Source organism: Pinus tabuliformis, chromosome 1_2, assembly GCF_031772625.1.
Source record: "Pinus tabuliformis cultivar Carrire ecotype Pingquan chromosome 1_2, CPIR1, whole genome shotgun sequence".
Taxonomy (NCBI): Eukaryota; Viridiplantae; Streptophyta; class Pinopsida; order Pinales; family Pinaceae; genus Pinus; species Pinus tabuliformis.
The window spans coordinates 772,887,849-772,959,937 of record NC_142298.1 but is presented as its reverse complement, the minus strand read 5'-3'; the positions used below and the strand labels follow the sequence as shown (position 1 = coordinate 772,959,937).

Sequence of the window (72,089 nt, the reverse complement as noted above, 5' to 3'; positions counted from 1 at the left end):
ATTTTGAGTAGGATCACTCTTTGGATGCATAATTTAATTCATCAGCCAAGTAGCACCCATGTTGCATTTTCAATGGACCTTGCTAAATGAAAAATGAGAAATACGTGAAAAACATGATTTCTTTTATGTATTTCTCATTGTTCATGTAGTATGGTCCATCAAAAGTATGCAAAATGGATCCTCCTTAGCTAAGGAGTTATATTTTCCATCCAACAAGTGCTTTCACTCGAAATTTGAGTAAAACCATAGGGTGATAAGTTGAAAAAGTAGTTTTTTTTTCTCTTTTCCTTCTAAACATGATATTTCTAGTCTTATTTTATTATTTCCACTATTATTTTATAATATTCTTTAGGAGGCCCATTTTAGACCTCAAAATTTCTCTAATGCTCCATCAAATGAGTTGTCCAAATTTTAACAGCAATAGAGAGAATTTCTGAGAAATTCTCAAGGGGTTTTCCAGTTTCCAGATCCAGGAAAGGAAGGCCAAATTATCCAGCAGGAAGGCCAAAAAACTGAAGTGTGAGTTTCTGAGAAATTCTCAAGGGGTTTTCCAGTTTCCAGATCCAGGAAAGAAAGGCCAAATTATCCATCAGGAAGGCCAAAAAAATGAAGTGCGAGTTTCCCAGTGGCCCAAAAAGTGTGAGTGCGGGATCTCTAGAGAGAGTGCAAGAATCCAGATCTAGATTTTTGAAACCGAGTGAATTAGATCCAAAAGGCAGAATAGAGCAGGACGACTTATCTGGCAGTGATTCAAAGGTAGATCAATTTCTCTGTTGCAGATAGTGCGCATTTCCAGTCCAACAGAGCAAATTTGTTGGGAAGTGTGAATTCGCTCGAGGGGCCAGATCCAGTTGTTGCGAGGGAAAAAAGTAATTTTCCTAATTGAGATAAATTTTCAGAGTGAGGACAAGAAGGCTTACAGTTGTAATTATCCATTTGCTGCTAATTAACAAAATAAACCCAAATCTCTGCACTGATTTTCCCTTAGAGGTTTTCTCGAGGACTATTGTCAAAAAATAATTGTCATTTTTTATTGTGGTTGTGTGCATCTATTTTTCAGTTCTTGATTTATTTTTTCAATAATTATTTTATTGTGAAGAGTGCTTGAGTGATTTAATCCATATTTGTTGTAAACAAAAAAATTGCTAACAGTTAGAAGATTAAACTCCAGTAGTTGCATTTAAGGAATTTCACATGGTATCCGAGGGATTTGATCAAATATAAGGCTCAAAAGTGAAAGGAAGTAGATTGTGCAGTTTGGGAGATTTGAAGCACTAACTTCTAGATCTGCGCAGGCTAGCCTAGGGTGCGAATAGCAAGGGAGAAAAGATTGATTTCCAGATTGAGGATGAGGAAAATCTCGATTTTTCTCCAAATCTATGACAGCAAGCAGTGGTATTGCCAGGAATTCATTTCAGTGAGTTGATAATTTAGTTCACAAAATAGATCTAGCAGCAGAATATTTGTAACAAGGGTTGTAGTTGTAGATATGCGTGAGGAAGGAAGAGAAAAGCATCGATAGCAAACAATGTGAGCTCCGAGAAGGACACCATAGGCAAGTGTAGGATCAAATCAACCAGTGTAGGAATAGATCTGTGCATTCCAAGAGGAGTGCGAGTAACAAAAGAAGGTCGAGTTAAATTACTAGAAAGGGAAGGAGATTTCCAGTTCAGTTCTCTAGTATTCTCAGAATCAGAGAAAGGTTGATTTATACGCAGAAAGAAGACCGAAGCAAGAAGATCAAATAGACAGATTACCCAGTTCACAGATCTAAAGCAGTAATTTCATTTCCAGTTGGCAGATCTATTTGATAGAGGAAATGTGAATAAACTCAAAGACATAGGGAAGCAACATATTCACCCAATCTAATTTTTGGGAGCATTTCTCAATGACTAGTGCGAATTGTAGGATTTAGTGTAGGGTGCAAGATCTAGAGCGCGTTGCAGAGGAGTGTGAGTTTGCAAGGAATCCAAGCCAATTTTGTAGATGGATTTTCCAATAGCAGTGAGGTAGATTCTCCAAGTTTTGAGTTTTGTAGTTTTTTGCAACTTTCTAGAGATGGTCATATGAGATTTCCAGAAAAGGTCATGCAGGTTAGCCAAAATGTATATCTAGACAACAATTCAACTTCTACTTGTCAGAGACAAGTGCAAAGGAAGTGCGAGTTGCAAAGAAAAGAAGAGTCCCAGTGAGGGACTAGACTTTAAAGGAGATAGTGGGGCCCCAAATCCAGGAGTATGAGACTCCAGTGAGTCATATGGGCAAACTCTAGTGCAGCAACAGCAAGGAGATCAATTCTAGTTGTTGTTGTAGGACCATCACCTTTGCTACTGGAGCCCATAGTTTTAAGTAGCAGGAGATCAATGTCTACTAGTGGCAGTCAATGACTTGGACGTCAATTGCAAAACTTGGAGCATTCAGATGCATGAGAGAAAATTGCAAAGGTAGTTGAGCATAGTCAGTTACTAAAGAGGCAGTTGTAGATCAAAGCGCAGTCAAATTTCCAAGAGACAGTTGTAGTGACACAGTAGATCAAGGAGATCGAGTTTCTAGATGGAGTTGTAGGAAATTCATGTGTATTGGTGGCGATGTGAATTGTCCAATCGCAGGTAGCAGGTGTAGTTCCAGCCAATAGATTCCAAGTGCATAACTATGCAATCCAGTTTCCAATGGAAGAGGACAATGTGGGTTACTAGACGGGACCATAGAGATTTCCCAGTGGGACATCGATACTTAGAGGGATTCTAACTTCAGAGGGAGAAACCCTATGGAAGCTTAATACTTCAATATATGAGGAAATCAGTTTACATTTGTAGTGATAGCAGCAGCAGAGATGGAGTATAGTGTAGTGGTAGCCCAACAGCAAAAGTGCAAGGGCTTCAGCAGTGTGAGATCAGAGATAGGTTCAACTACAATTCAGTGGCAGATGAATCAGAGTATGCGCAATTTCATGGTGGACAGTGAGATCTAGTTGTATCACATATTTCAGGGACCAAAAATGTGGTTATCCTAGCTACAAGATATTCTTCTGCTCAATATAGAGTAGAGGAATATGTTGGGGAGAGAACACATTCCTCACTAAAAGGGAGTTTTAGTTTTTGATAAATTTGGTAGCATCGGACAAGTGTTCTAGTCTCTAATGATGCTAAGAGGTTAAGGAACACAATATCTCCAAAACCTAGAAAAGGTTTCATGAGATAAGATTGCAAAACACCTTAGTTAAATTAATTTTCCATATTTTAAATATTTCCTAAGTCTAACTTAAGAAAAGTGGTAAATTAAAGGGAATAATTAAGGATGTTTGAGATTGTTCTGGAGACTTCTATTGATGTAATATAATTGATCTTAATCAAAAATAGAGATTAAACCATGGTCGTTGAACACTTGACAAGAGATTATAAGATCAATTCGAAGGGCTTGGAGAGGGAATCCGTTGCATCTAAGTGATCAGCATGATTAAGGAATATTAAGCTACCTAGTTCATAGATTTAGTGAGGGCACAATTTGAGCTAGAAAAAGTGAGTAGCAAGGGTTTGCAGTAGGGAAAACTTTGAGAAAGTATCTCAAGGGGTTTTCCAATTTCCACATTCAAGAAAGGAAGGCCATATTATCTAGTAGGAAGGGAAAAAATTTGAACTGCAAGTTGCCTAGAAAGTGCAAGTCGTTATTCGCTCCTTCCATTAATTCTACTCAGATTGCTTCTCATACTAGTCACAGCCTAACCTCGCTAACTGTAGAGCTATATCTCTCTCTATCAATGTATCAATAAATCTCCCAAACCACTCTAAAGGCCAAAGGAAAAGTGACGGTGATGGAATCGAATTAAACCGCTCATCAGACCACAAGGAGGGCGAGTAATAGTATCAACTCCCAAACAAACCTAAAGTTTGTTGATAAATCTAGGGCATTAGCATTAGGTGATTTCTCTTATATTAGTATCTACTTGTGAATGATTTTTACTTCATTAGGTTAGAATATTCTTCTTCTTGGATTATTAGTGTTCTTCTTCATCAAATAGTAACCAATGCATGAACTGTTGGCATTATGACACAGGTGTTGTCCTTGATGGCAACTCTCTCAGATGAAAGATCACAGTATAGCAAATAATCAGCAAAGAATGAAGAAAGAAAGGTATACGTAGGTTCACCATTGACCAAGTCGTGTATACACGTAGGTTCACTATATACGAAGTCACGTATACGTACACACGCACTTTCACAAGAGGAAAAGCGCGTATACCTTGGAAAACTAAGTTTTTGGTCCAAAGTATTTGATCCATGGTATTTTGATCCATGGTATTGGTCCAAGGTATCGAGTCCGAGGTATTGACCCCAGGTATTGGATCCAAGGTATTGATCCTAAGTGGTTTTGGTCCATGTTATTGAGCAAGGCTTAAGACTATAAAAGGAGGAGAAGATCATTAGGCCAAGGCAATCAAGTATTGAATATTTGATGAAGGATAAGATCTAGTAAACAGGTTATTGGGTTATGGTGCATAGCTAGATCGAGGATGAACCTTAGAGCTTGATGAAGGATAAAATCTAATGATGGGTCAAGATCTTAAGGCTTGAAGTGAATTATCTTTATGTGGTTTGATCATTTATCTGAATAATTGGCGCATGTTGTAGTATGTAAATATGATGATCTGGGTATAACTAAAGTCTGAAATTGTTGTAGTATTTAAATCATCATTTACAGATCTGTATGCAGTTTCACTTTACAAAAGGCACATATACACGTTGGTTCTGCATATCAAAATGTATACATCATAAATTTGATTTGCATATCTGTACACGGGTTCACCTTGAGGAGAGCGTGTATGCACGTAGGTTCGACACATGGAAGTAGTGTATACCTTATAAAATATGTTTTAGCCGCTTTTGTTTGTTGTTGCAGTGTTTTGGGTTCTGGCATGGGTTTTGGTTATTGTATTCTGGCTACAACATTCTGAAAGTTCAGATTGAAGGGTTGTTAAAGTAATTGATTGATTCATTTGTGGTTGGTTCAAAAGGCGATTGGTTAATGCACATATATTTGATGATTGAATGATGTTGTTGATGGATCCAATCTGAAAATTTATGAAACGTGGTCCCTGGGAGAAAAAGAGAATGTTTCTGTAGGCCAGCACCTACGTACTAGTAAACATATCAGCTAGTACAAGAGCTAGGGGGTTGTATCTCCCTTCTAGGAGAAGCTGGAGAACGAGAGAAGGTTGTAGCCTTCTGTAGGTAGAAGCCTGCATACTAGTATAAGACCGCACCAGTACAAAAATTGTAAAAAGAAGTTTCTTATTATTAAAAAGAAGATAGAGACGATTGCAGCAGGTGGTTTTCACCCACATTGGGTTTCCACCTTATATCTTGTGTTCATGTGTGTGATTGTCTGTTCTGTTTTTACTGCACTTGGTTACTGTTTATATGGTTCTGATGCACTGATTAAAGATCAACATATGATGAATTAATTGAATCATAAGTTTTCTAGATATACGCTAGTTGCCTCAAACACAGTTGCGTATACACACGAGTTTCATTAACTGAAGTAGCGTATAGGAATCTGATTATGGAAATGAAAAATTATTGACTTGCTAATACTGATTCACCCCCCCTCTCAGTATTATTTCCAAATGAACATAAATAGATAAGAGACATGGAATGTAGGCTATCAGCCAAGGCCAAAACCTCTCACTCTTTGAGAGGAAAACCCGCACAAATTCTTTTTATAGAGATTCCACTTGAAGACTACCAAGACCAAGATCCTTTACCTATTAACCACTCCAAGACTAAGACATGAGACCTCTTTTTCTTATGTATTCTAGATTCTTCTTCCACTGCTGAGGCTACATCACTAGAGATCTTCACCGAGATAGCAATCTGAAATTCATCACTGTAATATCATTGTACTGTAAGCATGTCTGAATTGCAGCATCATTGAGACTGTGACTTGAGCGAGGTTAGCACTGGATCCTTGATTCAAAACACAGTTTTCTTATCTTCTTGACAGTGGCCTCTCCTCAACACCGAGACAGTGTTACTGCACTAGGCTACCCATCCAAAATCCTCAGAGAGAGAGACATCCGAGCTCCATTATGTTCCTATCCATCCGATATCACAGGGAGATCTGTGAATGTATCAATGTTGTTTGTCATAGAAACTTCAAACAATTTGAACTCCTGTATTTTGTTACCCATCTGAAATCATCGAACTTTTCACTGTAATTATTATGCAAAAAACTCATAGACAAATTCGAATTTTTGTGTCCTAATGCGAAGTCTACTCACTATGATTACCCACTGAAATTGCAGAGGTATCCGAGTTTCTGAACTGAACTTATGCGAAGATCCTAGTTGGGTATATATAGTAGTTTGTCTCCATAATAAGCCAACATGATCTATTGAAGAGATGTGTCCCTTTAACTGTGAGCTGACATGAGTTCTTATTCTTACTTGAAGCCGACATGAAGAGGAGGATTGTGCTTGTCATTGGAGGGCTATTAGACATAGACATAGACTCATATACTTTTTACATATGCTCAAGAAGATCCCTTCATACATGACATTAATTCTTAATGACAAATCCTAAGGCTCTCAATGGGAGCCATCTAAAATAAAATCACTTGCTCATGAAACCCATGAAGCAAGGTTTACAAAAATAATTTTATTTCCTTTTATTACATCATCACAATTACATGTCATTATGAAGACCAAACCTAGTTACACTTTTCAATGCTCCCTCTTAACTAGGGAGGTATTCATAATGGTACTTGGTCATTCTCAATCTAAATAATTTCTCATAAGAAGAATTTGGATTTGTAACTCATTTTTATAGCATCATATCAACCATCATTATCATATAGCAAGGCCTTGACTGACGGCTCTATCTCTCTGCAAGATCAGAGCACAACACGGGTGAGACCAATGATTTATAGACATACTCATCATTGTCTCTCTCAGAACATACCCCACCTAAGTTCTCTCAGGATATGCTCCATAAGGACTATTCTTTTCTTAGACTCCCCATTCCCAAAAGAATATCGGTCATCCACAACTACTCTTTCATGGGATGCCTTATCTCATCCCACAAGAGCATCGGATGCCAAATGATTACACAATCCTCCATTCTGTCTTCCTAGGTAAATAACAGAACAACGTGTCTATCGCTCCTTTTTATACCATGAGATTTTATTCCATTAAAGGAATGTACCTAAGCTTCTGGCTTAGGAATTTCTAAGTTTCTTCCAAGTAAGAAAATTCTTCTCAAGCTCCCTCCTAACTAAGGACCTATAGCAGTTCTTCATGTGGAGATCCTAAAACAATCTGTTGCATGAAGAGCCCCTTTCTTCAATGTCATGAATTTCTTTAAGGAGTCTTCAACTTTTGGGAACTTTTATATATAGGGCACAAATCATCCATCACTTGTATCCATGAGTTAGTCATGTCCTTAACTCATCAGAAAGTGATCTATCAGATTTTCCATCTGGCTTTGCTTCGTGTCATTCTGCTTTCATGCCATATTTCTTAGTAGGACATTACATCCTTCTATATGGTTTTCTTGGAAGTCATTCGTAGATCTTCCCTTTGACAGTTCTACATAAGCCCAACCAAATGTTAGTTAAAAAATAATCATTGAACACTTCAAATCAGATTTACCTTTGTGATTATCTTTCACCATGACATATTCCTGTAAGTATCAGCATCCTACATACAGATTAACACATCTCCCATAGATGTTCAGTGTCAAGGGTCTCTATCTTTTTCTGACTTCCATCAGAGTCTTCACATCCTTACAGGAGATCTTCTAGGCAAATGTTCTTGGACTTCGGATGTTGAATGCCTTATACTTTCATTGCATATTATCACCATCTCTTCCTACCTTTTCACACACTTCATTCCCAAGGGCTTCCAATCACAATTCCTCAAGCAACCACCTCATACTTCATATGAGGACATATTATGTTTATTTCATCTATGTGACTCATGCCTTGCGACATTATTTCATAGGAGGAGACTCCTTTCCTTTCATGCTTCTCAAAATAGAAGTAGTGATCCTTGTTACCTGCAACCATACGACATGACTTTATAATATTAAATACAAGCATCCATACCTCATTTTACCTTTAGGTCATCTAGGCTTCTTTCAGCAGCTTCCTTGATTGAAAAGATCTTCAACCCCTTAATCTGCTTCATCTCTCATGTCATCATACCATCATCCCATTAACTCCACAAGTTGGAGTTCCGAATGAAAGCCTTGCTTCCTTCCTAGATCGATGAATCCTTCAATGAAGATTCCATCTCGCATATCCTTACTCGGCAAATGTTTCCCTTTTAAACTTATGTATGATGAGACTTACCCTGGATGACTTCTTCCTTTGATCTTCCAATGAGGTTACCAAGAGCTATATCCTTCAAAGTTGACTACCATAGATTTTGGTTTCCCTATGGTGATGTCACGAGCTCTTACTTCTAATGCTTCTCTTCTTTGGACTTTCTTCTTTCAGCGTCCTCCACTTTGGTGAAATGGACTTCTTCTCTATCCTTCTTGTAATTTTCCTTCTTAAGCTAAGGACAATATTTCTTGTAATGTTCATAGTCTTTGCATACATAGCATTGAATCTCAGCTATGCTCATCTTTTCTTTCTGAGAACCAAAATCTTCCAAACTTCCTTTCCTTCCATTGAATGTTTGAGTCCTTATCCTTCAACACTTTTACCCTCAACTTGCCTTCTTCTATCTTGCATAGAAATCACGAGTTGTTGAATGGGGTAACTTTCTTATCCCATGGATATTTGTTACCTTGATTATCAGTTAGTGCATTATAGATCAATGATGATTATCTTCTTTCCTATCTTGCAGATGAGATCTTATGAAGATATCCTTCATCCTTTGATACCTTTACTTTTATGTAGATCATATCTAAGTCATGTGACCTTCTTTTCAGCATCTTCATAGAGTATACTTACGAGTTTATCATGTCTCCAATATTGCTATATGAGGGGATCTTTCATAAGAATCCCTTTCTATGAATTCAGAGGATACCTTTTAATATGCTCAATGACTTCACCTTCTTAGAGGACTATGTCTATCCTCTTTTTCATGCAAGGAATTTCGATGACCCATCCAGCTTATAGATCTCCTTGCAAACACGAAGTCATTTTACCAAATTAATTAAAGAATGAAAGATACTTACTTGAAAAGTGAAGATGAAATCTTCACCTTGATCACTTTGATGATGGTTGAAGATGTATTAGAGCTCCTCCTTGGATGATCTTCTTCCAAATGAAAAAACCCTTCTTCAATAGAAAAGGTTGCTCCTCTTGATGAGGATGATGTTAGGATATTCCGACAAATAGGAAATAGGTAAGTATAACTTGGTCTAGTGTAGAGTTAGATAAAGTGTGTTTCTTTACTATGTACTTTTGTAACTTACAATTCGACGGTCACAATATCTTCTAGACATGAAGTGATCCGACAGTTCATTCTCTCCTCGGTATTACCAACACTTGATCCATGGCTTAACACCCGATTGGTACATGATCTCTATTTAAAGAGCATAGAGGGTCATTTGTAGGTTAACCGTTCATGAGAGAAGCTTATGTAAATTTTCATTATTTTATTAATAAAATTCCCTGAAGTGGTCGCGTTGGCTCAGGCCGTGGACTATTTCCCTCTATGAAGGTTTTAACCACATCAAGAATATTGGTGTATTGATCTATGATCTTATTGTAAGTTATTTCCTTTGTTGTTCTGTCTAAGGAACTTACCCTGTAAATTCCTAAATGGTATCAAAGCTATTTGAGGGTCGTATCCGTTGGTGATCCAAATCTAAAGCCGGTAGAACTACATTCGACTGTCGTCTCCTAGATCTATTCTTTCTGACTGCTTTCGAGCCGAGGGGACTGCTCTATTGTGTTAGGAGCATCTATTCCAGTGAGGAACCCCTTTCGTTTGACACGAAAAGGTTTCTGGTAGCCCTAGCTATGTCATTTTTAAGATCTGGAGGTACACAGTATTTATTTGCAGTTTTTAGTTATTTTCTCTCTATTTATTTCAGTGTATTTAGCTCTTTGTTTTTTATTACTAGAACTATACCTTTCATTTTTGTGTATGCTCTTTGCGCCACGACTCTGTGCGATCTGGGCAAATCAGAAACAGAAAGAAAGGATTTTTCTCATGCGTATGCTCTTTTCCGCCGTGCCTTAGTGTGATCTCGGAAAATCAAAAACATTGAGGAAAATATTTAGTTTCCGGCTAAAGCTAACTTCAAACCATAAGGTTTGTTTTTTTTTGCATGTCCGTGTTGGGTTTTGTGTTTTTTGTTTTGTGGGAAAAAAAGAGCTTTCTCAAGTAAGCACGCACCCAACTACCAAAAAAAAACAAACAAACAAATACTTCCTCTTTTCCAAAAATTACAAACCTTTTAAACTAGTTCACTTGGTCCAAAGTTACCTTATGAGAATAGAGGTCTTGGGTTCAAGTCTTTCTTTTTGTTGAGTTACTTTTTCAAAAAGCACATGTAACTTATGTTTTAAAGTTACTTTATGTAAAAGTGTTCTCACCCATTATAAAAAGTGAGTCACTTATAATTATAAAGTCTCTTTATCTTTTATTTAAGTTACAATTTAGTGGGTAGCTCATAAAGTACCATTGTAAAAGTGACTTTCACTTCTTTATAAAAGTGGGTCGCATATATTTCTTTTAAAAGTGAGCTAATTAGATTTATGTTTGGAAAAGGGAGATATTTTTTTTTAATATAACATTATCACCACACATTCACACACTTCGTCGGCATCTTCAACAACTTTTATTCAAAAAGCCATAACTTTTTCATCCGGAAGCCGTTTTCGGAACCCTTTTTTTTAATCAGCTTATTTTTTTGAGATCTTTCCATTGGAACACTTATTTTCAGCATCTACAACTTCAATTTCTGTTAAAATGGAAATTCCATGCCAAGTTATTCTTGACAGCACCAACTACTTCCAATGGTGGTCCTACATTGTGGATTTACTTAGAAGTAAAGGTCTTTACAGAATAGTCTCAAGCCAAGAAACCAAACTTAAAGATGAAGATAAGACAGCCAAATGGGAAAATAGGCGAGATCAAGCACGTGGATTGATAGAGATGTCTATTTCTCCAGACTTTAGATTCCATATCGCAGAACTTGATACCCCCAATGAAGCAATGAAACAATTCACTAAAGTTTTTGGAATTAAAAATGAAATTAGAGCCCATCAACTTGAAAATGAGTTGCTTACGTTGGACCCCAATAATTTTTCTTCCATCAAAAATTTTTTGTCCAAGTTCAAGACTCTATAGACTTATCTTGGAAAGTGTTAAGGTTAAGAAAGAAGATGGTAGCCTTATCTATTCCATTCTTACTAAGTTGGGACCAGCCTACTTTGTGTTTGTTTCCACCTTCCATTCTATAAGAGAAGCCTTCATTTCTCAAGGACAAGACTACAAGTCCCCTTCCTTTGATGCCTTTTGTCATTTTTTAATAAGAGAACAAGAAAAACTCTTACATCTTGGTCTTCTTAATCTTGGAAACTCTTCTAAGAAATCCTTAGCCGCTCAGCGGCAACAAAATTCAAACAATCCTAAGAAGTCGTATCCTAAAAAGAATGGTCCTAAACCAAACAAGGGTCCTAAGCAATTTCAGTTTCAAAATGAAAAATCATTTCAACAAAATGATAAGGCAAATAAAAACAAAGTGAAGAAGACTGATAGACATTTCCACTTTTGTAATCGAGATGGCCACTTAGAATCCAAATGCTTTAAGAAGATGGAAGCCTTGGAAGCAGCGATGAAGAAACATAACATCCATTTGGAGCACTCTTCAACTTCAACTTCATCTTCAAGAATAGCACTTTCTGCATGTGGTTGTCAAGCATCTCGGTTTAGATATGCACTAAATGTATCTTCTTTTTCTCATTCTCATGAGTGGCTCATTGATTTTGGAGCTTCTTATCACATGGCCAAAAACAAAGTCATGTTTTCTTCTTTAAATGATTGTAACACCAAAAATATATATGTTGGTGATGATAGATCTCTTAGTGTTTTAGGGACTGGAATTGTTCATCTAGACAATGGTCAATTTAATGATGTATTATGTGTTCCAACCTTTTCCTGCAACCTTCTATCTGTATATCAGAGAACTCATCAGGGGAAGGTAAAATCATTGAATTTTCACCTCGATGTTGTTATTAAGGACCTAAGAGATCCTAGACAGATTTTAGCTACTGGCATTGCTGATGATTCTACAAGGTTGTATAAGTTTAACAACTTTGGGCATCAAATCTTCCCTCGGTATTTGTTGCTCATAACGATGAAGTGAGCAAACTTTGGCATGAGAAATTTGGTCACTTAAACTATCGCTCCCTTCAGAATTTATGTAAAGAAAATATGGTGACAGGTCTTCCAATGGTATCTTGCAGAGATGGTGTTTGTTTCGGATGTGTACTCGAAAAACATCATTGGGATAGTTTTGAGAAACGTGCCTCTTGGCACGCCTCAGCCCCTTTACAGCGTGTGCATAGTGATTTATGTGGTCCACTTCCAATTGTTTCATTCTCTGGCAACAAGTATTTCTTAACTTTCATTGATGATTTCTAATGCACTTGGGTATACTTCTTAAAACTCAAGAGTGAAGTATTTAACATGTTCTTGGCCTTTAAGGCCTTTGTCGAAAAACAATCTGGACATCAAATTCTTAAGCTAAGATCTGATAATGGCGGAGAATATGTTAACAACAAATTTATCAACTTTTGCACTGATATGGAATTCAAATGCAACATATTGTTCCATATACTCCACAACAAAATGGTGTAACCGAAAGGAATAATCGCACCTTAAAAGAAATGGCTAATTGTCTGCTTCAATCTAAAATACTTAGTCTTAATTTTTGGGCAGAAGCAATTAACTGTGCAAATTACATAGTAAATCGCACTCCTACTAAGGTTTTAAAGAATATCACTCCAGAAGAAGCATGGAGCTCAATTAAACTAGATGTAAGTCACTTTCGTGTTTTTTGAAGTGAAGCATGGGCCCATATTCCAAATGAGAAACATAAAGCTTTAGAACCTAAGAGTGAAAAATGTATTTTTGTCGGATATTCTGAATATGTCAAAGGATATAGACTTATTCCACTTAAGTCCAAAAATGTTATCATTAGAAGAGATGTAAAGTTTGCTGAAAATATATCGGCCTACGAACCTAGTTCGACGGATGTGCCACCTCTCTCTATCCCTTCTACTTCTGAAAATATTTCTTCTTCAGATGATGACAGCGAGGATGAAAATCCTCCCCCACCTTCTCAAGATCCTCCTCCTTCTCCTCAACTTCCCAAATTAGTATGTGCTAGTCGGGATGCAGCAAGTGCTCTTGTCGGTGATCCTACAAATCAACGATGTACACGTTCTCAGTTCGATAGAGCCTCTTCTTTACTGGCTCAAGCTTCAGCGAATTATGATCCTGACACCTTTGTAGAAGCTTCAGGCCATTCAAATTGGGACATAGCTATGAATGAAGAATATCGTTCATTATTGGCAAATGACACATGGTATCTTGTTCCTCTTCCGAAGGGACGAAAACTTGTTAGATGCAAATGGGTTTACAAAACAAAGTATGGACCAGATGGAAAAGTTGATAAACATAAAACTCGTCTTGTTGCTAAGGGTTTTTCACAAGGACGATACTGAAACCTTCTCCCTTGTTGCCAAAATGAACTCCATCCGCCTTGTTCTTTCCCTTGCTGCCTCTTTCAAATGGGAAGTTCATCAGATGGACGTTAAATATGCCTTCTTGCATGGGTACTTGCATGAAGAAATCTATATGGAACAACCTACTGGCTTTATACAAACAGACTCCAACCTTGTATGTCGGCTTAAAAAATCCCTTTATGGTCTCAAGCAAGCCCCTCAAGCTTGGTATGCCAAAATGGATAGCTTTCTTTTAGAAACTGGTTTTTTTAGGTGTCATTCTGACAATACTGTCTACACCTAGAAAGTGGGCAAGTCTCTTATCATTCTTGTTCTTTATGATGATGATCTTATCTTTACTGGTAATGATCCCAACCTTACAAACCATGTGAAGTCCAGTCTTAAAAAGAAGTTTGAAATGACAAACTTAGGACACTAGCATTATTTTCTTGGTCTTCAAGTCTTACAATCCAAGGAAGGTATTTCCCTTTCCCAGTCCAAGTATGCCAGTGATCTTCTACGCCATTTTCACATGGAAGATTGTAAGCCAGCCCCTTCTCCCTTTCAATCTGGAGCCAAACTTTCACTTGTACTTCACCTAAATTTGATGCTACCTTATACCGTCAACCTGTAGGAAAACTTTTGTATCTGACCCATACTCATCCTAACCTTTCCTTTGTTGTTGGCCTTATTGCTCGATTTATGCAAAACCCACATGAAAGTCATTGGAAAGAAGCTAAAAGAATACTTCGTTATGTTCGAGGTATAGTTCAATTTGGGATTCATACAGTGCCAAAGCATCTCCTCTATTGGTTGGTTTCACTGATTCTGATTGGGCTGGTGACCCTGATGATCAAAAGTCTATTGCAAGTTATGTGTTCACTCTTGGTTCAAGACCTATTACATGGTCTTGCAAGAAACAAAGTTCCATTTCTCTTTCTTCAACAGACGCAGAGTATCGTGGTGCCATAGAAACTAGTAAGGAAGTCCTGTGGCTTCATCAAATCCTGTCAGAGTTTGGCTTTCAGCGGCAGCATCCAACTACACTTTGGTGTGATAATCAAAATGTCATTCAACTATGCAAAGATCCAGTCCAACATCAGCGCAGAAAACACATTGAACTACACATGCACTTCATCAGAAAGCTCATTCATGACCATGTCCTTGAAGTGCAATATTGTTCAACAAATGATCAAGTTGCAGACATCTTTACAAAGGCTCTCATAGAAGCGAAGTTTACTAAACTTCGATTTATGGTTGGAGTTCAAGAAGTTGTCACTAAGGGGGGATAGGCTCTAATGCCTACTTCCTTCTCCTATTGTGTCATATTTGTACATCCTTCAATCCTATCCCAAGTTGTTCTTAAGGGGGGATGTTAGGATATTCCGACACACAGAAAATAGTTAAGTATAACTTGGTCAAGTGTAGAGTTAGGTAAAGTGTGTTTCTTTACTATGTACTTTTGTAACTTACAATCCGACGGTCACGATATGTTCTAGACATGAAGTGATCTGAAGGTTCATTCTCTCTTCAATATTACCGACACTTGATCTGTGCCTTAACACCTGATTGGTCCATGATCTCTATTTAAAGAGCATGGAGGGTCATTTGTAGGGTAACCGTTCATGAGAGAAGCTTATGTAAATTTTCATTCTTTTATTAATAAATTGTCTGAAGTGGTCGCGTTGGCTCAGGCCGTGGACTGTTTCCCTCTTTGAAGGTTTTAACCACATCAAGAATACTAGTGTATTGATCTATGATCTATTTGTGAGTGGTTTCCTTTGGTGTTCTGTCTGAGGAACTTACCCTGTAAATTCCTACAGATGATTTGTTGTTTTCTCGGATGATCTTCTTCTAGGGCAAGGAGATAATCCTTTGAAAATGATGGCAATGTCTTCTCGCCTTCAATATCCTTTGACTTCTCTTATAGTGTAGATCATAAATGCTTCTAGGATTTCGACTTTCTCCAAGATGATGTGATCTTCATCTTTAAATTCCTTCGAGCTATCTTGCCTTGTAGACAACTTGATGAGGGTTTTTGTAGCCTTTTGATGATAACTATAGAAACAAAAGCTCTTGTTGTTGCAGACTACTTCTTCAATCTAGGGTTTGATTTTTCAATGTAGATCTTGATCTTTTGCTTTGATAACCTTCCCCTTGCTTTGATGCCTTCCTTGAAACTTGATCCTTGAATGTCTCTTTGATTAGATGCCCTTCCTTTGACTTCAGCGCCTTAACTCTAATACCATGTTGAGAAATCTAGGGCATTAGCATTAGGTGATTTCTCTTAGATTAGTAACTGCTTGTGAATGTTTTTTACTTCATTAGATTAAAATATTCTTCTTCTTGGATTATTAGTGTTCTTCATCAAACAATAACCAATGCATGAACATAAATAGACAAGAGACACAGAATGTAGGTTGTCATCCAGGGCCAAAACCTCTCACTCTTTGAGAGAAAAACCCGCCCAAATTATTCTTATATAGATTCCAATTGAAGAATACCAAGACCAAGATCCTTGACCTATTAGCCACTCTAAGACCAAGACATGAGTCCTCTTTTGCTTGTCTTCTAGATTCTTCTTCCACTATTGAGGCTACATCACTAGAGATCTTCACCGAGATAGGAATCTAAAATTCCTCACTGTAATATCATTGTATTGTAACCATGTCTGAATTGTAACACCATTGAGACTGTGACTTGAGCGAGGTTATCATTGGATCCTTGATTCAAAATAGAACTTGATTCAAAACACAGTTTTCTTATCTTCTTGACATTGGCCTCTCCTCAACACCGAGATAGTGTTACTGCACTAGGCCACCCATTTAAAATCCTCAAAAACAGAGATATTTGAGCTCCATTTTACTGCTATCCATCTGAGATCACAGGGAGATCTGCAAAGGTCTCATTGTTGTTTGTCATAGAAACTTCAGACAATCCGAACTCCTGTGTTTTGTTACCCATCCGAAATCATCGAACTTTTCACTGTAATTATTATGTGAAAAACTCAAAGACAGATCCGAATTTCTGTGTCCTAATGCGAAGTCTGTTCATTGTGATTACCCACCGAAATTGCAAAGGTATCCGAGTTTCTGAACTAAACTTATGTGAAGATCCTAGCTGAGTATATATAGTAGTTTGCCTCCATAATAAGCCGACATGATCTATTGAAGATATGTGTCCCCTTTAACTGTGAGCCGACATGAATTCTTAATCTTACTTTAAGTCGACATGAAAAGGAGGATTGTGCTTGTTATTAGAGGACTATTAGACATAGACATAGACTCATATACTTTTTACATATGCTCAAGAAGAGCCCTTCATGCATGACATTAATTCTTAATGACAAATCCTAAAGCTCTCAATGGGAGCCATCTAAAAGAAAATCACTTGCTCATGAAACCAATGAAGCAAGGTTTACAGAATAATGGTATTTCCTTTTATCACGTCATCACAATTACATGTCATTATGAAGGCCAAACCTAGTTACACTTTTCAACAAAGGGCACTACCTACCCCTTCTTCGCAAGTGGGTTTCCAATAATAATGAAGGCTAAAACCAAAATTATCCATTAATTAGAGACATTCTTAAGTTTCTTGCAAGGGCATCTTATCAAATACAGATGTAAAGAGGGTGCAATATCCTTTCATATAATAATAATTGTCTATACTCCAATAATCAAATTCTAGATATTTTTGGTAGCTTGGATTTGCTAGATTTATGAATATGCTTAAGGCACCACCCCCTTCACTCTTGAATTTGGGTAATAATCACTAATTTACCAAATGAACACCAATTTGATAACTCTTACCTTTCAATAGAAAACCATAACAAAGCCTTCTAATCTTTTCCAAAATCCCTTTTGTGTGTGGGCTAGGGATACTCGTACACATATATGGCATTCAAAACATACTTAGGTAGACATCCCACCTCCAAAAAGTCACCTATTGCACAATAAGTGGATTCTCTTTTCTACCTTACTAATCAACCAACCCCAATCTCTCTTTCCATGTCCATTGGGCTTTAAGATAAAACCAAAATGGTCTAGTCATTCCTTCAACTTCCTACTCAACACTAAAAATCCATTAAAATAAATTAAGACTTCATATAATTAACCTTCATTCTCGTGGCTTTGTGATACAATTGAAATATATCCTAAAATTTCCTACCCTCACCCATTCTTCCATTTGAATATTAAAGTACATCATCAACAAAGAGCAAGAGTGTCATTTCATTCCCTCCTACCTTTATCCCCTATATGCATTTCAATCTTCTAGCTTCAAGTATTGGCATGCCTAAATCTTCCACAACCATAACAAATAAATAAGGAAATGGTGGACAACACTACAACCAGCATGTCTTAGTCAAATGCTTTAGACAAGTCTAATTTTAATCACCATCACTAGTAGCTTTGTAGTTCTAAAAATATGTAACCCTCAGCAAAACCAATAGCTTCGTGAATTTGTTTGCCTTAATGAAAGCCAAATTGTTCTTGCGAGCTCACATCTAGGTTGCACATTATTTTATTATATTATGTATACATCTATGCTTGGAGGGAAAATTTTATATAGACTTACATATTTGTAGGAATTTACAGGTAAGTTCCTCAGACAGAACACCAAAGGACACCGCTCACAAACAGATCACAGATCAATACACCAGTATTTTTGACGTGGTTAAAACCCTCAAAGAGGGAAACAGTCCACGGCCTAAGCCAACGCGGCCACTTCAGGCAATTTATTAATAAAAGAATGAAAATTTACATAAGCTTCTCTCATGGACGGTTACCCTACAAATGACCCTCCATGCTCTTTAAATAGAGATCATGGACCAATCGGGTGTTAAACCACGGATCAAGTGTCGGTAATACCGAGGAGAGAATGAACCGTCGGATCACTACATATCGTGACCGTCGAATTGTAAGTTACAAAATGTACATAGTAAAGAAACACACTTTACCTAACTCTACACTAGACCAAGTTATACTTAACTATTTCCTATGTGTCAGAATATCCTAACATCCCCCCTTAAGAACAACTTGGGATAGGATTGAAGGATTTACAAATATGACACAATAGGAGAAGGAAGGAGGCACTAGAGCCTATCCCCCCTTAGTGACAACTTCCTAAACTATAGCCATAAATCGAAGTTTAGTAAACTTCGCCTCTGTGAGAGCCTTTGTAAAGATGTTTGCAACTTGATCATCTGTTGAACAATATTGCACTTCAAGAACATGGTCGTGAATGAGCTTTCTGATGAAGTGCATGTGCAGTTCAATGTGTTTGTTGCGCTGATGTTGGACTAGATCTTTGCATAGTTGAATGGCACTTTGATTATCACACCAAAGTGTAGTCGGATGTCTGCTGCTGAAAGCCAAACTCTGACAGGATCTGACGAAGCCACAAGGCTTCCTTACTAGCTTCTACGGCACCACGATACTCTGCTTCTGCTGAAGAAAGAGAAATGGCACCTTGTTTCTTGCAAGCCCATGTAATAGGTCCTGAACCAAGAGTAAACACATAACCTGCAGTAGACTTCCGATCATCAGGGTCACCAGCCCAATCGGAATCAGTGAAACCAACCAATAGAGCAGATGCTTCGGCACTGTAATGAATCCCAAACTGAACTGTACCTCGAACATAACGAAGTATTCTTTTAGCTGCTTTCCAATAACTTTCATGTGGGTTTTGCATAAACTGAGCAACAAGGCCAACAACAAAGGAAAGGTCAGGACGAGTATGGGTTAGATACAAAAGTTTTCCTACAAGTTGACGGTATAAGGTAGCATCAACTTCAGGAGAAGTACAAGTGACTGAAAGTTTGACCCCAGACTGAAAGGGAGAAGGGGCTGGCTTACAGTCTTCCATGTGAAAATGGCGTAGTATATCACAGGCATACTTGGACTGGGAAAGGGAAATACCTTCCTTGGATTGCAAGACTTGAAGACCAAGAAAATAATGTAAGTGTCCTAAGTCTGTCATTTCAAACTTCCTTTTAAGGCTAGACTTCACATGGTTTATAAGGTTGGGATCACTACCAGTCAGGATAAGATCATCAACATAAAGAACAAGAATGATAAGAGACTTGCCCACTTTCTTAGTGTAGACAGTATTGTCAGAATGACACCTAGAAAAGCCAGTTTCTAAAAGAAAGTTATCCATTTTGGCATACCAAGCTCGAGGAGCTTGCTTGAGACCATAAAGGGATTTCTTAAGCCGACATACAACGCTGGAGTCTGTTTGTATAAAGCCAATAGGTTGTTCCATATAGATTTCTTCATGCAAGTCCCCATGCAAGAAGGCAGATTTAACATCCATCTGATGGACTTCCCATTTGAAAGAAGCAGCAAGGGAAAGAACAAGGCGGATAGAGTTCATTTTGGCAACAGGGGAGAAGGTTTCAGTGTAGTCAATGCCTTCAACTTGTGAAAAACCCTTGATTATGTAAACCCATTTGCATGTAACAAGTTTTTGTCCCTTTGGTAGAGGAACAAGATCCCATGTATCATTTGCCAATAATGAATGATATTCTTCATTCATCGCTGCTTCCCAATCTGGATGGCCTGAAGCTTCTGCAAAGGTGTCAGGATCATAATTCACTGAAGCTTGAGCCAGTAAAGAAGAGGCTCTATCAAACTGAGAACGTGTACGTCGCTGATCTGTAGGATCACCGGCAAGATCACCTGCTGCATCCCGAGTAGCACGGACCCATTTTGGAAGCTGAGGAGCTGAAGGAGGATCCTGAGAAGGTGGGGAGGATTGTCATCCTCGCTTTCATCATCTGAAGAAGAAATATTTTCAAAAGTAGAAGAGATAGGAGAGGTGGCACATCCGCCGAACTAGGCTCGTAGGGCGATATATTTTCAGCAAATTTTACATCTCTTCTAATGATAACATTTTTGGACTTAAGTGGAATAAGTCTATATCCTTTGACATCTTCAAAATATCCAACAAAAATACATTTTTCACTCTTAGGTTCTAAAGCTTTATGCTTCTCATCTGGAATATGGGCCCATGCTTCACTTCCAAAAACACGAAAGTGACTTACATCTGGTTTAATTGAGCTCCATGCTTCTTCTGGAGTGATATTCTTTAAAACCTTAGTAGGAATGCGATTTATTATGTAATTTGCACAGTTAATTGCTTCTGCCCAAAAATTAAGACCAAGTCCTTTAGATTGAAGCATACAATTAGCCATTTCCTTTAAGGTGCAATTCTTCCTTTCAGCTACACCATTTTGTTGTGGAGTATATGGAACAGTATGTTGCATTTGAATTCCATTCTCAGTGCAAAAGTTGATGAATTTGTTGTTAACATATTCTCCGCCATTATCAGATCTTAGCTTAAGAATTTGATGTCCAGATTGTTTTTCAACAAAGGCCTTAAAGGCCAAGAACATGTTAAATACTTCACTCTTGAGTTTTAAGAAGTATACCCAAGTGTCTGGAGAAATCATCAATGAAAGTTAAGAAATACTTGTAGCCAGAGAATGAAACAACTGGAAGTGGACCACATAAATCACTATGCACAAGCTGTAAAGGGGTTGAGGCGTGCCAAGAGGCACGTTTTTCAAAACTATCCCGATGATGTTTTCCGAGTACACATCCGGAACAGACACCATCTCTGCAAGATACCATTGGAAGACCTGTCACCATATTTTCTTTACATAGATTCTGAAGGGAGCGATACTTTAAGTGACCAAATCGCTCATGCCAAAGTTTGCTCACTTCATCGTTATGAGCAACAAATACCGAGGGAAGATTTGATGACCCAAAGTTGTGAAACTTATACAACCTTGTAGAATCATCAACAATGCCAGTAGCTAAAATCTGTCTAGGATCTCTTAGGTCCTTAATTACAACATCGTGAGGTGAAAATTCAACAATTTTACCTTCACATGAATGAGTTATCTGATATACAGATAGAAGGTTGCAGGATAAGGTTGGAACACATAATACATCATTAAATTGACCATTGTCCATATGAACAGTTCCAGTCCCTACAACACTAAGAGATCTATCATCACCAACATATATATTTTTGGTGTTACAATCATTTAAAGAAGAAAACATGGCTTTGTTTTTGGCCATGTGATAAGAAGCTCCAGAATCAATGAGCCACTCATGAGAATGAGAAGAAGAAGACACATTTAGTGCATAGCCAGACCGAGATGCTTGACAACCACATGCAGAAAGTGCTATTCCTGAAGATGAAGTTGAAGTTGAAGAGTGCTCCAAATGGATGTTATGCTTCTTCATTGCTGCTTCCAAGGCTTCCATCTTCTTAAAGCATTTGGATTCTAAGTGGCCATCTCGATTACAAAAGTTGCAATGTCTATCAGTCTTCTTCCCTTTGTTTTTATTTGTCTTATCATTTTGTTGAAATGATTTTTCATTTTGAGGCTGAAATTGCTTAGGACCCTTGTTTGGTTTAGGACCATTCCTTTTAGGATACAACTTCTTAGGATTCTTTGAATTTGGTTGTTGCTGGGCGGCTAACGCTTTCTTAGAAGAGTTTCCAAGATTAAGAAGACCAAGGTGTAAGAGTTTTTCTTGTTCTCTTATTAAAGAATCACAAAAGGAATCAAAGGAAGGGGACTTGTAGGCTTGTCCTTGAGAAATGAAGGCTTCTTTTGTAAAATGGAAGTGGAAACAAACACAGAATAGGCTGATCCCAACTTAGTAAGAATGGAATAGATAAGGTTACTATCTTCTTTCTTAACCTTAACACCTTCCAAGAGAAGTCTAAGGGTCTTGAACTTGGACAAAAAATCTTCAATGCAAGAAAAATTATTGGGGTCCAATGTAAACAACTCATTTTCGAGTTGATGGGCTTTAAGTTCATTTTTAATTCCAAAAACTTTAGTGCTCTGTTTCATTGCTTCCTTAGGAGTATCAAGTTCTGCAATATGGAATCTAAGATCGGAAGAAATAAACATCCCTATCAACCCACATGCTTGATCTTGCCTATTTTCCCATTTAGTTGTCTTATCTTCATCTTTCGGTTTGGTTTCTTGGCCTGAGGCTATTCTGTAGAGACCTTTCCTTCTAAGTAAATCCACAATGTAGGACCACCATTGGAAGTAGTTGGTGCTGTCAAGAATAACTTGGCGTGGACTTTCCACTTTAACAGAAACTGAAGCTATAGATTCTGAAACTAAGTGTTCCAATGGAAAGATCTCGAAAAATTAGGGTGGTTCAAAAAAAACGGCTTTCGGATGAAGAAGTTATGGCTTTTTGAAGAAAAGTTGATGAAAATGCCGACGAAGTGAGGAAATGTGCGAGAATGAATAATAATGTTATATTTAAAAAAAACCTGCCCCATTTCCAAACTTAATCTAATTAGCTCAACAAAAAGAAGACTTGAACTCAAGACCTCTACTCTCATAAAGTAGCTTTGGACCAAGTGAGCAAACTAAAAGTTTAGTCATTTTTGGAAAAGAGGAAGTTTTTTTTTAGTCGCCGGAATTTTGCGCTGCGTGCTTACTTGAAAAAACTCTTTTTCCCTACAAAACAGAAAACACAAAACCCAACACGGACATACAAAAAAACAAACCTTACGGCTTGAAGTTAGCTTTACCCGGAAACTAAATATTTTTCTCAATGTTTCTGATTTTCCGAGATCACACTAAGGCGTGACGGAAAAGAGCATACGCATGAGAAAAATCCTTCCTTTCTGTTTCTGATTTGCCCAGATCGCACAGAGTCGCAGGGAAAGAGCATACGCAGAAATAAAAAGTATAGATCCGGTAATAAAAAGAAGCTAAATAAACCAAATAATAAACAGAGAGAAAATAACTAGAAATTGCAAAAAAACACTGTATACCTCCAGATCTTAAAAATGACGTAGCTAGGGCTACCAGAAACCTTTTCGCGTGAAACGAAAGGGGTTCCTCACTGGAACAGATGCTCCTAACACAACAGAGCAGTCCTCTCAGCCCGAAAGCAGTCAGAAACAGTAGATCTAGGAAACGGTAGTCGGACACAGTTCTACCGGCTTCAGATTTGGATCACCAACAGACGCGGCCCTCAAATAGCTCTGATACCATGTAGGAATTTATAGGGTGAGTTCCTCAGAGAGAACACCAAAAGACACCGCTCACAAACAGATCACAGATCAATACACCAGTACTTTTGACGTGGTTAAAACCCTCAAAGAGGGAAACAGTACACGGCCTGAGCCAACGCGGCCACCTCAGGGAATTTATTAATAAAAGAATGAAAATTTACATAAGCTTCTCTCATGGACGGTTACCCTACAAATGACCCTCCATGCTCTTTAAATAGAGATCATGGACCAATCGGGTGTTAAGCCACGGATCAAGTGTCGGTAATACCGAGGAGAGAATGAACAGTCGGATCATTACATATTGTGATCGTCGAATTGTAAATTACAAAATGTACATAGTAAAGAAACACACTTTACCTAACTCTACACCAGACCAAGTTATACTTAACTATTTCCTATGCGTCGGAATATCCTAACAATATTGGACTAGTTATCATGCATATTCTTAAAAATACATCATCTTGGAGATACTTGATGTAATCTCTTTCATATTTTTGGATGAGGGGGAGTTAAAAAGCTTGTGTCTACATGTGGCATGGTCAACAATGGATTGAAAGATATAACTACAATTTTATATCATTTCTTTAACTTGTCATGAAGTTAGCAAAACATAATATGAGAGAAGACTCAATCTATTAATAGGAGCTCTCTCGCCACCGTAATAGTTGTTGAGACTTTGGGAGGAATTAGGAGCTCCCACTTGTCTATTTATACATCAAATGATTGGAGTTTAATGGAAGATTCGAGCATATAGCATTTTTCTATAGGAGGCCTTTTAGATTTGCAATGCTCTTAACATGTTATGAATACCTTATAGTGAACAATGTGGCATTTGACTAACATTAGGATTTGATCCATCTTACAATTATCAGTGTCATGTTAGCGTTGTGCATCTAATAAATCTTCACATAACCTTCATAACAATGCAATGGCACCCCTAGCTTTCCAAAGATGAAATAATTTTCTGCGGCAGATTTCAGCAAGTAGGGGCTACTTGTGGCATGCATACCAGCCACTATTCCCATACATTTTCACGCATTCAACCATTTTAATCTATTATTCCTCGACTCTATTTGCCTAAGGTGTGAAAGGCGCTTGTTCTTGGGCTTTCTACCATCGTCTTTGCTTCTCTCACCACTCATTATTTCACACGTGCTACAACTATCAATTTTGCTTAGGCTAACACTTCAATAAATCACATTGCGTCTCAACTACATAGCTTTGGCAACCCTATTCATAGGTAAGCCCTCCTTTGAGTTCAAAAAGAGCCAACCCAAATTGTGAGGAATAGGCATTGGGTTTGCCCTACGGAGTTGCATAAGGCTAACCCTTTAATTCTCTCACCACTCGTTATTTCACGCATACTACAACCATCGGTTTCGCTTAGGCTAGAACTTCAATAGATCACCTTGTGTCTCAACTATATAAGCTTTGGCAGCCCTATTCGTAGAGAAGCCCCACTTTGATTTCAAAAAGAGCCGACCAAGATTGAGGGGAAGAGACATTGGGTGGCCCCACTGAGTTGCATAAGACTAATCCTTTGTTGCTTGGGACTTCACATCGTTTGAGGGTTCCAAATTCTGTTGTAATGATGTATACATTTAACACAGTTAGAGTATTGTCAAAGGTTTTTGCAAGCTTGAAGCCTCAACGGGGCTTTGACATCAGACCAAGACTACACATTGTTTTGCTTTGATTTTATATAGAGGGGAAGAGACATTGGGTGGCCCTACTGAGTTGCATAAGACTAATCCTTTGTTGCTTGGGACTTCACATCGTTTGAGGGTTCCAAATTCTGTTGTAATGATGTATACATTAACACAGTTAGAGTATTGTCAAAGGTTTTTGCAAGCTTGAAGCCTCAACGGGGCTTTGACATCAGACCAAGACTTCACATTGTTTTGCTTTGATTTTATATCATTTTGTTTTGCTTTGAACTTATTTTTTGGGTGTATGCTTTACACTGTTAAAGCTATAATTATTGGGGTCTTTGTATCAATAATGGATGTAAAAACAAATGTAGTAACAGTTGGAATAAGCTTAATGAATGATGCAATGAAGAATATATTCTATGGTTCTATTGTGGGTGTTCAAGCATTTGTTCCCTGGCTACCTTTCTGCTCGGCTGTGAAACAACTTATCCTCACTGTAGAAGCAGTTGGAATAAGGCAAATGAATGATGCATTAAGAATGTATGCTATGGTTCATGGGTGTTGAAGGATTTCTTCACTGGCTACTCTTCTGCTTGGCTGTATAAGATATTCAAAGGCAAGGAATGGAAGAAAAACAGATTACAGGCTCCCTTCACTTATTCGTGGAATTGTTTTCTGCATTTTTTTCATATTGAATGCATTGATCTGGGGTGAGAAATCGTCTAGTGCTGTGACAATGTTTGCTTTGGTCTTTTTCTGGTAGAGAATTTCCACGCTCTTTTGCTTTATCAGTGGCTACTTTGGCTACAATAAACCTGTAAATGAAAATCCAGTGAAAAGAAACAAAATTCCCAAGTGAATTCCAGAACACGGTTGGGTACGTACAGCCCATTTTCTCCATACTCGTTTGTGCCATATTGTGATTTGGAGCTGTTTTCGTTGCTGTTTTTCTTCCATGCCGGTTCGCAAAGCTGCAACGGTTGAATCACTTCCCAATAGATTGACAATACAAACTTGAGCTACCCTAAAGTCATCAAAAAAGCAATTAAATTCAGCTGGGCAGCAAGTACATCAGACAAGTAAGAAGTCTGGGTACAAACATCTTGTTACTCTTATTTTGGGGGGTTTTCGCTATTTTGTTAATCCTGGAAGAGAATAGAAACTTGTATTAAATTACAAATGATAGAACATATTATATGACTCAGCGATTGTATCAATAAGTTGTATAGTTTCTTTAAACAAATCTGCAGCCTTACTCTTGGTTCGTTGATGTAAGCAATATTAAATAACTAGTGTTATCTTTTGCCATCTTATATTGGATTTTAAAGCCATTGGAAAATTCATGCTGTTACATATCTTCATACAACATAATAAAAGCAAAGCAGATCTAATTATAAACAAAAAATATAAATCCCAAATATCAGAAATAATCATGTTCTAATCAACTGGCTTTGTGCAAAAGAATGACAGAAATAGGCATCAATAGTGACAACCTAGAGAGACCCAAATATGAGATGCAACTCAAGAAGCGATCGTATAAATTGCCTTTTATTTGAGATATCTTCACATGTCAACTCCCCATATGATATTTAAAAATTCCCTAGATTTCTCTGGTGTGAGTTAGCCAGTGCAATTTCATGAAATTATAAAGGGATTTGGGTGGGTGTAAGTGGTCTCAACGCCAAATCTACATTTCTTGAGACTCCCACAACCACCCTGCATAATATAGAAAAAAGAGGTAGCTGCCAGATTTCCTTCTTGAATGTATTCTAGCGGTGTACCCGCAAGATGTCTATTTCATTTAAACACAGCTGGAGTGCAAACCGGAGTACCAACCCACAATGACCAGAAAGACTTACCCATGGCTGGGATAACTTATCATGGTAGAAGAGGTGGAATAAATATAGTGTCAAAAAAATTTACCAAATAAGATATTTAACTTCCTACTCTCCCAAACGGGTAAAGCAACTTAATTATACCATCAGTTTAGAACAATATTGCAAATATCATTTCATGGAAAATATCACCAAGATACCAAACAGAAACTTATCGGAAATATGGGATAAACTATCCTCATGCGTAAGCCCAAGGGGCTAAATCAGTTGTCACCTATGTTGCTGAGCATTTGGCTAGTTCTGTTCCATCAGGTGCCTTTTTCAAATCCCCCTGGGTGATGCAGCCTAGTCTACACCAACAGGTTTACTAGGAATGTGATCCATTAACGTGGGGAAGGCTCTTGCCCGCAAGGTTTTCCTCAAACCTTGGACCTGAAAGTCACTCGGAAAATATCAGAAATATTGAGAGAAACAGAGATATTTGCAACATGGTTAATAATCAAAATACCCACTTTATATGTTAACCTAAAATATTTTGCCCATTAGCTAAAATTTGCCCCTAAATTTCTCATTGCTCCAAGATGTCAAGCAATAGTGTTCAATTAGATTATCTTATTCCTGATGTCTTCTAGTTTCTTCAATATTTCACCAGGTGAACGATCAAGCTCCTCTGCAATCTTGCGCTGCAAATCAGGTGGCAGGGTAGGAAACTGCTCGCAAAGATCACCATCAATCACATCCTGCAAAATAAATTCTCTCCCATGTGAGCAATTAAAGAACACAGCTATGATGCTTCCTTCCATACATTTGTAAATTAAGAAACACTATCATCCTGCATTCAGGAAACGAGTCTTACCTTCACTGGAAAATAAGATGATCTATAAGCCATGTGATCTCTGCCACATAAAGGAGGGTGTTCCTGCCTCAAATGCATCTCCAAATGTGAGAAGAAGTCAACATCCTCTCTCGATGTAAATGGCAGCAGTGCCCCAATACTTCCCATCACTGTCCCATAAATGAGACATTCACCACCACCAGGTATAAGTGATGCCTTCTGTAAACTTGATACTACATCCCCTATATGAAATTGTATTATTTCTTCAACTTTATTGGGTGCTCCATTAAGTTTACCCTGTTCCCACCTGATCCTTCCACCAGTAGGATCATCTTCAATCTCCTCTGATACATCTTGTGGTAAGCGAACAAAGTAAACATTTCCAAACTTATCTGCACCTGCCATAGTGTCAAAGTCTATATGTATTGAAGAAGTTAGCCAACGAGGCACACAATCATCAGCAAATATATACAGCTGGTTCTCATCGCGCCGATACTTCACATAGTGAAATGACTGCATAAGCAAAATTGAGAGCAGTTAATAGAATCATCCAAACAACATGTCCGCTCCTTAATAGTTTACAATATGAGTTAATTGTACAAAATTAAAGCAAAAGATTTGCACAAAAGCAAAACAATTTAAAACTATATATATATATATATATATATATATGGGTCCTTGGCACTCAGTGGACTTGTTTATTTTGCCTTGTTTATCTATCCCCACAATTTGTTGATCTCTAAACTGCCTAGTTCACCTACAGTCGACCTTTCTTTTCATCCTTGGATGTAATTATGATTGTTAATGCAATGTGTCGTTGGTTCCTGGCTAATTAATTGACGATTAAGTGTACAGGACCATTTCATGGCTGTTCTGTTTTTGTTTAGATTAAATTAAGAAATGGCATAACCTGTATATGCCAAGCTGAGGGGCAAACGATTAGCATAATCAGATAAGCATGCTTATAATCTTCCATTACAGGACAAGAGAAGAAATAGAATAAGGTGTCATAATAGTTATGGACCAACAAGTAGCATGACCACATAAAGATGCATAAATTCTTCCATTACAACAGATGAGAAGAAATAGAATGAGATGTCATAATAGTTACTAATACAACAAGAACCATAGTTTGATTCTAGGAACCAACAAAATTCATCAATTAGGTCTATCTGGGAGGTTGAGACTAAAGAAGTATTATACTTCCCACCCAGGATCAATTGCTGCAAGTGACATGTTGAGATCTTAATAAGTATATTGTTGTATCAGCCTTGAACCCTGAAGAATCCTGATTTACCTTTGGTACCATCTTCAGAATGAGGAGAAGTGCCTGGTGGGTTTCCTTGGGATATGTATTTCACAAAAAAAAATACAGACCAACAAAGATAACAAAATTTATAATTAGCAGTTAAGACAGTTCCAAAACCTTGTCATGCAAGTTTTTCTTTAAATCACTTCTCTTAGTTACTTTGACTCCCCTAAACACTGACTTGAATAAAGATAGTATTTTTCCTAGTTCTGAGATTTAGGATCCACAATCAGGAAAACTGTTGTTCAAAAAGACCAATCCACCTTGTTTTTAGATTCCAGAATTAGGATAATCTGCATCTGCAATTAGAAACATGATACTAATGTCTGGAAGTGTCTGAACTTAAATACGTGGGAGTTCAGATTAATATAGAAGAACATGAACAGAAGTATATGGTATAAGTAATTTGACATTGCAAAGTTGGTTGCAATAATATGGTTAGTAAGATGGCATGCATTAGAACATCAACACTCTCTGGAGTCTGAACTATGAGAAGGGAGGGTTCCCCTGAAGCATGTACTGCATGAACAGGAGTACCTCATGTATTACGTAATAAAGAAATGGTTTCATAACATCCCATATTGATTCGTCTTAGAGGATGCAATCACAAAAGATGCCAAAATCATCAAATTTTTCCTAGCCTCTGAACCTACACATCATGGGGCATCCCAGAGTCTACAACCCATATTGACAGAACTATAACAGGCAGTACATCACGTATCATATAATAAAGTAGTAGTTTCATAACACCCCGTAATGATTCTTATTAGAGTATGCACTCACAAAAGATTCCAAAATCATCATATTTTTGCTAACCTCTTGAGTCTTAACCTATGCACTAGGGACATCCTATATTGAAAGAACTGTTAAATATTTTAAAGCACATTAGTCTTACAGGTGAACTCCTTGAACAAGACACATAGTATACCAGACATGGTAAATAATAACTTTCCAGATATCAAATGGATGGCAGATTAGGATAACTTGAGGTACCCATGTACTTGGGCTTACTAAGGTACTTCCTATTGCACCTTGCCGATAGAGAAAAGTGCCTAGCCTAGGATGTTCATCATAGGCCTATAGCATGTAACTTCTCTGCCCTTTGATAGGTCGCCCCACTAGTTGAGCACTCTGCTGTCAGACTCCTCACGAAGAAGTGGCACACGCCTAAATCCATGTAAAGAACTTGGAAGAAAGAGTAAACCATTTAAACTCCCTCAACTAAAAGAAATATCAAGATAAGGCCCCTACATTGTAGAAAGAAGGAAGAATGAGAAATAAAAATGCTGTAATATTTCACAATTACAGATCGTGCATTCTAGATTCACATACAATATAATCTACATTAAAACCATGGAGGATTGTAAAAGAGTTTTTTAAGATGCTGGAATACACTGAATTACTTGGAACAGTCCAATAAAAAATATGACTGGAAGTTGTGGCCAATCTTCTTAACGGAGACTTTAGAAATCCCTGAATGTTCCTTGGACCCATTCTTTATCGGGGCCACAAAAGACCAACTACACTGAATGAAAGCAGCAATGACAAATGCTGCATAAAGGTGAAAACTATTTCAAGCAAATGTCATATTTGTAAACATGGAAAGCATCTAGAGCACAGACTTTCCCTCCCCACATTCTATTTTTCTTGAACTACAGTCTAAGAATTGTGCCAGAACATTAATCTTTCCAGCAAAAATTACAGCTTGTTAATTTTTTGGAGTAATAAATTATCTAAAATAATAAGTGGAAGCAACAGCCAATAAAATTTGTCAACTTTGACAATGCTTAATTTTTTCCATTGAGTCCCATTACCCTCATTAGCCAGCCCACAAAACCGGCAATGTGATCTGACAGGCTCTTGGCCCTAGACATTACCATTACGGGCTCAGATGATGAAAGTGATTAGCGCCCTTCCAATAAAGCTGATATTTACAACATAACAGGACCATACTCTTCTAGCTCTGGTTTTTTATATTTTGCAGAGTTTAACTTCAGCATGTTTTAAACTTTTAATGCTCTGGTGTTTGTTAATATAGGTTATTTTTCTTGCAATGTTGGGAAATGCCTCAGGCATGCCCCTTTGTCTACTGATCCTAACTGTATTTTCAAATCCCATTGATCCATGTTGGTCAGTTGTTGACATTAATTCAAATTCTCTCGTGAAAAGAAAGAATACAAAGAGGTGCCTTCTGTTGAGAAATCTAGGGGCAGCTAGATTAAGTGATTTCTCTTACTTTGATAATTGCTTTTGATGTATCTTTACTTTAACTTGATTATCTTCTTTTTTCACTTGATTATTATTAGTGTTCTCTATCATCAAACAGCTACCAAACAATGAAGATCAATGAGACAAAGAGACACAAAATGTAGGCTGTCAGCCAGGGCCAAAACCTCTCCTCTTGTGAGGAAAACCCACAAGAACTCCTCTCTTCTTATAGAACTTCAAATGATGAATTCCAAGACCTAAGACCCTTGTCAAGGGACCCCTCCAAGACCAAGTCAAATTTCCTCCTTGATGACCTTCTTTCCAGCAATTTCAACCCCAGCAGCTTCTCCAGTCGACCCCAGCAGTTTCTTCTGCAACTTCTATTACTGTAAAAATCCGAGCTTTTGCACATGTGACAAAGATGGTGATTTCTTCCTTCCTCTTCCTTCGCTTGACTTGGTTCTTTCTTCTATGGAATTTGACTTGCAAAGTGTACCTATTGATGCCCTAACTTGACTTCTCTTAGCAAGTCTGCAACTCAGTCTAGCTGTTGCAATAGGTGCCCTAAATTTCTCGCACATGTGAAGGATAATAGCCCAAATACAATCCAAAACTTTGCTTCCTTCTTCCTCTTCTAGTCCTCCTCTTCTTCACACTTTTTGGTCTCTTTCTCTTCCTTGATCGAATATCTTGTGTGATGAGTGAGTGCTCTTCAAGTGAGGTCAAAGTATCTTATATATAGGCTTCCCTTCGAGGTCGAATAGTTGCTTGGAGGCCGACTTGTCCACTCATGAAGGTTGACTTGATATTTGCTTTTTGATAAGGTCTTGGAGGGTCTATATGACACATTTGACTTTACATAAATTTCCTTTGACTTGATACAATAAGCCCATGAGGGTCTTCCATTGACTTGACTTGTTGACTTAATGACAAGCCCTAGAAGCCCTCAATGGTTGCTTGACCTATAAATCAAATAACCTTGAGCATGAAACCCATGCATCAAGAATGACAATAATAAATTTCTTTTATCTTTAATATCAAATACATAAAATCATGATTACATATGTCATTATCAAGACCGAACCTAGTTACATATTTCAACACCTTCAAGGTTATGGAATATGAATTTTGAAGATGGTCATTTGAACATACCTACTATGATGCATGCTCACTTTTATTTCGGGTCTTCTTCTAGCAAAGGTTTCTTTATGTGGACGATAAGTTAAGTCACATGACACAATGACATGGGACAAATTATGTATCACACTAATTTGTTATCTATATATATATATATATATAACAAATTAATGAATTACAATAGAAAAATGAAATATAGACAGATTAAAAAAATTGATTGTGTTATGAATAAAATATTTAAAAATAATATATATATAATAATAAATAGTAATAATGATTAAATAATTAATAATTAGTATTGAAGAGGCATGTCTCTAAGGACATGACCATTCGTTAAAGGGCCTAGGTATATATACAAGACCCTTAGTTGTAATCAAATCATCTCATATTTTGTCAACATTTCTTATATAAAATATTATTTGTTCCATGATGGACATTCTTATATACCAGATCTTCTAAGTATTTTGTTGCGTATACGAACTTTGTTCGTTGCATTGGTATCAAAGCATTCATCTAAGTATATGAACTTTGTTCGTTAGATTGGTATCAGAGCAATCCTCTGAGTATTCGAACGTTATTCATTACATTGGTATCAGAGTTGTTCGATCCTCTAGTCGTTCAACCGCTGCACATAGCCCTACACAAGTTTTTGGAGATTCTCCATCTTGTCGTTAAGCCTTCTGGCCAAGTATTCTAAAAAAAAAAAAAACAAAAGAGGAAAATTATTAAACAAAAAAAAAAGTATATCTAAAAAATTATTTTTAAAAAAAGGCCTTTGCCATTATTTGGAAAAAAAAAAGGATAAAATATAATATTAAAAAAATATATATAGGAAAAAATTTATTTAAAAAAAAAAAGTCAAAAACAATTAAACAAAAAGAATAATATAAATAATCATATAAAAAAACAAAAAACAAAAACATGAGAAGAAAATGAAGACAAAAGACTAAAATATAACATTAAAAAAATTTATATATATAGGAAAAATTTATTAAAAATAAAATAAAATAAAATAGTCAAAAGCAATTAAAAAAAGAATAATATTAAAAAAAAAAAAACAAAAAACAAAAAAAAAATGAGAAGAAAATGAAAACAAAAAACTTACCTCCACCCACAAGTTGTCATACACATGATGCATTGGAGCCATTGTCTGAGAGAAACCACTCAAGCCACCAAAGCTCAGCAAAGTCGTCATCTGCTACATCTCTAATATGTTACGAGATTACACAGAACTACCAAAGCGCACAAGCCTCCAACCACTCAAGCCACCAAAGCTCAGCAAAGTCATCATCTGCTACATCTCTAATATGTTACAAGATACACAAAACTACCATGGCGCACAAGCCTCCTACACTCAAGTCAGTGGTCTTTGTTGTCGGTCAATCACTGTTGAGAAATGGCAACAAGAAATTCCGGTTTAATTTGTCCTTGAATTACATTGTGAATTAAATTTGAATTCTATTCTCATAGCAACTTAAAATAGTTAAATTAAGTTTATTAAACTTACTTAACTTAGGAAATTCGAGTTGGAAGTCTTTTGGAAGTCATGTATATGTTCTTCCTACTTTTTAAGAGTCCAGTGTGAGTTAATTGTGAGTTGTAAAATAGAAAACTCGGTTTCATGAGTCAGTTCATTGAAATTAGTTCTCAAACTGATTGAGAGAACTAATAGTGAGTAAACAGTCAGTTGGGACACTAGTGACCTAATTAGGGCTACTCTAATTAACTGAAGATTCCACCATCAAAAACTCATGCATATTGATTATGAGAAAGATTCAATTGAGACTAGAGTGCAAGGACAGTGTACTATTTGTTTTAGATTTTTCTGAGTTGCACTAACAGTGCATGTAATCAAGAACTGATCCTTGAGGGATTGCGCTATTTTTAGAGGCTTTATTTCCCTTTAAATACAAGCTATCCTTCATAGGAATTACACATTGGAATAGAAACTTAGAGAGCTTGTGAAGAGGCTAAGCTTTGGCCTTGAGCTTGCTTATGAGTTGGAGATTGAATTTGTTGAGTGTTGGGATTGCTCTAGAGAGAACAAGCATTGTAATTTCATCTTGATTTTTCGGATTAATACAAAACAGATAGTGGGGTTTTGAGTTGTGGCTTTCCCCGGATATTTATTGTGTTATGTGCCTTTCATTCTCTTCCTCTATTGATTATTGTTTGCTCGATGTTAATGGGCTTTCGCTGTAAAGAGTACAAGCAGATTCTTCTCTTGCTTTAGCAAATTGCATTAGCTTGTGAATCTACAGGATTTTCTACATCGTATCAGAGTAAGATTGCTTTTTGGGCCGATAGTTTGTTCTACATGGTATCGGAGCAAGATTGCTTTTTGGGCTGATAGTTTGCAGAGACTATCTGAGAATTTCTGTGAAAAAAATTTAGAAACAAATTGCATATCTAGATTCCTTATGAAAAGATACCCAAATTCAAAAAAATAAAAATAAATAAATAAAAAATCGACCGAATCGGAGTTCAAATGAGGGAGATATCGCTAATTTAAAATCAGCTCTCTAGAGGAGATTTTGAAGTTTTGAGTTTCTAGGTTACAAGCTATGTCACAGGGTTTGTCCAATTTGAACCTTGAGGTTCGAAATTCGGCGAACCAAAAAAAGAAATTCAAATTCGTTCAGGTTTGGCGAACTTGATAGTCAAACATCAAATTTGAACCTGATAGTCGAACCTCAAATTCAAACCTGATAGTCGAACCCAAAGCCCAATTTTATAAATTTTTTTGGGGTTCAAGGTTAGATTTCGGGCGGTTTTTGTGAGTTGTTTTAAGGTTTATGAGAAAAACCATCGGCAGCACATGGTTTTCTCTTGTTCCTCTTCACACTAATTAGTTTCCCGCGGTGGACACTCGTTTGGCTTTATTTACCATGGTTGTCAATAGATTTTCACAATCCAACTTCAGTCTGAGTGTAGCTCTATTGTGCTTAGTGCTACCGCTGCGTGTTGTATTCTCTGCAATTCCCTGCCGCCTGGAGCGTGAAGTTAATAGTGGTCGTGATTTGTGGCTCGTGGGTGCTCATTACTACTCATATAGTTGTATGGATTGATTTTGATATTTTATTATTTTATGTCATATATATATATATAAAGTCGAATTTAATGTCGAACCTCATACAAACCTCATCGAAAAATTCGAATGAATCGAACTTAATTGTTTCCGAACTTGAATTCGAACCCAAACCATGTGACATAGGTTACAGGTGAAAGTCGAATTTGCATACATACTTCAGGATCGGCAGATGTCGTTCCATAGGTTGAGGCTTGAGTATGCCTTGGAAGGCAGCTCAAATTTTATAGCCTGGAGGGGCAGGATGGAGGCTGTGTTAGAAGATAATGGCTTAAAGGAATTCATTGATCAAGAAGTCCCCAAGGCAACAGTGACGGATGCACAGAACTTGGCCGAAAGGAAGAAGTGTGTGACGAAGGCAAGGCGGATAATCCTTGAGGGAGTTAGAGACCACATTGTCTCGAGTCTCCATGGAAAGGAAACTATGCATGCTATGTGGAAAACATTGACAGACTTGTATCAGAATAGCAGTGATCAAAGGAAGTTGGCACTGAAGGATAAACTTCGTAAAATCAAGATGGAGAAAGACGAGACAATTCCAAAGTACTTGACCAAGTTCACTCAATGTCGGGATGAACTTGGAAGTGTTGGAATCACAGTGGCTAAGGAGGATATGGTGAACCTTGCTCTTCTTGGACTCCCAAAGAGTTGGCATAGTTATCAGGACTCTGTCAATGGTCGGGAGAAGCTGCTAGATTAGGAACGACTATGGTCGGATTTGATGCGGGATGAGATCAAGAGGAACACTAAGGATGGCTCTTCATCAAACACTGATGATGAAGAGAACTATGCCTGAGCAATTAACGTAAGGAAGGGGAAAGGTAAAATTTCTCGTTCCAAATCAGATTCTTATCATGGAGGTAAGAAGGACTTGACAAAAGTTAAATGCTTTCATTGTCACAAGATGGGTCACTTTGCTACAAATTGTTAATTGAAGAAGTCCAAGGAGAAGTCCTCAGGAGGAGAGTGTAAAATTTTCTGTTTCCCACCCCGGTTTTCAGTTTCACCTTATTTCTCCCATATAGTTAAATGCCCATTCCCATAGCCATACATTTAACAGACTGAAAAAATAAATATTGCTGAAAACACAAATTCTGGAAATTTTTCAGAGTGCTGGAAATTGCAGAAATAAAAAATCAGCAATTAAAACAGCCATAAAAACACATTTAAACTCAGTGATTTTTGGTCAACTTGACCCTGGAAAAACCCCCTACAACTCTTGGGGAAAACCAGTTTGAGAGCTCTTCTTTATTTCTGGAAAATGCCTTTTACAGAGAAAAATTTTCAGCAAAAAATCAGCAAAACAGAAATTTTCCAGCAAGCAAAACTTATCTGTTTTCAGCCCAAACGACAATCTGAAAAATGCTGGAAGAGCTGTACGGACCGTACGGACTGTACGGACGTACGGATGTGCGGACCGTACGGACTGTACGGACTGTACGGACGGCCGTACGGACTTGTACGGACAGCCCTCGGAAAAAGTGCAGAAAATCGCCTCCTCGATATTCGTGCTGAAAAATATTTTTTTCCACTATTTTGCTCACAAAACTGCCTTTTTCTGCTTGTTCTTTATGCTGTTCGGATTTGCTGAAGTGCTGCCTTGGTGTGTGTGCCAAACTGCTGCCTCTTTCTCCTCCTTGTCCAGAAATCTCCCTTGCTCTCTTGCTCTCCTTCTCCCAATCTGCTCATGAAAGAATGAATGATCTCTTTCTCCTTTTCCTCCCTTAACCCAACCCTAAATGACTTTTGGGTGATCCCTAAATCCAATGGCTGAAATAGATTTAGATCAATGGCTGAGATTAAATGCTCATTTAAATCTCACTTTCTATTTTTTAATTCACCCCACTTTAATAAAGACCCACTTAGTCATTTATTTCCAAAGTCACTTTTCCTTTCTAATTTTTCATTGACTTTATAAAGTCACTTTAAAATTAGACTTAGTAACTTTATCACTTAAAGTCACTTTCAAATTAGATTTAACTTTATAAAAATTATAAAGTTACTTTAGGAGAAAAATTAAATTCTTTTGGACACTTTTCCCTAGGCCAAAGATCAAAGCCTTAGGGAACCACCTGTCCTCCGGTACCAAATTTCAACAGAGAGGCAGGTAAGGCTTTGGCTTCCCAATTCGAATTAGACTTTTCCCTCATTGCATGCATGGTGTCTTCAATGATGGGAAATGTTTGGTACTTAGACAATGGAGCTTCTTTCCACATGACTGGTGACAGAGTTATTCAGTGAACTGGAGGAGAAAGATCTCAAGATGCATATCGAGATGTGTGATGACGGTAAGTATAGTGTTACTGGTGTGGGTACTATTACTTTTCAAAGGGAGCATGCAACTCCACTCACCTTGAAGAATGTTATGCATGTACCTAAACTGACGAAGAACTTGGTATCCGTTGCCATGCTTGAGGATAGAGGCTATGATGTGATCTTTTTGAAAGGAAAGGCGTTCCTTCGACACATAGCCGTGGGTCAAGTAAAGAAGATAGGGATTTGAGTTCAGAATCTCTATAAGATAAAGGTAGAGGATTGTGTTGCTTTGAGTTCAAAAGCAGAAAAGATGTTGAGCCGAGACGTCAGCAAGTTGTGGCACAGGCGATTGGACGACTTGCATCATGGGGCTTTGAAGATATTGCAGCAAATAACTACCGATCTTCCCAAAGGTACACTTGAGCAAGTTGATACATGCAAGGGTTGTACTTCGGGAAAATACACCAAGTCTTCCTTTGGAGATAGAAACAGTCAAGCAGAGTCTATTCTAGAGAGAGTCCATTCAAATGTGTGGACCATTTGTCAACAATATCCACCGCCAAACACAAGTATTATGTTATATTTGTAGATGACTATTCTCATAAACGCTGGATATTTTTCATGCAGAGAAACGATCAGACATTCAAAAAGTTTTGTGAATTCAAAGCATTGGTCGATAGAGAGTCAAGCAAGAAGGTTAAAGCTCTATGGAGTGATAACGGTGGAGAATGTCTCCAATGAGTTCAAGAACTTCTGTGCAGCAGAAGGGATTAAACGAGAGTTGTCGACACCCCATAACCCTCAACAAAATGAGGTTTCCGAGAGGAAGAACAGAACCATAGTAGGGGCAGCAAGGGCAATTTTGCATGATCAGGGCCTACCACTACACTTATGGGTTGAGGCATACAACACAGCAATTTATGTTCAGAACCGTAGCCCACATCAGATACTTGAGATGAAGACACCAGAGGAGGCTTATTCCGGTAAGAGGCTACATGTTGGTCACTTCAGTATTTTTGGGTCATCGGTTTATTTCCATGTGACCAAAGATGCGCGGAAGAAGCTTGAGCCAACAGCAGAGTTAGGGATCTTTGTGGGGTACACTAATACTCCCCACAACTATCAGGTGTACATGCAAACCAGTCCGATGACAATGGTTCGCAAGGATGTCAAGTTTGATGAGGAGAAGGCCATGCGAGTATCCCTTGAGAGGGAGCTTGAGCTACATGCGGAGGAGAAACTTTTAGTTCCTAAGGTTGAGGAGCCTCATATTGATGTGGAGAAGCCACATGGCACTTATGGGTGCATGTGTTGTGACAGAGCCATCTTCCTTTCAAGGAGCAGTGCAGCAGCCAGTTTGGGTTGCGATGGTGGAGTATAACTCCATAGTTCGAAACAGTGTTTGGGATGTGGTCCAGAGACTAGAGGACAAGTTAGTTGTGAACTCCCGTTGGCTTTACAAGGTAAAGCACGCTGCAGATGGTAGTGTGGAGAAGCATAAGGCCATATTTGTGGCCTGTGGCTTTTCACGAGTAGAGGGGATTGACTATGATGAGACCTTTGCTCCTGTTGCAAGGTACTCATCAATCAGATCTATTTTGGCACTATCAGCACAAATGGGTTGGAAGATCCATCAAATGGATGTTTAGACTTCCTTCCTCAATGACATGATTAAGGAAAAGGTGTACATAGAGCAACCCAAAGGTTTTGAAACACAGGACCGTGAGTGGCATGTGTGTTGACTCAAGAGAGCGTTGTATGGGTTGAATCAAGCACCCTGTGCTTGGTACATCAAGATAGATAGCTACTTCACTGGGTTGGGCTTCACGAAGAGTGAAGCAGATCACATAGTGGTGGAAGGTAAGCTTTTGATCATTGTACTTTATGTAGATGATCTCATACTGACAAGTGATGAGAAGCTCATCAAATCTTGCAAGAGAGTTTGAGATGAAGGACACGGGGCTCATGCATTACTTTCTTGGCATGGACGTGTGGCAAGGAGATGGGGAGTTGTTTGTTTCTCAATGCAAGTATGCCAATGAGATACTCAAGAGATTTTGCATGGAGAGCAGCAAACCCATGGAGACTCCTCTAGCTGGTAAATGGAGGAAGCAGGATGTTACTTCAGGGGAAGTAGTGGTAGCTATGTGGGTTCACTCATGTACTTGGTGAACACATGACCAGATATGTGTTATGCAGTTAACCAGCTTAGTCAAGCGATGGTTAGGCTTACCAAGCTGTATTGGAAGGTGGCAAAGCATGTAATGAGATACCTCATAAGCACTACTCAGTTGGGGTTATGGTACAAATGGACAAAGAGAGTGAAGCTTCAAGGCTTCACCGATGCAAATTGGGCAGGGAGTCCATCCGACGGGAAGAGCACATCAGGAGGGATCTTAGTATTGGGTCAGTGACAATTTCTTGGTACAGCCGGAAACAGAGATCGGTTGCACTCAATTCGGCGAGGTAGAGTACATGGCTGCAAGTCAGGCAGCATGTGACGCTATCTGGATGAGGAAGATCCAGGTTGGTTTGTTTGGTTAGCAGATGGATCCGAAAGTGATTTATTGTGATAATCAAAGTTGTATCAAACTCTATGAAAATCCAATATTTCATGATCGGTCCAAGCATATTGGTATCTGGTATCATCATCTCAGAGATTGTGTATTGAGGCAAATCATGTTGTTAGATTACATTCACACGAAGGAGCAAGATGCTGACATCTTGACAAAGGCATTGTCAAGATGTAAATTCGAGTTTCACAGAGACAGGATCAGGGTAGTTGATAATCCCTTTCTTGTTGAGAGGGAGTGTTGATAAATGGCAAAAATAAATTCCAATTTAAATTGTCCTTGAATTAAACTGTGAATTCCATGTGAGGCTATCTGGATGAGAAAGATCCTGCTTGGTTTGTTTGGTCAGCAGATAGATCCGACAGTGATTTATTGTGATAATCAGAGTTGTATCAAACTCTATGAAAATCCAGTATTTAATGATCGATCCAAGCATATTGATATCTGGTATCATCATCTCAGAGATTGTGTGTTGAGGTGGATCATGTTGTTATATTACATTCCCACGGAGGAGCAAGATGTTGACATCTTGACAAAGGGATTGTCAAGATGTAAATTTGAGTTTCATAGAGACAAGATCAAGGTAGTTGATAATCCCTTTCTTGTTGAGAGGGAGTGTTGAGAAATGGCAACAAGAAATCCCAGTTTAATTTGTCCTTGAATTAAAATGTGAATTAAATTTGAATTCTATTCTCATAGCAACTTAAAATAGTTAAATTAGGTTTATTAAACTTACTTAACTTAGGAAATTTGAGTTGGAAGTCTTTTGGAAGTCATGTATATGTTCTCCCTACTTTTTAGAAGTCCAATGTGAGTTAATTGTGAGTTGTAAAATAGAAGACTCAATTTCATGAGTCAGTTCAGTTAAATTAGTTCTCAAACTGATTGAGAGAACTAATAGTGAGTAAACAGTCAGTTGGGACACTAGTTACTTAATTAGTGCTACTCTAGTTAATTGAAAGTTCCACCATCAGAAACTTATTCATGTTGATTCTGAAAAAGACCCCGTTGAGACTAGAGTGCAAGTGCAGTGTACTATTTATTTTAGATTTTTCTGAGTTGCACTGACAGTGCATGCAATCAGGAACTGATCCTTGAGGGATTGCGCTATTTTGAGGCTTTATTTCCCTTTAAATGCAAGCTATCTTTCATAGGAATTACACATTGGAATAGAGAGTTGGAGAGCTTGTGAAGAGGCTAAGCTTTGGCTTTGAGCTTGCTTATGAGTTGGAGATTGAATTTGCTGAGTGTTGGGATTGTTCTAGAGAGAACAAGCATTGTAATTTCATCTTGATTTTTCAGATTAATACAAAACAAATAGTGGGGTTTTGAGTTGTGGCTTTCCCCAAATATTCATTGTGTTATGTGCCTTTGATTCTCTTCCTCTATTGGTTATTGTTTGTTCGATGTTTGTTGTAAAGAGTAGAAGTAAATTCTTGTCTCTTGCTTTAGAAAATTGCATTAGCTTGTGAATCTACAGGATTTTCTACAGTCACCACCATCGCTCGCTTTGTATACTAAAGTTGTTGCCCTGCATCATCAGCCAACCGCCACCAACCACCTCCGCCACCTCCAACAGTTCCCGCAAGGCCACTGCACGAAGTCATCGAGATCAAACTGACCTCCGCAATCGACCCCTGAAGCAAACCATAAGATAATTCGTTAACCTTGGATATTGTCCGCTCCATTGCGGCTATGTGCCACTACCCATTCAATTTTGTTCTCCAACTGCCACTGCATTGTATAGACAACTCATTACACCGTGTTAGCCTCCTTTGCTTTTTCTTGCATCATGTTCATACCCGTCACAAGTCAATCATACACAACCCACAACCACTACCAATTTGAACCGATACACTGTTCCAACCACATGTCCCACTGCCACCTACTAGCAAATCCGCCATCGTCTTCATCTCAAATCCACTAATTAAATCATTGGATGTAAGTGACATTTGAGAAATATCCTACACAAAAATTATCATGATTTACCCTATAAGACTGAATTAGAAGTTAAAATTCAATTAAAAGTAACTTATCATATATATATATATAGTACAAAAAATGTTGATTTTTATATTGAAAAAAAAAATGAAAATATCATTAAAAAAGTGATTTAAGAAAGGAAGAGGTTATATAAAGGAAAAAGGACATTATATTGGAAAATATATGTATATTCCAAGAAGATTCAAGTTACAAAATTATTAAAAGGATTACCTTTAGTACTCTAATTTATAAGAAGAGAAAGAAAAAAAAAGAGTATTACTATAAAGCTTAAGAGGTTATCATTAAACCCTAAGCTCACGAACAAATACAAAAGAAAATCCATTCCCGAAGGAAAAAAATGAAGACCAATGACGGAAGATTTCTTAAAACTTTTAGGATGTGTGTTAATGCACTATTTAAAATCAAAGGATCACTAGCAGGAAGGGATAATATAATCTCTATCAATCCTACTCAAGATAATAATTATGTTAGTATTGAATGTGCTAACCAATTAGTGATCCCTGAATTGAACATAATTGAAAAGATGGATTCGATGAATAATAAACAATATAACATAAGAAATCTACAACTAAACATTGAAGACTATATTTTTGTCTCGCAATTCACTCTTAGAACCTTATTTTGCAACAACATTGATATAATTATGGGTTTACCCGGGATGGAATCAACAAGGTATTTTATCCTAAATATGAAAAAACCAATTTTTGACATTTTCCTACAAAATGAAAAAAATAATGCTACAAGATATCACATTGAAACCAAATTCAATAACACTAGAAAACACACAAGATATCTCAAAAGTAATTTCTCAAGAAAGTAAAAAGTGATGCAAAATATGCAAAGGGAAGTTGACAAAATCATTGCTGACAAAAATGAAAAAGTTACTCGCTTCAAAGACCACAGCAAGAAATTATTGACGCAAATTAAGAAACTTAAAAATGACAAGAAATCGTTGAAAAACAAACTAGAACTCAACAAGAAAGACATATCGAAGTCTTTAGACGTAATTGTCCAAGTTGAATACCGATCCAGTCAATATCACAACTAAAAAAGAGGATAAACCAACTAAAGTAAAGATGTACTCAGAGGGTGCAGTTCAAATGTCAGAGATTTCAAGTGAAAATTCTATAACCAACTCAACTACATCAGTACCCAAAGTAAATCAGGAAATTACCACAAACATGTTAAAAGAAGATCAAACAAGAAGAACTCCATATCTATATCTGAATCACAAGAATAGACACCTCAATCAATCTATGAATCTATACTCAAAACATAAACAACAAACTTATGTTCCGAAGAATACTGAGGTGTACACAATTCAATCCGGTGATAACAGTTCATCACAAATTTCCAATAACAGCAAAATTCCACAGAAGATTGATTTAGGATGGTCAAATCCCTTCTTAGTGTGACAATTTTGTTTATCACTTAAAGGATCCTATCATCATGTATCAACAAAGATGACAAATCAAAGAATTCCAAAAGATGTGAATAGATTACAAAAATAAAGAATAGATTATATGTCTTGTCAAGCAATAAGCTTCGAGGACAAAGGTTTCTGAAGAGGAAGGCAATGTTATGAATTAAATATGTAAAAATAATATAAATAATATAATATAGTAATAATGATTAATTAATTAACAATTAGCATTGAAGAGGAATGTCTTTACGGACATGAACATTCGTTAAAGGGTACCTACCTAGGTATATATATAGGACCCTTAGTTGTAATCAAATCATCATTTGATATTTTCTCAACATTTCTTATATAAAATATTATTGGTTCCATGATGGACATTCTTATATACCAAATCTTCTGAGTATTCTGCTGCATATACAAACTTTGTTTGTTACATTGTTATCAGAGCATTCCTCTAAGTATATGAACTTTGTTCGTTAAATTGGTATCAAAGCAGTCCTCTGAGTATGTGAACTTTACTCGTTACATTTTGAAACTAAAACATCTACAATTTTACATGATGATGATACAAATTCAATCATACAACTTTTGCTCTTGAAACTGCCCCCTCACTAAAACAGTGTTTTTTTAGCATATGAATTGTTGTTGCAGCCCCACTTCCAACAGATGGCACACTAGCAGACCCTGAAGAAAATGAATGAGTGGGGACAATATCAGTGGGGGGCATTCCTCCCTCTCCTTTGACCTTCTCTGGCTGATCTTGGTGATTGAGCAATGATTTTAGTGAAATGTGGAAGACAATGGACTGTTGTAGGAAAAACTTGAAGATTGATGGACAAATCCAATTGCCCAGCGCTTGGAATCCCTTTTAAGACTACACAATAACCCTCAATTGCACTCCAAAACATCTCACACCTCCAAGATGTTGAGTGAAATGAGCTCAAATGAAAGCAAAAACATCTTTTTGTGGGTTGTGGTCCTCTTTCACAGGGGACACACTAAGGTCACAGGCTAAGTTGCACAAACCAATGAAAAGTTTTAGAGTTTCCAAAATGGGTACATTGAGAAACATCACTTCCCAAAAATGGAAATGTCGGTCGAAACGTCATATATATATATATATATATATATATATACACACACACACACACACTGCAAAGAATGAGTTCGTGATTGTCCCCACAAACATGGTGTTGGAGCAGGTACTTCCCAGACGAACCCATACAAACCAAATACTTTCCAAACAAACCTGGTACTCAATAATTGCGGGATGGGTTCGTTTTCTTAAACAATTACTCCAAACCCTGAAAATGAGTGTGAGACGGGTTCTTGAGTGACGCGCAGAAAGAAAATTATAAAGATCTATAAACAAAAACAAAAACCATGTTAACAATTATGTGTCATGAGTTATAACTTTTAACCTATAACCTGACCTGGCAACCCCCAAATTTCACTTGCATTTCAACATTTGCCATTAGCACAGATCAGATGAAGGTGCAGTAGTTTGTGGCAGGTTGGAGATTGGAGGCAACGACACAGTGTGCAACAATTTGTGGTGTTGGTAGCAGGTTGGAGATTGGAGGGCAGCAACAGCAGGTAACCGTTTTAAGGCTTTCCATTGAAGCTTGGAGTTCTTCCTTGTGAGGTTTCTAAACCATGGTACTCAAATTTGCACTTAAATACAAAGCCCCAACTAGGAAATTAAAGTCTCATCCTTCAATCAAAACAGCTGCAACTTAAATACAAATCCTATTACAAATATTGTTGGACAGTGTTTTTTCCTTTGTCCAAAAATCCTTTTCTTCTCACATTCCACATAATGGCTTGTTGTTGTGTTGAATAAGTTCATGGGAGTTCAAAATTCCAGTATCAAACAAATGATAGCGAAATGATTTGGATATCCATATGATATACAAGATGGAAGATAATCTCCGCCTGCCCAAGAGTAGCTTACAAATAACGAAATGTACCTGTATTTTAAAAGGATTTTAGTTTGCCATCCAGTGTCATAGATGAGTATCAGGTTGTTATGTTTCAACTTAAACAATTGTTAACATGGAATCATGTTCAAAAATAAGTTTTGTTTCTCAAAGTACACTATCGGTTGAACAATGAAGATCACTGATTTTGATGACATGGCTAAAGGAAGCCTAATCTTGTTCATTTGTTCAGTTTCACTTTTTTTGGAATTTTAAAAATTTGAAATTTTTATTTCATGTTTGGAAACGCCTTGGGCAAATTTTGAATGTAGGATGACAATGGACATATACTTATGATTCTAATATCTATTATCATGATTCACACCAATATGTAAATTGCAATTTCCACTTGATATCAAATTTGAAATTTCAAAGTGAATGTTCATGTTTAAGTCTTTAAATGATTTATTTTTCTTGTTGTAAGTTGGAAGATTTCAAAATTCATATATATTATAATTTACATAATATACAATATATATAAATAATAATATACCCTCGACAAACCCACGTACCCTGTTTCAAAAAGTGATGCACCCATCCCCATCCCTGAACCCACATTTCTTGGCAACATATATGTATATGTATATGTATATATATATATATATAAATTGAAAATCACATTAACGATTATCTTGCAAGAGAAAAGGGACCTTATTTGAACGTATCCTATTGCTTACATGAAAAGTCAAGGGAGGAGGTGTTAATGCAAGTGTTTTGCTTCTGCATCTAGCTCTCTTTAGACATCTGGCTCCTATTCTGTTTCTGCTAGTTGTTCTTATCACCAAGCTGGGAGCTTGAATAATGTTTCATTAAATAATGTAGATGGTGGTGAAGAGTATGACGAGTGTTGACTCTCTAACATTTTCCAATTTAGTATATACTTGATTCAAAAAGATTCAAGGCATTTCCATCTAATCCCTTTATATTTGTTTTGCCCAACAGTTGTTTCTTACACATAACCAGGTTGAAGTGTGTTTCACACAGCTATTTACACACATAAATGCATCAATCATCCATTGTGGTTTTTCCATATGTACATTTGGAGAGAGCTCATGCACTGCATATAGCCGCAGGATTAAAGTTTACTTCAACAAAGAGCTAGTCACAAAATTTGCCACTTAAGAACATTGCAATATTTTCAACAGTTGACATACAAGTATTCGTCGTATATGGTAATGACATGGAAAATGAAATGCACAAAATGTTCATGACAATACATTCAACAATCAGAAGAACCAGCTGGAAGCATATGGTAAATCTGTTAAAGATATTTTTTTTCATTATGGCTGGCAACAATCCGAAGCAGAGCAACACGATAGAAATAGGTTAGAAATTCAATATGGCAAAGCTATGAGATGATTCGTGCCATCCCACCTAAGATGAACTGTCTTGTGGACAGGAAATATTCACTGGTAAGTTCACTGGTAGTTAAAGGACTTACGTGGTGGAAAATTGAGCTCTCAACTGGCCTGGCTCAGAAATGTGTTGGAGCCAGCAATTACAATTCTACAGGAGGGTTTGGCCACAAGTTGACTCTGAAACTAGACCTATCCCTGCAAGCACCCATTCTCTTGTACCATTACAGCCCTACAAGCCTCCGAGTACCATTGTGATGCAACAATTGCACCTGGGGGGATCTTACATGGGTTATTTATCTTCTTTCTCTTCAGCATACTACTCAAATAGCAGTTGAAAAAATCAGAAAATAATAAATCTTCTCAGATTATGTGGTTAAGGATCTGGTTTATTGCCCGCACAGGTGCAGCTTGATTGGCAATCACCATGATTTGAACTTCGAGGTTCAAATCCACTAATTTACCATGTGGGCCATGCATGGGCACATGTATGGGTTGATGTAGAGGTTATAGTGGTAGTGGTCAGAATCTACCCCATGTCACGCGAGTACGAGCCCGGCCCATTTGCCAATTCCTCTAGATATAAGTAATAACAGTGACAAAAGGGGCTTATCATGTAAATTGACAAAAGGTGCTTACATGAGAATGCTAAATGTCTGGCAGGTAACATGTTTCAGGAGAAAGTAAACTTTTGAAGTTCACAAGCAATATGAATGTGCAGCACCCTGGATATTACAGAGTTAACAATCGCAATATGCAGGTTGCCCTTGGTATTCTTGGTCCTTGGATCACGCATTTTTGATAAAAAGAATAAATCTTCTCAGATTATTTGGTGAAGCATTTGATTTATCATGTAAACTGGCAAGAGGTGCTTACATGAATAATGCGACAGGTCTGGCAGGTAACATGCTTCAGGAAAGTAAGCTTGTGAATTTTGCAAGCAATATGAATGTGTTTTCACCCTGGATATTACCTAGAAGTTGACACTCACAATATGCAGGTTGCCCTAGGTATTCTTGGTCTTTGGATCACACAGTACATAAGTTATAACATTGTTAATGATATACCAGGAAGTCTCTTTTGATGGCTTCCAAGTTCATTCCAGGACAGCTGAAACTGCACGATTGGTTTTTCTTCTTTTACATGAGCTAACCTTCAGCAAGTGCCTAAAAAGGCATGATATGGTAAGGCATTCATTTGAAGGAGCTGCCTAAACAAGATCAGGAAAACGCTAGGTTTTAGTCCCAATTTGCATTTTCTGTTGGCATTGAAACTCCAGATTGTATCGGAAGAAAACTTGCCAAAAGATTGTCTCAACTTTGTCGCCCCAGATGAGTGAGGCGTCACAGGCCAGGTTACAAACTGAAATACTTCTTACTAATGGGACAAACAATAAGTTTTATAATTTTTAAAAATTAAACTTTTAAAATTAAAAATATAATATTAACTTTGTCACCCCAGATGAGTGAGTGTCACAAGCCAGGTTACAAACTGAAATACTTCTTACTGATGGGACAAACAACAAGCCAGGTTACAAACTGAAATACTTCTTACTGATGGGACAAAAGTTAAGTTTTATAATTTTTAAAAATTAAACTTTTAAAATTAAAAATATAATATTTATATAAAACAATTATGTGTCAATTGGGTCTAGTTTAGGTGGTTGGGAAAAATAAAAAATGATTGTTATCCTCTCCACTCAGGTTCAATTCCTCCAAGTTACATGTGAGCTCTTAATGAATATATTGTTGTATTGACCAATATTGTGCCCTTTGTTGTAGTGATCAAGATAAAATGCATCTAGCAGTTCAGAGGATTTCTATAGTGATTCCCTAAATAAAATAAAACTTTCATCCTTTATTAATGCTTGTTGAACCACTAACTTTTGTTGTCCTGATTATGTTGGCTTTCTTGCTTTCAAGGTTATACCTCTACTGAATGGAATGAAATAGAGGACCATTCATTGGTTTTGGAACTGCTAAGAGATATTTTAGTTACACCCGCGAACCCTTTACCCACTTCAAGCTTGCAGAAAGAGGAGAATAAGAAGATCTATCAACAAATTCTTGCTTAGGCATATCCTCACCTAAGCTCTGATACCATGTTAATTTTGATAACATGTTCTTTGCTTAGGTCAATTACTTCAACGTTCCATTTCTTTTCTTGCAATCACATAAATCATTATTCCATTGACAATAATTGGAGAAAGAACATAAACCATATACACAGAAGACAAGCCAAGACAAGAGAATACAAAGTTGGCACGAGCCAGGGAAAACCCCAAGATAGGGAAAACCCTTGATCAATTCTTATTATCAATATCAAATATTCCCACAGAGAGAGAGTACAATATTACTGCCCTTAGATAAGTAGATGGCCCAAACAATAATGCAATTCTGGCATAAAGAAATGTGTGCTTTGTTCAATGGTCAATGATGGCATAGGCAAAGTAGTATCTGGTGAGCTCAAAATTCTTCAATAGCAGATAGTATCCTGGTGAGGGTTTATTGACGACTGCTACAAGGCTCTCCTTACTAAAAGGCATCCTTTTAAGACAGTGGCTAAATTCTGTCCATAGTCAGAGGTTGATCTGAGCTTGTTTCAGCCCTTAAACTAACCACAAGATCCTCATACGAAGATTGAGGCATTCCTTGGGTGGACTGTTACCCTTTTAATCCTGATCCAAGCTCATTTAGGTCTGCGGCCTGCTAGAGACAATCTTCCAGTGTTGCAGCCTATCTTCACAAGTGACATCCTCCACATAACAGCCCATGAACTTCCTCCAAATAGCTCTCAAGCCTGCCGCTTCCCTTCTGTTTGGTCTCAGCCTGCAACAGAAGAAAGATGTTGCTTGAATAGTGCTTAAACTACCCCAAACGGGTCCCTCACAGACTCGACCTCCTGCCTTAAGATCTTGACTCTCTAATAGCCCTGCAACGGTGACAAGCAAGCCCTTCCTCCTTCGCTGGTGCCATCCTTCCTTCTGCGGCCATTTCAGAGAGAAAGATATGTGATGAAGATGTCTCTAATAAGGTTGGAGGACACATCCTTTTATAGGATTTGGAGAGGGTTTTCATTTAATTAATTTACCCCAAGCCGACTTTGACAATTTGCACTTTAGAGGGCTTAATTTCAAAAACATATTTTTCCTTGACCAAATTTGATGATCTTTAGGTAGATTTTGGTCTCCTCAAAAAGAGGAATTTAATGCCACAATTATTTCCTTCAAAGGAGTTTCCCAAGGAAGCATTTGACTCTATTTGCCAATTTTAATAGTGGAGAGTGGTAAGGTCTTGTGACTCACTCTAGATCGATTCTTCTTCATTATTCATATCAATGTTCAGCAGAGAAGAGATGAGATAAAGAGATGGTTCATGACGACAGGACGGCATGATGGTCGATGATGATGGATGGATTGACAGATAGAATTCTCCCTAGTTGAGAGGGAGTGTTAAAATTGGCAACTAGGGCCAAATTCCACCTTGGATAGCTATCTTCAGAAGTCGGCCACATCATCATGTAGGCTCATGAAGCCCAATAGACATGACTCTTCACCCTCATCGACTTGTATAAATACAAGTGTCCACCCACCTCATTTGGCATCTTCATCTCTTACACATTCTATCTCCTTCCCTCATTGGTTCGTACATCATTGGGCATTCTCTCTCTCCCACTTGTGGCACGAGGAGGACAAAATCACAGAAAAGAATTGCAGGGCTGAAAAACACAGAAATTTTTCAGTTTGACCAGCATTGACCAAGACCTTCCAAGCATCATTCGACTTCAATTTTTTGGGGTTATTTTTGTCTCGGCAGGCTGCATTTTTTGGCACAGAAATCGGGGCATTCTGAGCACTTTGACTGCAGACAAAAATTGCAGGGTGATCCCAGATTTCAGACAACAATTTGACCAAGTTTTACAGTTGACTTTGTCACTATTTTGGGCTGACTTTGACCTCCTGATCAGGCTGAGTTTGATTGGGAAAGACAGAGCTATTTTGAGGGGATTATATTGCTGCTTTGAACAGCATTGACTTTTCTGGTTAGCGCTGAAGTTTGATTGCAGTTGACTGCAGAAATTTACAGGGTTGTTTTGACTTTGAATTGGGTAAGTCAATTTGACTTTTGTACTCTCTCTCTCTGCTGAACATTTGACATAATAATAAGAAGATTCAATCGAAGGGTTTTCTCCACATTGGGGTTTTTCCCTGGCATCCACCAAATCTGGTGTCCTCTTGTATTCTGCATTTTGTTTCACATTCTATCTGCGTTTACTGTCAATGTGATTATTGTGATTGCTATTGGAAATTGGAAATTGTTATTGCACTGCTAAGGAACATTGAAGTAAATTGTGCTAAGCATAGAGCATAGCATTGTTAACTAAAATTAACACATCTTGCAAGCAATCTATTTGGAACTTGTGGATCTACATTGAGCTAACTTTCACTTTCACTTTCACATTCACTCAAGCATCTCATTTAGGCATTTTAGTATTAACTTGCATCTCTAAAACTTACCTCCAAACATAAGCTTGCTTTATAGGTAACATAGGACCAAGTTTTCCATGAAATTTCTTCCATTTGGTACAGAGTAAGGTAAATATTGTAATTAGTTTAATATTTCAGTTATGAATTGGAGAAAACCAAGAGAACTAGGAATTGGAATCCCAGGAGCCTCTTCACTCATATATATTCATGATTTGGTTAATACAATGAAACAAGTCGCATTGTGGAGTTACCAATGCCTGGCCTAACATTAAAAAAGTTAAGGGTGGCCGCTGGATTGTCTTGAAAACACATTTACTTTCTAGCTTTACCATGTTTTCTTGTACATGTATGTTGTCATCTTCATATTTAACTAGAGTATTATATGTGCTTAGAGCTAGTACAAGATTGTTTAAATTTAGGTCAGGTTAATTGTGTTAAAATTGGAAACTAGGGCCAAACTCCATGTGGGTCACCGTATTTATGGCAACTGATATTTTTCTTGGATCCCTCTCATCAAGAGGTGTAGGATTGATCTAAAGATCATCCGATTCCGATAAGTATTCATGGAGATATGAATTTATTTGTGTTATGGGACAATTCGTCAAGGTCAGCCAGCAACCAAATAACCCCCATGTGTGCTCAACCTTTTAGTATAAAAAGAGATGACTTGATAGTCATTTGAACACACACTTCACTCTTGATTTATCTCCACTTATTTTGGGTTTTAGTGGAAGAGAAGTCTAAGAGGAAGAAGCCCTAGACGTAGGAGGGAAGGAGCCTAAGCATGAAGTCTAAACGCAGTCCTAGATGACGCCCTAGCAGCTCTATGCATGACCTAAATCAAGGAAGACACAATCAGCCCTTATCCTATACACTGTCAAGGAAGACACAATCATATTTGTGAAGAAGACGGCCCTAATCTGTTTGTGCAACACACACATTAGTTGCAGCAAGTAGAGGCAGTCCTGCGTGGAAGAAAGAGGGTTGTCTTAGGGACTGTTTCAGGGTGACCAAGGGCTGGAAGGTAGGTCGAGTACCTTGCTAGAGGCCCGAGGCAATGCGGGTCTGGTTGAGGGCAGAAAAGAGGTAAGGAACGTTGTTTTGGGTGGCCTGTAGGAAGCAGCAGAGCTCTGTGTTAGACCGCAGGCCTAGCCACTCCAAAACAAGGCTGCGTGGAGATGTTAGGAGCTACAAAAGCCCAAAACAGCGGTTCACGTAAGGAGGAACCTTCCTTGCCTAGGTCGCAACAAAAGGGAGACTGTTTGTGTGGGTATTTAAGGGTTGCTGCAGCGTGCGCATGCCCTAACCAGGGACAGAAGTACAACAAACTTGGAGCGGCAGTTGTGTCATGTGTTGGGTCAAAGATTTGACCGGTTTTGGATCAGTTTGTTGAGCAACCTGTGGGAGCCAAGTGTGGAGTTGTCTTTGGCAAGAAGGATTTATTTCTCCTACTTGTTTTCACTGCAAGATCTGCACCAAAAGAGTTACCAGCATAAGAGCAGCAATGGGTACATGATGTACAGTGTGAGTACATGTTGTACAATGCAACATAGTGCACAGCAATGCATAGCATGATGTACAGTGCAGCATAGTGCACACAGTAGTAGTGATGGTGCAGCATGGTGTAGATCTGTGTTGCTGGACATTGGTGCAGCAATGGGACAGCATGGTAATGATGGGCATATAGCAGCAGCAAGAATGCATACAACAGCAGGATGATGAGGTATTGCAGCATGCATTTGGGTGCAGCTTAGTGCAATGAAGAGCTCAGCATAGTGCAGCAGTATAGTGATGGACACAGTCATGATCAATGGAGCATGATGAGATACAGCATAGTCATGATGGGTGCACCATGATGATGAGATGCAACACAATGATAAGTGCAGCATGGTGATGGAGTCACCTTGGAGAATCAGTTGAAGCAGCATGTCTTCAACTGAGTTCAGCTACCTCATGTATCATCTTCTTAGAGATGATCTATGCTCTTATTTAGATAAGTCAAAGTGTTGACTTCTGTTGTATATGTACTATCTCTCTCTCTCTCTCTCTGCTGAACTATTGAAGAACATATAAGAAGAATTGATCAAGGGTTTCCACATTGGGGTTTGTCCCTAGCTAGTGCCACATCCTATGTCCTCTTGTCTTGGCTTGTCTTCTGCGATTTATGTTCTATCTGCAATTTACTATTATGTTGATGTGATTGCTAATCTGGAAAAGATATTGAGCTAACTGTGAAAATTGAAATAAATTGCTCTAAGCATAGAACATACCTAAAATTAACAAATTGCAATTTGGTGTGTGAGATTTATATCAACAGAAGGCAAGATTTCCAAAGGAAAAGAATTAAAACAGGATTAGAAATTAGATAAAGACATATATATACAGAAAGCCAATTAACATTTTTCAAAGAAGATCTACTACTAAAGAATTGGACTAATGTCTCCCACTACTGGAAACTGGTAACCCTTTTCCACCCATCAGATTAAGGCGTGACCAAACAAAATGGCTATCAACTTATCAGATACACAAATTGAGACCTTCTGAAGAATTATTCAGAAGAGAGAAGTTCCTATCAAAGTAGAGGCAGATGTTTAGAGATGACCACTGCCATGAAGGGAATTCACAGTAAGGCAGGGTTACTAAACATACCTTTTAGAAGAAGTGAATCTCCAAAAATCCAGACTTCAGTCAAAAATTTGGCATCCTAAGTGCTAGATTAGGTGGCAACCTTCTATTGCAACATAAGAAAGAAAAATCCTTTCAGGAGAAGCTCTAAGGCACACAGGTATCCACAGTCCAACATATTCAAGGGTCTCATAAGAATGTGGAGTTAAAAGAAAGTGCCAATGATGAATATAGCCCAGCCAAGGCCTGCTTGATAAACAAAGACGATGTTGCCGCTCATATCCTCCTCCACTACCCATTTGCAAGACAACTGTGGGAGCGTTAGGAAAGTTTCTTGGGGAGAAGTACTCCTATGGTGAATGTGACTCCTGTTATTTAGAGTGGCAGAAGGGCCTTCAGAAACTCTCAAACGTGATTTCCCCATAGCAAACAGCCCTTGTTTATGTCTTCAGGTTCTTGTGAAAAGCACAATTGAGAGAAATTTTGAAGGAAAACTCTACACCACTGAACAGGTTTAGGTCCGAATATGTTAAAATTGGCAACTAGGGCCAAACTCCACCTTGGACAGCTCATATGATGGAGATGATATTTTTATTGGATTCCTCTTTCCAAGAGGTGCAGGATTGATCTAAAGACCATCTCATTCTGACAAGTATAAATGGAACTACGAATTTATTTCTTCGATGGACAAATTGTCAAGGTCGGCTAGAAGTCAAATGTAGGCTCATGAAGCCCAATAGACATGTCTCTTGGGCCTCAACATTGTGTATATATAAAGGAGTCATTTTCCTCATTTGGTCACTCATCACTCACACATCTTTCTCTCTCTTCATCTGATTGGGTCATACAAATTTCAGGGCAACCTGTTCCTCTCCACACGTGCAAAAGTTTGACTGGGTTTTCTGATTTCTGCGTTGACCAAGTTGCAGCCAGCATTGACCAGGCAGTGTTTGACTTCGTTTGACTGCTTTTTTGTGGGAATATCTCTGTTTGGAGAGGCCACATATTTGGGCACAAAAAAACAAGATTTTCTGGGTTGTTTGACCAACGTTGACTGCAGCAAGTTTGAAAGCAGAGTTGACTATGCATTGACCAACTTTGACCAAGAATTTCCAGACTGTTTTGGGTTGATTTGGACTATCCTGGAGGCCGAGTTGACTAGGTTTGACCAACCTGATTTGGAGGAAAATTTCTACTGGTTTGACCAACATTGACTTTTTGGTTAAGGCATCATGTTGACTGTTGTTTTGCTGGAATGTTTTGGCAATGTTTGGGCAAGTGAATTTTGTATGATGTACTCTCTCTCTGTTGAACTTTTGAAGAATAATAAAAAGATCTGATCAAAGGGTTTTCCCCACATTGGGGATTTTCCCTAGCATCTGCCAAAAAATGTGTCTTCTTGTCTTGGCTTGACTTCTTTTTATTATTTATGTTCTATCTGCATTTACTATCATGTTAATGTGATTGCTAATCTGGAAATTGATATTGGGCTAATAAGAAAAATTGAAATAAATTGTTCTAAAGCATAAAACATACCATTTGTTATCTAAAATTAACATGGAATCAGCACTGAGATGAAGACAAAGCCCAAGCAAGAGTGAGAAAAGCAATCACTGAGATTTTTTGGACAAGGACAAGATTCAATGGCCTCCTCATCTTACTTCAAATCTGATAACAAGCTCAATGATAAGTCTGATTATCTCAATGATGTCTCTTGACTTGACTTTGGAAGAGCATGATGCTATGGACTATGTGCAGGGAAAGATTGTTGAACCTCCTTCAAATGCATCGGTTGCCGCTAAGACAATGTACAAGAAAGGTGAAGTCAAAGCTAAGAAGATCATCAAGTATTCTATTCATAAGCACTTAGTTGCTTATATCTCCAATTTGGGCACATCTAAGGAGATGTATGACAAGTTGGTTAGCATGTTCAAAGCTAGCAATGCAAACCAAGTTCTCTTCCTCAAAAACAAGTTGAAGGACATAAAGAAGGGAAGAGGAAAAGATATCCAATCCTACTTCATGAGGATTACCTAAATCAAAAATGATCTTCTATCAATTGAAAAAGTCATTGCTGATAGGGAGCTCACTCTCATTTCCCTTGGAGGTCTCACTCGTGACTGCGATGTGTTCAACAATACTATCCTCAACAATGACCGAATTTCAGGTTTTGATGAATTGTTGACTAGATGTACTCAAGAAGAAACAAGAATGATAGAGAGAGACATGCCTTCAAATAGGAATGATCCTACTGCATTCTCCGCTCATGCTAAAAAGAAGAACAATGCAGGTTCAAAGAAGCAATGTCCAGGAAGATTGGGATTCAAAGATGGAAGAAAAGGTAGATGCTTCATTTGTAACGAGTTTGGCCACTATGCTAGGGAGTGTCCTAATAAAAGGGATACACCTCGGGATGATGACAACAACAACCGCAACAATTTCAGGGGCAACAACAATCAAAGGAATGGCATATTCAACAACAAAGGAAAAAGGAATGCTCCTGCTACTCAACATGGAAATGGTCGACCTCCCAAAAGATCAAGAAACTCCGGGATGATAAATCTAATGTTGTAGATAACAAGCAAAAAGAATTTTATCTTGTATATGCCCTCTCTATTGCCTCTCCTCCAGATACCTTGGGAAATTGGTTGATTGATAGTGGTGCCTCAAGGCACTTCACTGAGTATAAGGAGGCTCTTTCATTTCTGATAGAAAAGAATACAAATTTGGAAATCATTCTTGGAGACAATGCCACCTATCCCGTGACAGGGGTTGGGAATGTTACTCTTGGGAAAAGAAATTTCAAAGAAGCTTTTACTCTTAAATTCAGGGTTGATAACTTATATCAACTTGGAGGAAGTCCATTGAGAGCTATGTCTTGTGCCACATCTCTTCAATTCGAATTATGACACCGGAGGTTTGTTCATCCACATTATAAGGCTCTACCTGATGCAAGGAAGATGGTGATAGGTATGCCCAAATTTAAAGTAGAATGTGAAGGTGTTTGCTCATCCACATTATAAGGCTCTACCTGATGCAAGGAAGATGGTGATAGGTATGCCCAAATTTAAAGTAGAATGTGAAGGTGTTTGTCAGGGATGTGCTAAAGGAAAACATACAAGGGGACCATTCCCCTCAAGTGATAGCAAGACTACCAATATTTTGTAATTGGTTCATTCTGATCTATCTGGTATGTTCCCTGTGACATCTTTGGGAGGCTATTTATATTATGCTATCTTTGTGGATGACTTCTCTCGCAAAACTTGGATTTATTTCTTGAAGAAGGACGAAGTGTTCACACGGTTGTGCTCTTTCAAGCCTTAGTCGAAAATCAAACAGGGGAGAAGATCAAAATATTGAGGACCGATAATGGAATCGAATATGAATCAAATGAGTTCAATGACTATTGTAAAGTTGGTATTAAGAGAGAGACTACTACCTCATATACTCCTGAGCAAAATGTTGTTGCTGAAAGGAAGAATCGTTCTATTATAGAAGCCATTCGTGCCATGCTTCATGATCCAAGCCTTCTGAAGTTCCTATGGGCAAAAGTTGCCAACACTATCGTGTATGTTCAAAATAGATGCCCTCATCAAGCCTTGGACTCCAAAACTCCCGAAGAAGTTTTCACCGATAAGAAACCTGACATTTTTCACTTTAGAATTTTTGGTAGCCTCATGTATTTTCATGCGCCAAAAGAAAAGAGAAGAAAATTGGATGCATCTAGGAAGAAAAGAACATTTGTGGGCTACAGTGAAACTTCTAAGGCATATAGAATCTATGTGTCTGGTCAAAGAGAAGTGGAAATAAGTCATGATGTCACCTTCAATGAAGATGTTGCCCTTGGGAAGATTAGGAACCTTCCTATTCCAAGGAAGGACAACAAAGTAGATACAAGAAAGCAAGGAGAACCGCAGGATGAGCCGATGCCCGATTCTGAAGGACCAATGGATCCCATTGATCCACCTCCTCATGAGCCCTCCTCCACAAAAAGGAGACCCTCATGGCTCAGGGACACTTGCGAAGACGCCGAAAGACATATTGCACCATGGAGGACATTTCGTGAAAGTAAGAAGTCAAATAGGTACCAAGGGTACTTAGTTGCCATGAGCACCATTGTTCAAACTGAGCCTTGCATATTCGAAGAAGTTGTGAAGCACCAAGTTTGGAAGGATGTTATGAACAAAGAATATGAGTCGATTATGAAGAATGATGTTTGGGATGTGATCCCTAAACCCAAGGACAAATCTGTTGTCACCTCGAAATGGCTCTACAAAATCAAGCATGGAGTTGATGGAAGCGCTGAAAAGTTCAAGGCCAGATTTGTTGCTCGAGGCCTCTCTCAAAAGGAAGGTGTGGACTATGATGAGATATTTGCACCAGTTGCCCGATATACCACCAATCGTTTGATCATTGCCTTTGCTGCCTCACAAGGATGGAATTTACATCAAATGGATGTCAAGACCGCCTTCTTGCATGGTTAACTTAAGGAGAAAGTCTATGTTGAACAACCCAAGGGGTTCGAAGTTGAAGATCGAAAGACACATGTATGCATGTTGAAGAAAGCCCTCTTTGGATTGAAGCACGCTCCCCGAGCTTGGTATGAGAGGATCGACAACTATATGATGAAGCTGGGCTTTACAAGAAGTGAAATTGATCTGAATCTTTACTTCAAGGTTGAAAATGATAGACCTCTCATCTTGGTACTTTATGTGGACGATCTCTTTCTTACAGGTATAGAGGCTCTTATTTATCAATGCAAGAGGGAGTTGGCTTCCAAATTCGAGATGAAGGACCTAGGATTGATGCACTACTTCCTAGGCTTGGAGGTTTGGCAAAAGCCAAGTGAGATTTTCCTTTCCAAGGAAAATACATTGTGAAGCTACTTGAAAAAATTGGAATGGTGGATTGTAAATCCGTGACTACTCCGATAGAACTTAACTTCAAGAAGTTATGCGGAAGTGCTACTGGGTCCGATTTGGGAAATCCTTCTGAGTGTCGTCAACTAGTGGGGGTCCTGATGTTCTTAGTGAACTCTCGTCCAGACATATGCTTTACAGTGAATACATTGAGTCACTTTATGGTCGAGCCTCATCACATACATTAGATTGCTGCCAAGAATCTCTTGAGATATCTTCGGGGCACAATCACTTATGGACTAAGATACACTGCCGAAAATTTGAGGCTCCATGGTTATTTTGATGCTAACTAGGCTGGCAGTGTGGTGAATCGCAAGAGCACATCTGGATGTTGCTTCTCAATAGGTTCTGTGTCGATATCCTAGATGAGCAAGAAGCAGAAATCAATTGCTTTGAGCACCGTCAAGGCCGAATATATTGTTGTTAGTATGGCCTCCTATGAAGTTGTTTGGTTGAGGAAGCTCTTTAGCGAGTTGTTTGGGCATGTGTTGAATACCACCATGATCTACCGCGACAACCAAAGTGGGATTCATCTTTCTGAGAATCTCGTGTTTCATGATCGCTCCAAGCATATTGGTATCAAGTAACACTGTATCCGGGATATGGTACAACCGGGAGCAATAATGCTCCGTCACATTGGGACTGATAATCAGGTCACAGATATTCTTACGAAGCCCCTGGGGAAGGTCAAATTCTTAACCTTCTGTAAACGACTTGGAGTCGTGGAGAAACCCTCTTATGAGGGTCCCATTTGAGTTGAATATTGAGCTTTAGGAGCTCCGGGGGGGCTTGGGGTTACTTCTTGGAGCTATGAGCGACTATAGGGTGAGTGGTTCACCTTCCCCTAGTGGTGTGTTATGTACAAGGGGAGTGGTTCACCTTCGCCTGTGATACCCCGTGATGGTTGATATATGCATAGGATGAATGGTTCATCCTTCTCCTATGGCATATGAGCAAGATGAGTGGTTCACCTTCACCTGTCGATACATCCTACCCATCAATCTGGGACTCATGGGAAGTACCTCTCATCTGACCAATGAGTACGGAAATGAGGATAGGGACCATAGTACTACCGATGGACGCATCGTGTACTACCATACTCCCTATGCTAGGGTGATTGATATTGATCTAGGATTAATGGAGACTGACTACGGGTCAGTGGAGAGTGGTATGATTTCTTCTTCATTATTTCTTCATGGTTTAGTAGAACAAAGCAGGGACATCATGGAGAGTGGTGTGATACACTCTCAATCATTTATTCTTCATTATTTCTTCATGGTTCAACAGAGCAGGGATGTCAGAGATGGTACATATTGTTAAATGGTTTAGCAGGTGGATTTCTCCCTAGTTGAGAGGGAGTGTTAAAATTGGCAACTAGGGCCAAACTCCACCTTGGACAGCTCATATGATGGAGATGATATTTTTATTGGATTCCTCTTTCCGAGAGGTGCAGGATTGATCTAAAGATTATCTCATTCTGACAAGTATAAATGGAATTATGAATTTATTTCTTCTATGGATAAATTATCAAGGCCGGCCAGAAGTCTAATGTAGGCTCATGAAGCCCAACAAACGTGTCTCTTCACCCTCAACATTGCATATATAGAGAGGAGTCATTTTCCTCATTTGGTTACTCATCACTCACACAGCTTTCTCTCTCTTCATCTTATTGGGTTGTACAAATTTCAGGGCAGCCTGTTCCTCTCCACACATGGAAAAGTTTCACTGGGTTTTCTGATTTCTGTGTTGAGCAAGTTGCAGCCAGCATTGACCAGGCAATGTTTGACTGTGTTTTTAGTGGGAATATCTCTGTTTGGACAGGCCGCATATTTGGGCACAGAAACAGAGATTTTCTAGGCTGTTTGAACAGTGTTGACTGCTGCAAGTTTCACTGCAGAGTTGACTGTGCGTTGACCAACTTTGACCGAGAACTTCCAGACTGTTTTCGGCTGATTTGAACCGTCCCTGAAGGCCAAGTTGACTCAGTTTGACCGAGCTGATTTGGAAGAAGATTTCTGCTGGTTTGACCAGCATTGACTTTCTGGTTAGGGCATCCTGTTGACTGCTGTTTTGCTGGACTGTTTTGACAATGCTTGGGCAAGTGAATTTTATATGATGTACTCTCTCTCTGTGCTGAACTTTTGAAGAATAATAAGAAGATTTGATTAAAGGGTTTTCCCCTCATTGGGGCTTTTCCCTGGCATCCGCCAAATATTGTGTCCTCTCGTCTTGGCTTGTCTTCTGTTTATTATTTATGTTCTCTCTGCATTTATTATCATGTTAATGTGATTGCTAATCTGGAAAATGATATTCAGCTAATAACAAAAATTGAAGTAAATTGCTCTAAAGCATAGAACATACCATTGTTATCTAAAATTAACAGGATAAAATCAGCTTTGGTTGAATCAGTCAAAATGTCTGTGGCTAAAATATGCAAAGAACCAAAGGAGACAGATCTTTTGAAGTCTTTAAACCCCCCTTCTAAAGGCAGTCACCATTCCTTAGGAACCCCCCCCCCAAACACACCCCCAAACACACCCCCCTGCCCTCCACCACAGAGGCAAAGACATATTCTGATGGGGCATCCAGAAACAATCCCAGGGTATCAGGGGCTGGCTGTGTATTGAATAATGATAATAATAATTTCTTACAGGCCAAGTTGGTTTCTTAGGACTATGTTCCCACAACTCATCCGAGACAATGATCTAATTTAGGGCATTTTATTGGCTCTTCAGGGAGGTTATAACAGAGTTATCTTGTAAGGAAAATCAAAACTCATTGACCTTTGTAACAAGAAGTTAGGGGCCTGCAGGTGGGAACTGAACTACTTAATTTGGAAAGGTCTTCAGTTAGGAAACCAGTTACAATCTCAATATATTCATATTCGTAGAGGGTCTAATAAGATGGCAGATTGGCTGGAAAATAAAGCCATTTCCCAAAAAACAGTATTATGTCTCAGTCTGAAATCTGAATGAGGTAATGTTATCAGAAGCACCAGATTGGAGAGAATCTATTTCAAGAGCAACAGGTTGTCATCAGAATCTACAACCCCTAAGGGAGGAGTTGGACAACCCCAACTGCCCTCCAATGTCACTAATCTGGGACTTTAAGATCTCTCACAAGGTATTCCAGGATTCTGCTCATCTTCAAGTCTCCTCCAACCCCAAGAACGGTCATTTCTCCAAGATCCAGATCATGGGATTAGATACATCTGTCCATGCATATCAGGATCCAGATCTTGCCTGATTAAAGAAAACTTGGAGAAGGGGCTGCATTCTATATCAAGAACAGAAGTATTCCAACCCTTCTCATCTTCTTTCAATTCCTGCCAATCTTTCTCGTGATTCTTCTCTCTCCTATAAAATATGGGTAATTGAAGTGGCTCTTCTTCTGACTCTGAACCTATTCCAATCTCAGAAAGGGTGGAAGAAAAGATTCAGGATATTGCAGAACAAATCCATATCAAAAGAGGAATAACTGATCATTCTAGACAACTGATCTTGCAGAAGCAGAGGGAGACAAGCAAAAGGCTCTCAGATGTCTTTCATGCACTGGTGGTTCCTGGAACTCCAGTGATGGAGGAGAAGCCAGATCCCAAGACTTGAGGCAGGCCTGTGGCTCATGACAACCGCAAGCTTATGCTTTGAAATCTGTTTATGACTGGACTTTTTTCCTAAAGGATGGTAATAGTTGCTGATCTTGCACTTCTGGTTTTAATGTCATCTACATCTGAGAGTATCAGGAAGGCCATGTATGGTATCCTCTACACAAGTATTTTGATTACATATATCAGTAAGTAATGGCACTGCATGGCTTGTAGTCCTCTAGTAGATGGCTTTAGTAGTAGATATTAGGTTGTTGGAGATATTGCAATTCTAATTTAAACTAAGGGCTATGAAGCTATAGGGCATTCTGTGTCTCTGTCTGGTTTCAGACTTCTGCTAATATAAATATCTCTTTTTTAAACCAAGAAAAAAACAATGATCATTTCTCTTCTTGCATCTTAGCACTCATAAAAAGTGAAATAGAGAAAAAGCTGAAACATACCTCTTGAATATCTCCAACATAAATACGATCACCATAAGTGTGAATAGACACAATCGTATTGGGAAAGAGCTTATTCTCACATTTCCGCAGCAATTTCCTTTTGCCCAAGTCATATATTCTCAGCACCTGTCCAATCCCAACTAATAAGCGGCCTTGGAATTGACATAATCCAAGAGGTACTCCATCAACTGGTGTTTTATGCAAAAGCTCCAGGGCTTTGCCATCATCCACAGACCTATAGATATGAATAAAACCTCCTGAACAATGCCTCTTTGGCCAAAATTCTAAATCCTTTGCAGTTCCAATGGCCACAAGTGTTCCCCATTCTTTATCATGAAAAGTAACAGAGCAAATGCTAAATGCAGCTTCATTATCCTGCAGTGCCAAGAGGCATGTAGTTTCACCAGTTTTGGGATCTAGAACTCTAACACAAGATGCCCACTTCTTTGACTCTGCTTTTGGATAACCATACTGCTCATCAGGAAGTGGATCCTCCTTCTCTTCATCATCACCATTCTGCTGCTCTGTTTCCATGTTCCCACTCTCCCCTAAACCAGCAGCTTCTAAGCATTCTTTCTTTGCAGCTTCACGTTCTTCTGCAGTGAATGCACCCTGATCGCTTTCAATAATAATCAATGATTTCTGCTTTGGATGCAAAATGAACTTTCTTGGGGTATATCTAAGAGGCATAACGGTCTGATTGAATGTTTCTCCCAACCTTTCAATCGTAAAAACCCTAAGCGCATCCCCAGCAACTGCAACCACACCTTCAGCACACTGATCAGAAGAAAATGATGCTGCATATTCAAGAGTCTCGTAAGAAAGTGGAGTTAAAAGAAAGTGCCCCTGATGAATATAGCCCAGCCAGGGCCTACTTGATAAACAAAGGGTTGCCCGACGGCCTCTCACTATAGCAGAAAAAAGTTTTGGTGCTCTTAAACCCAAGAATCTGGTCCGTGTATCTGAAAGGCTACCATTTGCCATATCTACCTCAGTTCTAAGAAGAACCCCATTCTGCAAACCAGCATTCAAAAACACACTCGCTGGGTGATCTGCACCATCCTCCCCTCCAACAGACGCCTGAACTTCAAGTAAGAGAAGAGATTCTGGAGGAGAAGATACAGCCTGCATACTCAAAGCAACCAAACAATCATCAGGATCCAAAGAATAAATGCGAATTGTGCTGTCATATAATCCTACGGCCAGGAATCTAGACCTTTGTCTGCCTTCAGGAACTGGAGCAATATCCAGACAAGCCACATCTCCAGGCATTTCACACTTTTCCACCTCCATCAGTTGCCCTGTCATATCCATCTCAAAATAAATAAGCTCCCCCCCACTCAGAGCAATTATGACCTGCAATCTGTTGCAGCCCACTTTCACAATTGTTTTTTTCCCAGGGGTTTTCCATTCATTTATACGCCCATCTGCTCTTATATGCCGAATTCCATTGGGGTGGACCTGCATTAAGGAATCTTCTCCCAGAAGAGAAACGGCCAGTGAAGGAGTAGTATCAAGAAATCCACTGTCACTAACTTCTTCAACCGTTTCACCAATGGACAGCACCAAAGTAGCATTTGCAAAGGACACAACAATGTATGCATCAAATTCATCATTTATACTTTTCTTCACTGTCCAAACCGCACTAGGAATACCTGGTAACTGTGAAACAGCCATTTCAGTGACAGCAAGACCAGGCCTCAGTATTCGTAAGGAAGAGCGAGGTCCTCTACCACAAAGAGCAAAAATTTGTGGGGTTTCTTCCTCAAAGAGATTGCTAACTTTCATGTCCATGACTGGCATAAGACACTCTATATCATCAATCTTAACAAGGTTTTTCAGGCCCCTGGGCTGGAAGAAAACTGGTTGAAATCCCTCTTCAGTTTCCATGAGAGTAGCAGAAGATGATTCAACATCTGCATCATCTCCAATACCCTGGAACTGGTAGAGCGCATGATTCCCAAATTCTGAGGCAGCAAAGAGGAAACCTGACTTAAGAACACACATTGCTGATGTTACAGGAATTGTGTCAAAATACTTGATCTTCAGTTCTGTCACCTGCAAGAGAAAAAAAATGACAATTAATTTAAATATAGCCAACGCATTTTCATACTTATTATATGAGAGTGCATCCAGCATTTTGCAGCCATGTCTATATAGTTGGATAAAACGCTTATAGTGATAACTTCAAGCAGGAAAACTAGGACACTCATTATTTTGAGAATGCATTCAGCATTTTGCAGCCAGGTGTATATACTTGGATTTAATATTTATATTGATAAATAGAAGCAAAGAATACTCAAACATGGTTTACAGCAGGAGGTTATGCAACGAGCATTCTCTTGGAAACCTATTGTTAAGGCTATGGAAGTGTTCGAATATATTCTCAGCAGTGGCCTATTTGTGTAGTTGCATGCCTAAGAAAATTAATGTAATTGGATCACACCAAAGTTTACGGGATATATGCATTATAACAACAAGGATTCCCAAGATTGGATGTTTTTCCCTCAAAGAATAAGATTTGCACAAATTTAGGATCTTGGCATTGTTTAAGAGATTCTGATAAAAACATCAAATATAATGCTGGAAGGCGCTGAATGAGTTTCAAGGGGAATCTGCCACATGACTGTGGGCACTGGAAATTAACGGTTCCCCATTTGTTGAATGAAACGAAGCATTTTTTATAAAATAGAATATATCTGTGGAAACGTGAGAGTGGAAAATGCGGCTGGTCTAATAGAAACATTATCATAAAGGGGAAATGCATTAGACTCCAATTAGTAAAATATTATTTTCCTTTTCATGGTAGGCAATTAGGGCATATCATTTAGCGGATGAGTTAGCTGCGTATCTTGGTATGATGGTATAGTTTTTGCATGTATAAATGACAAAATATTATTATGTAAAATGTCTGACTTGTGTTCTCAAGGAACTTATATTTTGACAGAAGAATGGAACATAGTGGAACAATAATTAAACTATTGACCTTTCCCTGCTTACCCGATCATTCTCGTGCTCTAAGGTAACCTTGAAGATGTCCCCATACTCAGTTTGCAACAAGAAGAAAAACATTGTCTTCTGTTTGTGAGTCGCAGTAGATACTATCAAGACGCCACGCTCAGCCGGTAAATCTGCTCTCCGTGGAATGACTGCACGAACATCTGGATGGCCCTGGTTCTTATAAATCACAAAATTCTCAGCGCATACGAGTACACCACTAGGACCATCTCCGCCTCCTGGCACTGTCACGAGCAAATTCGCACCATTGTCAACAGGCCCAGACCACTTACGCGCAACATGGTTAAGTCCCAGATCGAGTTCGTAAAAGGTAAGATGTTTCTGTGCTTCATTCGCTGCTTGCCCAGTGGAATCCTGATCAGCTTCTGAATAATCAAGCTCTATTGCAGCAAAAACAGGGTTATCGAAACCACAATCAACCCCGGTTATTGAATACACTATCGTGTGAGACTTATGGGCTTCCAAAGGAGAAGAAATGGTGAGTCTCGCAGCATTGTCTCGGTTGAGAACATAAACAAGCTTCTGTTTCTCGCAAGCCCCAATCATCACAGCTCGGCCCTTGGGATCCACTGCCAAATACTGCCCTGGAACTATTCTCCTGCGAGATTAAAAATGTTATATAAATTTCCTATCGTAATAAACATATATTATTGTTATCCTTGTGTAATACAAAATGTACGTGCCCTACCTGCATCCCGACTTGCCGAAAGTCTCCTGATGAACCTTCTCGAACATGTTCTTCTCTTTGTTGTATTCCAGTATAACAATCCGTCCGGAATCAGAGCCGACCACAATGTAATCCTTCTGCGACCCCGTCAATCTGAATTGCACCAGAGAACGTATAGCCCCGAACACTTCGACGGAAAGAATGGTCTGAAGTTTTCCATTATCGTCCGGCCGTAATAAGTCCAGAACCTTGCCCCTGGCTACGACGATTTCCTGCGTTTTTCCGCCCAAAAAGTTGCCATAAGTTGCACAGACCACGCCCGTGGCCTGTTGCAGAGTTAAACTATAGAGAAACATTGCTCGGTTCCGGCTCTCAACTGCTCAAACGGTGAAGGTGTCAACTCTGTTCAGGCTATTGGGACTCAGAGCCAAGTTCTGAATCGCGCCCTGCATTAAAGGTCTAAATTTAGGCTCCTACTGAACGTTAAAACCTCGAACTAGGGTTTAGAAGCAAACGTCCGAACCAATTGAGACAGTTTCAGGGCTCGGTTCAAGCCTTGCCGCGGAAATTGGAAGCGGAATAATGAAATGAGGGCCAAACTATTCTATAAATATTTATATTTGATTTAAAAAAAAAAAACGGTTCTTCTTTATATATGTAGAAATATGCCCCGTCTTAACTTGTTTTTTAGTGACAACCAATTATTAATTCCAAGTTGCACTGTTTTTTTTTTTAATAATATTGATGAGTTGCTTATATTTATGAATAGTAATTAATGATGGGTTTTCTCGTTACTAGTTTGAAAACTAAATTATGATAAGTTTTTCTACTATATAAAAAAAAAAAACGAATACAGTTTGTATTGAAAAAAAGTCACTCTACGATATTAATGGTGCCATGAAAGGTATTATACGAAGTGTGGGAGTATATTTATTTGGTTGTAAATTATATAGAGCACTAGGAGTTTCATAGTTAAGAAGCAATGAGTTTTTGCGATCGGTGCCCATATGACCAACTGCATTTTCACTCAAATCAAAATGTGTTCTACCAAATGCACAATGACTATCCTTGTAGCCATTTGTTATAAGCATTCTCCATACACTTAATCCATGTTGATGAGAATAATAATTTGGAAATCAATATCAGTCATTTTAATGTTAAACATTAATCCAAGTTGTTGCAGAGTTTTTGCATTTGAATAAACAAGGTTTATGATACCTATACTCGTGTTAAGAAGTGTTCGATCCAAAAGGTCTTTATGTTTATTCCCTACATTATAATAAGAGTGTAACACCCTCCTCCCACATCTACCCAAGCAACCAGCAAGTCGGGGTAAACATGCAACGAGATGCCACTATGATATGATTCGACCTCCTAAGTCACGTTAAGGAAGTGGAACCGATGGAAACACACCATATACACATTCAACATCAACATTAAGACCCTCAGGGACCAATCCAACCTTGTTGCCAACCAGCCCCTGGGTCCCACTGAGCTTATGGACCACTTGACCTTTGGACGTTCTCATGTTATGGGCATGCCAACGTCCAAGGACCTCTGGATGCTCTCACAGGGCTGCAAGCCAGTGTCCAAGGACTTTTCCCACAGTGTTATGCCAACATGCCCAAGATTTTAGCCACTTTTTCAGGCCTAGAACCCAGGTCACTGCCCAAAATAAAATGACACCTTCATAACAGTAAGATAACAAGGAAATGACAGTGCAAAAGTAATTACTTGATTAAGACCTTGACTAGACCCCTACTAGCCATGACAGCCATTTCGTCAAACATATCACTAGTATGTAATCTACAAGTGTAAATAACAGATCTGAGCATAGGGGTCTCATACTTAGCTGAGAATCGTTAAGAAACATTGATGCCTCAACACATTGACTTTCATTCCATCCATTAGGTCATAGATACATTATTCATTCATTTACAAATAAAAACATGATGAGAGCCATACATAGCTACTGTTATAAAACATATATATAACCAGCATAATAACAACAGAAATACCAATGAAATCACAGTGAAGTGATCCACATATAAGCCAGTAAAATACTCATATAAATATAAGGAGAAATAACCTCACATTGATGATGCAAAATCCAAACCTTGGATGGGAGTCCCACGGAAAATTTTAAGAACCACCCTAAATTTATATGTATAATAAATGGGCGAATCCCCATGATACATAGGAAAATAGGAGGCGATTTTATCAATAATATAATATTTATATATAATTTTTTTGTCAAATCTCTCACCAAATTATATTATCTTGTAAAGTCATGGCTAATCTTTCACTAAATTATAAAATTTTGGCAAATCTTTCACTAAATAATAAAACATTGTGAAATCTTAGTGAATGTTTTGTTAAAGTATGAAACCATATATGATAATAGGAAAACATATTCATTAAACTATAATATACTAACATACATGTTTTGAAAAAAAAAACATAATTTTCTCTTCCTACAAACAATGTTGCAAGTTTAAGTGGTCGTGTTTGTCAAGGTTCTTACTGTATACTCTTTCATATCATTCTATTAGTTTTGATAATATTCTACAACAAAGTTCTTGTAGGTGTTGATCTTGACCACCAGTTCTGTCAAGGTAGGAGAGATGAATCTTTTCTCTACCACTTTTGTCAAGCTATCAAATTTTTTTCTTATTTCATAAACTCCAACTGCTAGATAAAAACAAAAAACAAAATACAATAAAAAAACAAAACAAAACAAAATACACATCAAGTTTGTTTACCCCAACACGCCAACAAGTAGCAAGCCCCAACTATGATTGTCGTCAGAAGCCTTCTAATCAATATATAAATATATAAATGTAAATTTATTTTTATTTTAATTGGAAATCTTCAATTAAATAATAAAATCGTCTCTCCCAATCTAAATTGCTTATTAGCATAATTCACTACCTTCATACTTCTTGCATTTTTTAATAGCCTTGTAACATGTGGATTAATTTCCTTTTTGGTGCACAATCTCGCCTTTTAAGACAATATGGTGCAGCGGCCCAACCCCTACAGATCATTACGACAAACTAAGAATAATAGAGAAGATGAAAGGTTGTACAAACTAACATATTTTTCAAACAACTAATCCAACATCAGTACTTAACTTTTTCACTTTTCACGAAGATATCATATTGAGAACGTTTGAAAAATGGTGGGAAATTTGGGCAGCCACTATCTCTCTTTTGCGAGGGTGATGCGGAAAGAGTGATAAGATTTAACTGTTTTGAATTTTTTTTGTTAAATCAGAAAAAACCAATATTAATGGAGATATTGGTATTTTTTACTAAATTTTGTGAAGTGACTAAATGTAGCTTTAACCATTTATCTTAAGATGTTTTTACAATATAATTTCCTAAGTCTATTTAATATCTTCATTATCATAAAAACCAACATATATCCATCTTAACTCCACATCTACCACTCTTAGAAAGATGATATCTATTTATCCATCTCAGCACTTGGAATTAAGATGGATCTAAGCTGATAGAATTTCCCCTTTAAATAGTCTATGCTCACATGAATATTGTGGTATTACCATGGGTTACTAGGTAGACCCGGAATTAAGATGGATTTAAGTTGATAGAATTTCCCCTTTAAATAGTCTATGCTCACATAAATACCATGGTATTACGGCAATAACATGGGTTATCATAAACCAAGAGCTTAAAAAGTACTATTAGTAAGAGGGATCAAATATTTTTTCACTCTATGCTAGTTTGCATATAGCGATATTTGATCCCCTCTGGGCTTAATAGATCCAGAGTAAAGATGATCTAAGATCCATTTTTACTCTTGATTTACCAAGCCCTGAGAGGGATCAAATATTTTTTCACTCTATGCTAGTTTGCATATCGGGATATTTGATCTCCCTCTGGGCTTAGTAGATCCAGAGTAAAGATGGATCTAAGATCCATTTTTACTCTTGATTTACCAAGCCCTGAGAGGGATCAAATATTTTTTCACTCTATCCTAGTTTGCATATCACGATATTTGATCCCCCTCTGCGCTTAGTAGATCCAAAGTAAAGATGGATCTATGCTGGTTTAATTCCCCCTTTTAAATAGGCTACATTCTACGTGAATACCATGGGTCAATACCATCTACCATCTTTATTTTTATTAATGGGTTGATAATGTTTTTTTGGCATGGTATTAATAATAATTTGGCGCATGGTATTTGGCCCATAGGCTTTAAATCCAGAGTAAAGATGGATCTATGTTGGTTTAATTCCCCCCTTTACATAGGCTACATTCCACGGGAATACCATGGGTCAATACCATGTGCCATCTTTATTTTTATTAATACTAATATTAGGGTTAATAATGTTTTTTTGCATGGTATTAATAATAATTTGGCCCACAGTATTTGGCCCATAGGCTTTAGATCCAAAGTAAAGATGGATCTATGCTGGTTTAATTCCCCCTTTAAATAGGTTACATTCCACATGAATACCATGGGTCAATACCATGTGCCATCTTTATTTTTATTAATACTAATATTAAGGTTAATAATGTTTTTTTTGCATGGTATTAATAATAATTTGGCCCACAGTATTTGGCTCACAAGGTTTAGATCCAGAGTAAAGATGGATCTATGTTGGTTTAATTCCCCCTTTAAATAGGCTACATTCCACATGAATACCATGGGTCAATACCATGTGCCATCTTTATTTTTATTAATACTAATATTAGGATTAATAATGTTTTTTTGCATGGTATTAATAATAATTTGGCCCGTAGGCTTCACTTAAAATACCACATTTTTTGAGTGTCCTTAAATATAAGGTGACTTATGGAGTAAATATAAAAAAATGTTTTATTTATTTACCATACCTCTCGTTTATTTATATTTTTATTAATTTACCATACGGGGTATGGACTAAATAT

General features: G+C 38.0%; 1 protein-coding gene across 1 annotated transcript; it reads right to left on the bottom strand.

Annotated features, from left to right (window-relative positions):
* Positions 1 to 27,607: 27,607 nt before the first annotated feature.
* On the bottom strand, positions 27,608 to 67,777 carry LOC149208137 (spliceosome-associated protein 130 A). The gene is made up of 5 exons (XM_089395938.1): positions 67,195 to 67,777; positions 66,489 to 67,104; positions 63,489 to 65,546; positions 28,101 to 28,592; positions 27,608 to 27,984 (listed from the first exon to the last, which is right to left on the bottom strand). The coding sequence occupies exons 1-5, from the start codon at positions 67,527 to 67,529 to the stop codon at positions 27,847 to 27,849; spliced, it is 3,639 nt and encodes a 1,212-aa protein (XP_089252064.1). The 5' UTR covers positions 67,530 to 67,777; the 3' UTR covers positions 27,608 to 27,846.
* Positions 67,778 to 72,089: the final 4,312 nt, after the last annotated feature.

Bases quoted from the DNA above. Each gene is read 5' to 3' on its own strand.
- LOC149208137 (XM_089395938.1), bottom strand. From the start codon at position 67,529: ATGTTTCTCTATAGTTTAACTCTGCAACAGGCCACGGGCGTGGTCTGT. The intron at 67,105-67,194 runs GTAGGGCACGTA...TTAATCTCGCAG, and splicing joins TTCGGCAAGTCGGGATGCAG to GAGAATAGTTCCAGGGCAGT. The intron at 27,985-28,100 runs GTAAGACTCGTT...TTTATTTTGCAG, and splicing joins CATCTTATTTTCCAGTGAAG to GATGTGATTGATGGTGATCT.